The following is a 72,089-nucleotide window of genomic DNA, read 5'->3' on the forward strand; positions in this document are numbered from 1 at the left end:
ACACATTTAAAGCAGTGTCTAGAGGGAAGTTTATACCAATAAATGCCCAAATGAGAAGCGAGGAAAGGTCTCAAATTGACACCATATCATCAAAATTGAAAGAGCTAGAGGAGCAAGATAAAAAAAACTCAAAAGGTAGTAAAGACAAGAAATAACTAAGATCAGAGCAGAACTGAAGGAGATAGAGACACAAACCCTTCAAAAAATCAATAAATCCAGGATCTGTTTTTTTTTTTTGAAAGATTAACAAAATATACCACTAGCCAGATTAATAAAAAAGAAAAGGGAGAAGAATCAAATAGATGCAATAAAAAATGATAAAGGGAATATCACCACGGATTCCACAGAAATACAGACTACAATCAGAGATTACTACAAACAACTCTATATACATAAACCAGTAAACCTGGAAGAAATAGATAAATTCCTGGATACTTGCACCCTCCCAAGCCTAAACCAGGAAGAGTTGAAACGCTGAATAGACCAATAACAAGGGCTGAAGTTGAGGGAGCAATTAATAGTCTACCAACCAAAAAATGTCCAGGTCCAGACAGGTTCACAGCTGAATTCCACCCGACATACAAAGAGGAGCTTGTACCATTCCTTCTGAAACTATTCCAAAGAAAACAAAAAGAAGGAATCCCTCCCAAGTCATTTTATGAGACCAACATCATCCTGATACCAAAACCAGTCGGAGACTCAACAAAAAAAGAAAACTTCAGGCCAATATCCATGATGAACATAGATATAAAAATCATCAATAAAATACTGGCAAACCAATTGCAACAGCACATCAAAAAGCTTATCCATCATGATCAAGTAGGCTTCATTCCAAGGATGCAAGGCTGATTCAACATATATGTCTATAAACGTGATCCACCACAGAAACAGAACCAAGGACAAAAACCACATGATTATCTCAATAGATGCAGAAACCTTCAGCAAAATTCAACAGCCCTTTGTGCTAAAAACTCTCAATAAATTAGGTATCGAAGGAACATATCTCAAAACAATAAAAGCTATTTATGACAAACCTACAGCCTATATCATACTGAATGGGCAAAACTGGAAGCATTCCCTTTGAAATCTGGCACTAGACAAGGATGCCCTCTCTCACCACTCCTATTCAATATAGTATTAGAAATTCTAGCCAGAGTAATTAGGCAAGAAAAAAAAAAGGGTAATCAATTGGGAGAAGAGGAAGTCAAATTGTCTCTGTTTACAGATGACATGATTGTATATTTAGAAGACCCTATCATCTCAGCCCAAAATCTCCTTAAACTGATAAGCAACTTCAGCAAAGTCTCAGGATACAAAATCAGTGTGCGGAAATCACAAGCATTTCTATACACTAATAACAGAATAACAGCCAAATCATGAGCAAACTCCTATTTACAATTGCTACAAAGAGAATAACATACCTAGGAATACAACTAACAAAGGATGTAAAAGACCTCTTCAAGGAAACTACAAACCACTGATCAAGGAAATAAGAGAGGACACAAACAGATGGAAAAACATTCCATGCTCATGGTTAGGAAGAATCAGTAACATGAAAATGGCCATACTGCCCAAAGTAATTTATAGATTCAACACTATCCCCGTCAAGCTACCAATGACCTTCTTCACAGAACTGGAAAAAACCACCTTAAATTTCATTTGGAACCAAAAGAGAGCCCACATAGCCAAGACAATTCTAAGCAAAAGGAACAAAGCTGGAGGCATCACGCTACCTGATTTCAAACTATACTACAAGGCTACAGAAATCAAAACAGCATGCTACTGGTACCAAAACAGAGATATAGACCAATGGAACAGAACAGAGGCCCTGGAGGCAACGCCACACATCTACAACCATTTGATCATTGACAAACCTGACAAAAACAAGCAATGGGGAAAGGATTCCCTGTTTAATAAATTGTGTTGGGAAAACTGGCTAGCAGTGTGCAGAAAGCAGAAACTGGACCCCTTCCTGATGCCTTACACTAAGGTTAACTCCAGATGGATTAAAGACTTAAACATAAGACCTAAAACCATACAAACCCTAGAAGAAAACCTAGGCAAAACCGTTCAGGACATAGGCATAGGCAAGGACTTCATGAGTAAAACACCAAAAGCATTGGCAACAAAAGCCATAATAGACAAATGGGACCTAATTAAACTCCAGAGCTTCTGTACAGCAAAACAAACAATCATTAGAGTGAACCGGCAACTAACAGAATGAGAAAAAATTTTGCAATCTACCCATCTGACAAAGGGCTAATATCCAGAATCTACAAAGAAATAAAACAGATTTACAAGAAAAAAACAAACACACCCATCCAAAGGTGGGCAAAGGATATGAACAGACACTTTTCAAAAGAAGACATATGTGAGGCCAACAAACATATGGAAAAATGCTTATCATCACTGATTATTAAATAATTGCAAATCAAAACCACATTGAGATACCACCTCATGCCAGTTAGAATGGCAATCATTAAAAAATCTGGAGACAACAGATGCTGGAGAGGATGTGGAGAAATAGGAACACTTTTACACTGTTTGTGGGAGTGTAATGTAGTTCAACCATTGTGGAAGACAATGTGGTAGTTTCCTCAGGGACCTAGAAATAGAAATTCTATTTGACCCAGCAATCCCATTACTGGGTATATATCCAAAGGATTATAAATCATTCTATTATAAAGACACATGCACACGTATGTTCATAGTGGCAGTATTTACAATAGCAAAGACCTGGAACCAACTCAAATGCCCATCGATGATAGGCTGAACAAGGAAAATGTGGCACATATGCACCATGGAATACTATGCAGCCATAAAAAATGATGAGTTTGTGTCCTTTGTAGGGACATGGATGAATCTGGAAACCATCATTCTCAGCAAACTGACACAAGAAAAGAAAACCAAACACCACATGTTCTCACTTATAGGTGGGTGTTGAACAATGAGAACACATGGACACTGGGAGGGGAGCATCACACATTGGGCGCTGTTGGGGGGCGCCAAGGGAGTGACAGCAGGGTGGGTGGGGAGTTTGGGGAGGGATAACGTGGAGAAATGCCAGATGTAGGTAATGGGGGGATGGAGGCAGCAAACCACATTGCCATGTGTGTACCTATGCAACAATCCTGCATGATCTGCACATGTACCCCAGAACCTATATATATATATATATATATATATATACATATATATATATACACATATATATACACACATATGTATATATGTATACATTTCTCTACCAATGACCACCAACTAATAGGTAGTCACATCCATAGCAGGAAAGAGTCAAGAAGAAGAGGTAAATCACAGGGAAAAAGAGATGGATAATAAGAAAAATAAGCTATCAGGTTACCAAGTTGATTTCTAGGAGAGTCTCTGTTGAAATTTCTCTCTTCTTCTATCCCTGTCTCACGCCATGCCTCTCACAGGGCACTCACCTCATTCCCTGGTGACCAAGTCTTCTGGGTCCACTGCACACTTATTTAATATGTATCTAGGCCTCACTAGGTTCCATTGATTGTGAACTTCTCACTTTTCATAGCAAAATCTGTAGCCTGTAACAGCAGTGTGATTGACAAAATCGCAATCCTGTTTCCAAGTAATTCACAGAGATCAGAACAATTGCTGAGGAACACTGTTTGTTTTGAACTACGTAATCTTCTTTTGTGGTCCTATGGTATCCAAAGGAAATCTAACCTTGTGACTTTATCAGGGACGAGAGAGAAAGAAAAGGATCTAGAATCCAAGATGAGTAACTGGCATTTAGGTTTGACGGGACACAATGGATTTAAATTGTTTCAGAGGTTAACGTTTTTTCCATGGCTTTGAATTTTTTTATTATTGGTCAGGGGCCCATGTTTCCCACACAATAATAGAACTGGAATCAAGGTTCTTATCTACTTGTTTCCAAAGTCCAGGCTTAGGTAACAAGGTCATTAAATTCAGAATAAGGGACATAGTTTGCTCGGGAAATTAAGGGTATATCTTTGTGACTTGGTAGGCATTGTATCACCACAAAAGGAGCAGATTCCCTTTAATACAATATTAAATTAGAATCCCTGAAATGATTCTTGCCTGCCATGTGGCTTTGGGCAAGTTTCTTAACCTGAGTTTCTACATCTGTATAAAGAGTGTAAGGATTTATACATGATGAAGTTGTGAGAATTAAATGAGATTATGTATGTAAAGTACTTCATATAGTACCTGGAACATTTGAGAACAGTCAAATAGTACCTTGCTTCTCCATTTATTAGCACTGTATTACTTTTTAGGAATTAAGCTGACTGGGGCAATTTTGATGTTTGTTTTAGTAAGGATGGGATACATTATACAGTCATAAAAAATAATCCTAAAGTATAAGTGTCTTATAACAACAAAGGCTAGCTTCCTTCTCTCTGGGACCTTGGGTAGCAGAGTGGCCTCAACCTGGAACATTGCCAGTAGTTGTGGCAAAGAAAAATAGAACACAGGGAGAAAAGGATTGGCCCTTAAAACCTCCATCCAGAACTGACACACATCACTACTGCCCACATTCATTGTTGAGGCAAGTGACTTGGCCATAGGTAGGTTCAATGGGATGGAGAAATATACTCATTCTACATGGACAAGCAGCAAATATTGGTGAAGAATAGTACTTCACTACAGGGTTAGTTCAGCTGAATGTTTATTTCTCAGCTTTATTTCTTTGAACTATCTAGACAAACATATGGAGTGATACGATTATCCATTCATATGAGAACTTTTTATACAATGCTACCTACTTATCCTTTAAGTTTCAACTCAGATGCTTCTTCCACTATAGTCTTTTGGGATTCTCCTTACTGAAAAATAAACTCTTTCCACTGTGTTATGACACTTTGCTTCCCAGAGCATGCACCACACACTTTAATGTGTTATAATATATTATTTGCAAATATTTTTTTCTAGAGAGTAATCATCTTCATGGAGTTTACTATCTGTGTCTTATTCATCTTTAGGAAAATACCTAGTTCAGTGTCTTGCACATAATTTATTAAAATATTTGTAGAGACAAACTGAAGATCTGAGATGAGAAATCATAGTATTGGTAGGTGAGGTGAAGGAAAGTGGGTGTTATACAATAGAGAAGTGTCACCTCTTGAAGGCAAATATATGTTTTCTGGAAAGTCCTTGGTAGTAATCATGGGAAACTCCCTGGGGAAACTGGAATGTCAGCTGAGACTCCTGAGAACTACTTGTGCAGGGTTCAGAAAGGACAGAGGCTGTTAGAGAAAATTAAAGTCATCAGACAACTATATCAGCTAGTTTATAATTAGCAATTACTGCAGGAAGGAGAAACATTTATCCAATTCTGACAATAAAGATTGCATAATTGCACCAAGAGTGTTTGCTCACACCCTTTCCAAGATGTGTTAAGCATTTGCAAACAGAAACAAATAGCCTTAGCATTGGTGGGAACAGAAAGAAAACAGGCTTTCTTAGGCTGTCACTGATCCATTAACACTAGGCAACAACATGGTTACCATGTGGGTGGATGAACCATGTCTCCATGTTCCTTTTTTTTTTTTTTACCAATATTCTCTAGTGGTTAGTCAGGTCTGAGAAAGAACCACAAAAAATCAATTCATCCCCAGTTACTGGAGGCACCGATGAATGAACTGTGTATTTTTAATTCAATTATTAGTTGTTGAGAATCTACTATCTGCCAGACAGTGATTGAGTCTACACAGTCTCTTAAATGGCATAGTGTCTTATTGTCAATGTCTTTGCAAATGTTTTTCCCTCTACCGGAAATGTTCTGATTTCTGTCCCCTGCATATCCTATACCCTTCTGGTTTTAGTTTAGACATCATATCACTTAGGAAGAATTTCTAGACCTCCAGACAAATGTTTAGTTTCCCTTTCAATTTGCTTTTATAACAATATAAACTTCCTCACACACAAAAAAGCATAATTGTATTTTCTTGTTTAAATTGTCTGTAGTTTCCATTGGCCTATACACACTTAGAGGGCAAGGCCTGTTTCTTGCTCATTTCTGTATCTCCTGCACCATTGTGATGCCTGATGAAAGTTGATTAGTGTGTCATTATCTTTATATGGCTATTACATGATTATATTATTACAATGTATTACCAGGTCAATGCCCTATAATAGTGTTAAGTGTCTGTGTACTTTTCAGGGATTTAACGATTTGCAACTAGCTGTAATTTTTGAAGAGCTATCTTCTATGAGCAACATGCTTTGTGTTTCAGTGAGATAAAGTCAGGTTTGTCTCTGTGACTATCTTGTGGTGTGGTCTTGGGAAATAACTTTACATCTTTAAAATTTTTTCTCATTGTCAAAAAAGAATGTGAAATAAGAGATGCCATATGTTTGACATTCTGTGACTGCAATTGTGTGGTGATTTTAAAACATGACCCAAGCATTGTTTAATTCTCCTCCCTTTGAGTGGTGGGTCTATGTTTCCTCCTCTTGAATCTGGGCTCTGTGACTGATTGTCTAATAGAATATAGTAGAAGTGATGCTATGCCAGTTTCTAGGCCCAGACTGAGAAACTGACAGCTTGTACTTCCTGCTTCTACTTTCTGCATCTTGGGATGCTCACATTTGGAACCCAGCCACCATGCCACAAGGAAGTCCAAGCATTTCAAAGAGAGGCATGCCATGGAAACAAACTGAGTTCCCTGGTCCCTAGTCCCAACTGAGCTCTCAGCTGACAGCCATCTCTAAGTTGCCAGCCATGTGAGTGAGCCATTTTAAAAGTGAATCCTACAGCCTTCCATTGAGCTGCCCTAGCTGATGCTGTGTAAAGCACAGAGGAGCTGTCCCTGCCCAGCCCTTCTCAAATTGCAGATATAAGAGTAAAATAAATGATTGTTGTTGCTTTAAACCACTAGATTTTGGAATGGTTTGTTAAATAGAAATAGATATTGTTATACACCTTTTGCTACTTCACAATGTCTCAGAACTTTCATCCACTACAATATTCTGGTATGTATAAAATTAACTCCAGACCTTTGACAATCAATGCTTACCCCAAATTTATTACAGGAACAACAGCAGTAAGGATAAGATGCCATTAAACGATCAAATGCTGGTTGAGTAGTGCTCTTCCTGGGCTTCTCAGCAGAGGTTAATGGAGAAAACTTTGGTTAAATTAACTGATGTAGGTGACAAATGGGCCAACCACTCTCCATTGGAATGTAAGTTCTATAATTGATGATGACTCTTTGAAGGACTTTCTGGAGATGATCGTCAATTACGGGTGGATCCCCAAACCACATGGAAGGCTTTTTCTACATTTATTTTGTGCAAAGTAATGTTCTCAACAATAGTTCTGAGGTGTCCATTTACCACTGACCCCTTCAGTGGCCTGGGGCTTGGAGCTGAGACCATTTCTTTCAAATGGCATTATGCTACATATAAAATAAGATATTTTCAGCCCCCAATAAATAAATATCTAGCTAAAACAGTCTAGGGTGTGCAATGAAGAGAAGCTTTTCTTTCTTACTAGCTAAGATGTTAATGTTCAACACGCTTGGGAAATAAAGATTGATGGTGACATCTTTGTGCCACCGTTGTGGTTTCTGGGACTGGTGGCTTCTGGACTAGGTACTAGGACTGAACTTCTGTGATGATTATCCTTCTACATGAGGGAGTAGCCTTTCCCTCTTAGAGCACAATGGTTTTGAGCAACAGCCCTGGAGCCAAATAATCTGTGTAAAAGCCCAGCTCACTAGCTGTGTGACCTTATATAAGTTACTAGGTCTTTCTATGCCTCCATTTTCTCATGATGATAATACTAGTGACCACTTAATATGGTTATTTTTCTAAGGTTAAATAAATTAATATGTGTAAAGCATTTAGAACAATACCTGTGATATTGTTTGGATGTTTGTCCCCTCCAAATTCATGTTGAAATGTGATTTCCAATGTTGGAGGTGGGCCCAGCAGGAGGTGTTTGGGTCATGGAGGTAGATCCTTCATGAATAGCTTGGTGCTGTCCTTGTGGTAATGAGTGAGTTCTGACTCTATGAGTTCACACAAGATCTGATTGTTTAAAAGAACCTGGCACCTCCTCCCTCTCTCTTGCTCTCTTGTTATGTGATGTACCTGCTACCCTTTCACCTCCTGCCACGACTGGAAGCTTTCTGAGGCCTTCACTAGAGACAGATGCTGACACAATGCTTCCTCTACAGCCTGCAGAATTATGAGTAAAATAACCCTCTTCATAAATTTCCCAGCCTCAGGCCTTGCTTTATAGCAGTGCAAATGGACTAACACAGCCTGCAATGTAGAAAGCACTATATAAGTGTTAGCTATTACTATTAATATTGTCATTAATTTTATTTTTATTTTCTTCTTACCTTAGAGCTAATTACCTTGCCTATAATCAGATCCTTTATGTATGGACACCAAGCAGGGCTGCTACACTCAGAAGGCCTTTTATTAATTGCAAAAGTGCAAAGCATACCATTAGAACAGGGAGCACTTTGGGCATCCTCGTTTCCTCTCATATTCCTGGGACTCTGTCCCCGACAGCACTCTCCTCTTAGTTATTCCTTCTCCTAGGAACTGCCTGCTCCCATTCTACTTCTACTAGTCACTTTTTATACCATAGTTTGAGCAACATATTTGAGAAAAGATTTGGAGTTTGAGGCTTTGTGTATTTTGGGAGTTTTTGTCTTTTTCTTTTTCCCCCAACACTCAGGTTTATAAGTCTCTATGTCAGATGGCATTCCCTGGAAATGGATTCTGAGATAGAGTTGTGTGTGGAAGGTTAACTGGGTTGTGCTCTGGAGAAACACATCCATAAGGAAGTGAGGAAGACAGGACTGGACAAAGGCAGAAGACTCGGGATGGGGTTGCTACAGAAGCCTCAGTTGATCCTATGGGGAGCGCTAGAGCAGGGAAGGCCCTTCAAGTTGTGCCAAATTGAGGTTTACAGGACCAGGCTTTTGAATCTCCAAATCAGACACTGAAGCTTAACTACCTGGAGGAGGTATAAACTTGGGCAGGCTGTTTCTCATAGCCAAGGGTACTGCATGTGACGGGATGCAGCTGTGAATCATCTGCAGCTGATAGTTCCAGCAGCTGGGGATGCGGGCATTGACCCTGAGAAGAGGATCTGGACAGAGCACCACGGTGTCCACTAAGTGCAGACAATTTGTTTCAAGAAAGAAATATTTCTAGTGAAAAGAGCTTTAAAGTCTACTCACAAGAGGTACATGACTCAGGCAAATTATTTAATCTCTCTGACCCTCCTTTTCTTCTATACATTGGAGATGAGATCATTTATAAAGGCTAACAGAGCTCTGCCACTGGATCTCTCCCATGGGGAATACTCAGTCAAGTCTAGCTCCCATCCCATCTTACTCAATTGCATGACACCAAAAATCTTAGGTCCAGAAATTCTAGCCCCTGTATTTTCAAATGACTCTGGGGCCTGTATGTCTGTTCTCACTTAGGGCTAGCTCTGAGGGCAGGAAGTGAATGCCACTTAAATGCCTACAATGAGCTAGGCTCTCTGCCAGCTCATGTCACCTTCACCACAACATTCAGGGCAGCTGTTAGGTCCTCATTTTACACAGGAGGAAAGTGAAGCTCAGACAGGTGAAACGACTTGCTCAGGGTTATACAGCTAATAAAGGCCAGAGACAAGGCTCAAATCCAGGTTCATACACTGCTTCATGTATGGCTGCCCTGGCCCAGGAATGGTGCTCTCACTTTAAAGCCCAAGCTTCCAGAATATAGCTGGAAACAAGAAATTAAAATTTTAAGGAGGATTAATATTTTACAAATATTGATGTAATTTTCTATTCTGCCTTCCTGAGCATGTGATTGTACTCTTGTTGGCTCATGATACCCATGTGTCTAGAAATATTTTTGAAGCTACGTGTGTGTATGTGTGTCTGGATATGTGTTAGGGTTAAGAAATGTTAAAGAAGGATATAGAAAGACCATCATCATATTTGCAGAATATGATTGCGCAGCAGGGCGACAGCCTTATAAGTCAGGCTATAGTCTTAAAAAAAATTGCTGTTTTTAAAGCTCATTCCCCTTTTACAACATAGCATATCCAGCCTCAAGGACTTAGAATAGAAGTAAAACACACTGAATCCACACAGCAAAGCCATGAGTCTTGCTGCTCAGTACTAAAAGGAAAATATGAACCAGGGAACTGAGAGACAGCTGAACCCCTTTCCCTCCCAGAAGAAAGTGGGAAGGAGAAAGAGGTAAAAGGAAAATGGAGATCAAACCAAGCTGTTATGCGTCCCCGATTGTTTTCGCTCCAGGTGTCAGTAGGGAGATGGTGAGGGGATTTAGAGAAATTAGGGTAACACCAAGAATGAATGAGACACAGCATGGCTGGACAGAGGAAGCCCCTAGGTTAAACTTCGTGGTACTGCCAGTGTTCAGTTCCTAGACTTGAGGTTACCATAGACTTGGAGTTGAGAATCCATGGACTTTTCCTAGGGGTCCCCTGCGACAGAATGAAGAACGCTTTAGCTGAGTCTTGGGGTAGATATCTGGGCCAGCAGACATGATGGAGCACTTAGAAGAGACCCAGGGATTGGTCAGTAACCAGTGGGAGTTGAAGTAAAGCCAAGTCACTACTGAGTTTGAAACAAGCTGAGAGGGTTAGCAAACAGGGTTATACCACCCACAGCCCTCAGTGGATACTGGGGACACAGTAAATAGTCCATTCAAAAGGGGACTAAGGTGTTCCCCTTATTATTTTGGAGGCAGAGGTCACTGTGCTCTTCCTGCCATCACAAGGATGCATTAGTCCCTCCTATCCCATCCCACTGAATCATAGTCTATTAGATATTCTTTTCCCTACTCCCACAAAAGATCCATTTTCACCCTTACCTGCATCTACCAGCTCCCTTGACTTCTGGCTTCTGGCTGCCTTTGCCTAATGGAAGTCACCAACAGAAAGGCAAGAGTGTGGGTAGAAAGATTGGGCTTATTTTCTTCCTGCTCCCTCCCTTCCTGGCAGTGAGTTAAAGGGGACTGCATTCCCCTGAGGAAGGTCACAGCTTCTTATGGGCAGCCCTCTCTCATAGCTATAAGCCTTACCAGGCTCTGGAACTCTTATCTCCTTTTACATTTTTAGGTTTAGGAGTGGCAGCATCCTCCAACTGTTGTGGGCTTTAGGTGCTTTTCCATCTCTCATTGGCTTAACTCTATCTACGCCTTTGAAAAATAGACCCTTAATTAAATGAACCTCTTTTGAATGTGGTTTCCATCTGGATAGAATGACTTTCTGTACTGGTTTGTCCCCAGACAGTCCCAGTCTATTCCAATTATTCCAGTGTAATTATTTCAGCATCCTAGGTTACTCTCAAAAGATCCTGGTTTGGACAGTATTCTACTCCTGGAAACCTGACTGCTGTAGCATCTTAGGGAGGGTTGCAGGAGGAAGCGTTATAGGTTATATTTGAACCATACTGCACCTTTAACTAATTTGCTTTCCTGCTCACTCAAAGGAGGGTATCCGATTAGTTATAGACATAATCAAAGAAGCTAAATTTCTGCTACCCTTGCATGTTGTGATGTGAATGATTTTTCGAGCCCTGTTGCTCAATTTTCACTACTGGGGGACAGTACTCTTCCTTACGCATCTTTGCCAGCTCAGCTATACCTAGTTCCCTGCCTGGCCCAACGTTCATAAACACTGTCTGAATGAACAATAAAGGAATGGTGTCACTATATTTAATCAGCGTGACAACTCACTCACACATAGAGGTAACCATGGCACCAGTTCCTACAGGAGCTGCACATATTTCACAGAAGAAGCTGCTGTTAAAGAAAAAGAAACTGGAGGAATGGTTGTGTGGGGGGGGAGAGGTTGGACATGAGATTGTAATCCAAATATGAATTCACAATGAAGTCTCATTTCTGTTATTAGGATGAACAAGAACTCTAAAGACTGGCCTGTAGATACTGTGGTCCCAACAATGAGCATCCCTGAGTGCAGTCAGTCTCTTTGCATTAGGAGTTAGAACTCACTGCCTCTACCTCCTGTCTGACCTCATTCTTTCTTTCTTCTTTTTTTTTTTTTTTCCTGAGCCAGAGTCTTGCTCTGTTGCCAGGCTGAAGTGCAATCTTGGCTCACTGCAACCTCCTCCTTCTGGATTCAAGCAATTCTCCTGCCTCAGTCTCCCGAGTAGCTGGGATTACAGGCATGCGCCACCATACCCAGCTAATTTTTGTATTTTTAGTAGAGACAGGATTTCACCATGTTGGCCAGGCTGGTCTCGAACTCCTGACCTCATGATCCACCCGCCTTGGCCTCCCAAAGTGCTAAGACGATGTTTATCTGAATAAATATGAATAGAAGAATCTCAGTAGAACTCATTTGTTTCTTTTGAGAAGCAGGAGTCTGGGGTACTCAACAACCACAACTGCCTATGACAACTTCTCAGAAATTCAGCCCCCCAAGAGTAGCCTTATCCCTTCTGGGTGGGCTTGCACTTTCTCTCAGCCCATGATGTTAATTTACTGAGATGCTGGTGATCAGAGGTGGGTGTTGTGACAGGAAGCTTCCTATGCGCCTTAAGCCAGGCCTGGGTGATTCCACAGTTGTAGTCCTGAAAATGACACTCACCTCATACTCATCACGATGGGTCTCTGAGTGCTCTTTGATTTTGACTACTGCTCCTCTGGGCTCTTTCTCCCTGCCATGCAGGGCTCACCCTCATATTAAGCAGCTCTCTCCTCAGGTCTGGGATCCGTTTGGGTTCACTCTTTTGCTATAGCAATTTATCATGACCTCCCCTGCAATGGACTTATCTCTGTTATTTTTTGGTTCTTTCTTACCTTTTCTCTGGCCATGACCACAAGAATCCCTGAGATTCCTGATAGATTCTCTGCATTCTGACTCTAGCTCCTTATGACTGCCCTCACTTGTTTCTTATACCCTGAAAGGACGATGGGTTCCCCAACTCAAGAAATGTATCATGCTTAACGCATGACTGCAAATTTTTGTTACCCCTCCCAAAAAGAGGTAAAGTCTAATTCTCTTCCCCTTGAACATGGCCTGGCCATAGTGGTTTTCTTCTAACAAATAAAATGCAAAGAAAATTATTCTCTGTGAACACTTACACTACATATTAAATTATTTCCTCTTAAAAGATGAGACAGCATTGCCTGGCTCTCTGTCTTTCTTAAGAGGCTCCCTCTTGAAACCAAACCCAGGCACCAGGGACAGGCCACATGTGGGCCTTCTGGCCTACAACCCCAGCTGAGGTCCTAGTTAACAGGCAGCATTAACCACCAGATACATGAGTAAGGACACCTTCATGAGAACTCCAGTTTCAGCCTCTGTCTGAGTGCAACCACTTAAGAGACCCTTAAGAGAAAACCAGCTGGCTGAGTCCAGTCAAACCCAGGCCTATGAAAAATAATATTAATAAATGCTTGTTGCTGTTTTAATGTCATTGTGGTTGGGGTGGTTTCTTAGACAGCTATAGACAACGATAATGGGAGGCAAGAAGAACTTGAATAAAGCTCCCAGAGAGCCAGAGGGTGATTAAAAGGTTATATCTAAAACATGATAACATGCTGGGGAGATTGAGCTTCTTAGTTAACCAAAGGAAAGATCAAGAGGAAATTTTTAAAATGTCTTTAAAAACACGACAAAGACTAAACCGTCTTGAGTTCCAGTGAGGACAGCATAACAAGAAATCAGCTTAAATTGTGGCATGAAAAATTTGGGATTGATGTAAGCAATGATTTTTTTGAGTGGGGAAAAAAGCCATGGGCATTCATATTTTCACAAATCATATATTGTCTTTATTGTCCTCCTACCCAGTTAGGTGCCTGCCCTCTCTTCATGTTCACTGTGGTTTCTAAAAACTATTAATGTAAAATATAATAAATAAAAATTGAAGATAAAATACATTAATAACTTTAGATATTCAATATTTGACTTATAAAGAATTAACAAAGGAATTATGTCCAAACAAGAATTCCTTAGAATGGTATCATCTTACATAGTATGATTTTTAAAATAATAACACAACTGGGTTAGTTGGTTTGGAGCTATGTAATATGATATGCCAAAAGATTCATATACAAGTGTGTACTGGAGAGACATCATTTAGCATTCTCATTATACACGAGACTATTTTGCAATTCCATGGCTTTCAACTTTCTTCAACCTGGAAGCACCCCCTGTCTTACCTCATCTGACTGTATAGTTACCTATTGCTAAGTGACAACTGCACCCTACCGAAAATAAAATTCAGCCTTCCCTCTGTATCCATGAGTTCCACATCTGTGGATTCAACCAACCATGAATTGAAAATATTTGAAAAAAATAAAATGGATGGTTGCATCTGTCCTGACAAGGAGGCATTTTTTCTTGTCATTATTCCCTAAACAATACAGTATAACAACTATTTACATAGCATTTACATTGTATTAGGTATTGTAAGTAATCTAGAGATGATTTAGTATACAGGAGGATGTGCACATGTTATATGCAAATACTACATTATTTTACATAAGTGACTTGAGTATCACTGGATTTTGGTATCCTTGGGGGTCCTGGAACCAATCCCTCTACAAGTATGAAGGGACAACTGTATTGTGTAGCTTAGCAACCATTTATATAGCTGATTTATATAGCTCATTCTGAGGGTTGATTGAGTCCCATGGTATCTTTGAAACTCTAGTCTGAGACTTTGCTATACTGTGTACAGTTTGGAGACATGCTGCGCCATCAGCAGGTGAGGTGCTCCATAGCCACCAGGAATATTGTAGCTCATGAACAAAGACTCAGAAACCCTTGACCAGACTTCCACCCTCACCCACTCTTGAAATATCCTTTTGTTTCTTTTCCCTACCTCTTCCACACTTACCTGATGCCACTCTTTGGACAGGAGCCTGAATTTACAGAAAACATCCAGAAACCTCTTGAAGGAATAAGGATGACCTGCCTGCTTCTTAAAGGTAATCACAAAAGCTGAACTTGAGAATTTTTTTCCTCTGCTTCTGCTGAAATTTTTTGATGCTGGAGGGCATTTATTCAGCTTTTATTATTTTCTTGGTAGAGAATATTTAATCTTACTAGTGGTTTGGTGTGGGTGGTGATCACTTCAGAGGGAAGAAAAAGAAATCCAAGCATATTTCTGTGGAAAAAATATGTATTAACCATTATATGGTGGCACATTCTTTATAGTTAATATACAGTTCAGGAAAGAACATAAAAGAATAGCTTCCAAACCATGCAGAAAGCAAAATCAACTCTGTGTAAACCATACCCTCCATTAACAAACTCTGAGCTGTGTTATCTAGTAAACCAGATTCATTTGCTGGTGGACAATTTTTCTGAATCAACTTATTGTTTCTAAAGTACCCTGGAGCTATAAAGTACCATTACAATGGATCAGAAGTTCTCTTGGCCTACAGCGTCAAAGGCTCAAAAAAGTAGGCCCAAGAGAACTAAGAGAGGGCCTTGGAATGTTTAGCATGCAAGTGCGAAGGCCAGAATCTTGAAGAAAACATGTAAATCACACTGCCATGAAACAAATCACAGTGTAGCAAAATGTTTATCTATGTTTGTTCTACCATTTACTATGTTAGTTTAACTGTCCCAGGAAACAATACTCTGTCTGTGATAGATTACTTATTTCTTAATGTCTTCAGTTTCCTGATCTGTGAAATGGAAAATAATAATAAGAAAATAGTAATAATACCCCCTTCATGAGGTTGTTTTGAGGAAGTAACACATAAATGTGTGTAAGCCAGTGACTGGTACATAATTCTAGCTAACACTTAGAGTCATGATGACTATTACTGCTAGCAGGTTCTATAATGTAGGGAAGAACATGTGTTTTTAAATTTGATAGAATTGAAGTTAAATGCCAGTTGCTTTTTAAAAAACATAAGTAGCAATGCATCCTTGGGTATATAACCATAAAATTGTGATAATGTTACCTATCTTATATAATTGCTATGAGGCTTACCTGAAATTACTTACAAAAATAATTGAACACAGTGTGTGGCAGATGGAAATTAATGAATGAATGATAGCGCTTATTACTCTTTGGAATTTTTGTAGTATCTGGAGAGATATGTTTGGTCTGTGCCATACTTGATGCTATGTAAAAATGAGCCACTGTGCCTCAGGATTTGTGGTAATAGTGGGCTGAGTCAGCTCAGGTCCTCCTAGAAGATGGGATTAGATGCAAAATGACTTATTGGGAGAGATTCATTTTGATGGATAAATGGGCAGTAAGCAAGAGTAGCCAGAAAGATCCTTCAGAATGGGAGGCACGTCTGACTCTTGTGGAAAGAGAGAGGAAGGAAGGAAGGGTGGGTAGGGAGAGACTCTGATAGTAGTGAAGCTCTGAGAAAGTCTCAGTCAGGCTGATGGGGAGCCCCAGAGCACAGACTGCACATAGGAGAGGTTCCCTGTCAGGCAGGAATAGCCTAGCTCTAGCTCTCTTGCTGTGCTTTGCCATTGGCCTGGGGTAAGCATAGCCTTGGTATGGGTGCCACAGTGGATCTGAAAGTGTTGCAGCTGTAGGCTGTCAGCAAATTATCCTTCTCCTCTGAGCAGGGTTCTTGAAGGGAGATCTGAATGCTGTACCTCTATGGCTACTGAAAGGGGCCGAGTTAAGCAGCATCCCAGTCAGAATTATCTTTGTTCATGTTAGTTAGTTCCTAGTTTGGGCCAAGCTCTCATAACATACCCTCTCTAAATGCGAAATTGAATAGAATTTTTTTAAAATAAGAAATACTACATGGAATATTTCTGCAGAACAATTGAGGCACTTAATTGAAAAACTACGATATTATGAAAAATTAACAGTTTTCATTTAGAGAAGGGCAACACAGGTGCCAACTTGTCCTGTTTGATTCCTGGAAGGAAGATAGACCCTACATTTCTTTTCTATATGTAACTGAAAAAACAAACAAACAAACGTAGATTTTAAGTAGCATCTTTAGTTATGAAGTTTCAATAATTCATTCTGGTGTCTATTCCTAATTGCATTAATGAGATTTATTTAAACTTTCTGTTTTAGAGGGATCTCAGGAATATAATAGTGGAGGTAGATTGGAGGAATATAGCCAGTCTACATTTACCTTTTATTTCATCTTCTACAAAACCTTTGCTTTTTCCACATTTCCTTTGTATTTTCCCCTTATTTTGTAATGTCAGGAAGGAAACTCTTTTCCTTTACCCTGTTAGGTTTTGTGATTGGGACCTATGAACTAAACTGACAAGAGACAGATTAGGAAGAGAAAACACAGCTTTTAATCATCAACATTCGTGTGCATATGGGAGTTCACAAAGAAATATCACTCAAGGGGCAGTTAGAATTTGGAGCTCATACACCATCTTCATATGGGAAGGGTGGAGAGAGAAAGGGTATTTATGGAAAAACAAATGACATTTTCTTGGAAAGATAAATGAGCCGTTAGGAGAATACATGGGAGATATGAGCATTTCTGTGACAATATCTGCTTAGCTGTGGTGTAGAGACCTCTAATCTCTGGTGATAAGAGTCAGTCTTCCCTAGTTTCTCCCAAGATGAGGATTTATGACAACTGAGTTCTTCTGAGTTCTTTGGGAAGCTCTACTTTTAGGCAGATAAGGGATTTTAGAAAGTCAAATGTCTTCTCAAAATAATTTTTTATGCTATGGAGACATATTCTGAACCCCTTCAGTGACATGGATACTGAAATATTGGTTTGCCACACAATTTGAGGACATAGATCAAATGTGGTGTGTAAGGCTCACTAATACTAATGGTATTACCTTGCCAGCTCAGTGTTTACTTACCGAAAATAATTTAATAGTGGTGGAAAACAATCCAGACGAGCTCATAAGTGACATTTGCTGATGGCGTAGGTCATAGAAACAACTTATTGGAAAGAAAAAAAGTTACAACTTTTCTAATCAGAATTTTACCTTAATAAGGAAAAGGAATTGGAATTAAAGGAATGAGGAAAGGGAAGAGAAGTTATGAACATATCAGACAGGAAATTCCAGAGCCAAGAAATAACAGGTTTGTGGCTAGATAAACTGACTGCTTAAGAAAAGCCAACAGGTGTGAACCAGTGAAAGTGTCACATCACTAGGGAATTGACAGGACTGGTAAATCAGCAGCAGGCCTGAAGAAATTAAACCTTGACAGTCCAGGCAGAGACCATGAACACAGTTGCTATGACCCGTTCTGAATTTTCTACCTGAGTTGAAAATGAGATGAGAGTGACAACGAAGGTTGATGTTGATGCTGCTGGTATCCTATGGAATCATTTTAGAGTTTTTGATAAAAACAATGTAAGTTCTCTTTTTTTTTTTTTTTTTTTTTTAAAGATGAGCATCTCTGAAAAGCAAGGGAAACAGGATTATACACTAGATAAGTTAGTTGACATAACTTTGCCTTCGACCAAAGCAATGTAGGACTAAATAGTGTACTGAAACTTTTGTTGAGATTGTGTTTGAGGTTCTGCTAGAAGTGGGTAATTACTTGATACCATTGACCAAACAAAACTCCTGTACTATCTGGGAATTGATCCTCTTTGAACAAATGGGTATATTCAATAGTATTTATTGCACCATTGTTTTTGGTGACAAAAAATCTGTAAACCATCTGTATGTCAATAGAGAAATTATCGAATAAATTGCAATATATTTATACTATGCAGCTATTAAGAATGAGATCAATACTTACTGACTTTGAAAGATATCTATAAAGAAAAAAATACCATGATGTTAAAAAGTATTCCAAAATTACACCTGAGAGACTTTAAAACTTGTTTCCATCTGGTTGATAATAAAAAGCAAATTATTCAATTATAGTTCTTTGAATTTAGCTAGTAGATAGATGAACTCCTTGTCTTATGCTTGGGCCACTTTTCTCTGCCTCAACGTAGCTGAAATAATCTTGAGAAAATAATATTATAATGGTAAAATTACTACTTTTTAAAAGTTGAAGGGGTAAGTAGATTTGGGGTGGTAAAAGGTGGAGTAATAAATGTTCTAAATTGTTTGTTTACAGTTAGCTACTTTAAAAATGTTTCAAATTAGAGACGAAAAGAAAAGATGTTGTATACCACCTTTTGAGTAGTGGTGGAGGAGGTAGAGAAGCAAAACTGGTCAATGTAAAAGGTGTAGAATTGCCTATATGACCCCATATTGATACGGTTCCCATGACTGGAGGAACACAAGGGTTCTTGGTCCTTATGCCTGTTTAGATAAAATGACACAGACACATGTGGAGTGGAGTGGTTTTAAGGAGCAGGAAGTTTAATAGGCAAGAAAGAAGGAAGAAGAAAGAAGGAAGAAGCCCCTCCCCTATAGAGAGACAGAGGACAGGGGACTCCAAAGTCCAAAGCTGAGAGAGGAGACCCCAAGTGCCACAGATACCAGCTAGCTTAATGAGTAGGCTAGAGGAGGCGGTGTCTGATTTGCAAAGGGCTCAGGGGATTGGTTTGACCAAGCATGTCATTCACGTAGCCATTGAAAAAGCTGGCCCTCCCACCTTAGCCTTTTCATATGCAAATGCAGGACACCCTGATGTTCTATACACTAGGGACAGCCATGTTGCCAGGAACATGTGAGGCAAGGACGTGAAGGCCTGTGGGAATCCCCACGTTTGGGTGGACCGTTTCTAATGGCCAGGATTTGCATATCAAAGGTTGCTGGCCGGGCTCTAACAGCTACTTTAAAAAGGAAAACTTCCCAAGGACCCCTTTTACTCTCTATCTGCCTAAAATGATTTCTTAATTACTCCCACAACAATATCTGTATAGAGCATTGCAGTTTTAAGGACATTTTCACATCTAGTTCCCCACTTGTCAGAGAGCTGGATATACGCCAGCCACTTCATAGAAAAAAATGAAAGCAGAAGTAGATTAGTTCTACCTAAATTCTGTCTCTGAGTGCTGGCTAAATTGGACAATTGATAAAATCTGTATGTGGAGTCAGTCAAGAGAAAATTAAGGTTTTCTTCATCGGAGTTTAGAATTGAGATATTCTTCAGTGTGAATAAATACATGAGCTGTGCTGTGGATGAACTCACACCTCTCCTGTATTTTACAGAGGCTCTGAAATATTTGGAAGCAGAATGAGGATGGAGTAGAAGGGACACCATCTGGGTTGTGATACAAGTTAAGAGGAAAGAGCAGAGGACTTGGGGTATGGAGGTCACAGATGAATTAAAGTGATGATTGTATTAGTCTGGGTACAGAACTCCCACTTCTGGTAAGGTTGGACTAGTTAATTTAAGACTAGCGCTCCTGCTGAAGACCTAGGAAAAGCTGACACATACACACACACCTCATATTAAAATGATATTCTTGAAAGTGCCAGATAAGATGGCTAAAAACAAAAAAATAGAGTAGAGAATTACTGAGCCAGAAACCACTGGAAGATAGATTTCCAGGAAGTGAGGCAGGGTTTGAGGCCACTTTTCCCTTGGGATATCTGCCATTTTTTTAGTAGGTAATTAAGAACCTAAAAGGTTCAATGCTGCTTTTGATAGCTAGCTGAAGAATAGAAAAACATTTGAAAATGGAACTTAGCTTTTCTACATGTAGAGGAGGAAATCTATATTGTTACCTCATAGGTTCTTAGTTGAGACACTCTCCTGAAAGTTAAAGTCAGATTAACAAGAGAAAAACCAGCAGAAGTTTATTGACAAATGCTATACATATCACACAGGAGAGGCCTCAGTTCAAAAGTACTTTTCTCTCAAGGCAGTGGCCTAGGGGTTTTGCTTAAATAGTATTTTAACCAAGAGGCATAAATTCTACAGTAGAAAGACAAAAAAAGAGTATCTTCAGGCTTCCAAAAGTGGGAAAATGTGAGAAGTTAAGTTTATGGAAAGAATGAAGTCTGCTTCTAGATCCTCGGGTACCACTGTCTCTGAGCTGATAAGCAAGCTTGTAAAGGGGCCTATCTTTAGGTGGGAAAAGGTAGAGAGGAGGAAAGAAAAACCTTTGTCTTTGTAAATATTTGTCCTGCCATCAGGCAAGCAGAGGGAGGAGCAGAGTGTCCTCCTGCTTTTTAATATTCTTCAGCTCAACAATTCTCAGTATTTTAGACAGCAATATTTTTGTTTTCTTTATACACAGAAAATTCCCAAATGACTTCACTAGTACATTTTACCAAACATTTAATGAAAATAGAATGAGAATCTGTTAAAAATGATATAACATATAGAGAAAGATAGAACATTCCCCAACTCATTTTATAGGCCAGCATAATCACAGATACTAAAAATCTGGAATATAACAAGAGACATTTCAGGTCAATATTACTCAAGAATGTACAAGAAAAATCCCAAGTAATATAATAGCTATTCTAATCTAGGAATATATTAAAAATATAATGTATCTGAACCAAGTTGAGCTTACTCCAGAAAGGCAAGGTTGGTTTAACAATACAAAGCTGAGCACTGTAATTCATCACAACATAATTAAGGGCAAAAATGATGTGTTCATTTCTATAGATGCCGAAAAAAAATGATAAAATTCCACATTTTAGGGTAAAAACTCCTCCAAGCAAACTAGTAATAACAGGGCACTTTCTTAAACTGATAAAATTACCTACAGAAAAAAGCTACAATAAAAATCAGACTTAATTATGAATTGCTAGAAGCTTTTCCTTTATGACTGAGAACAAGACAAGTTTGCCTGTGATCACTTCTATTCATTGTTGTACTAGAGGACCTTAACAGAGAAATAAGGTAAGATAGAAACTTGGAACTGAAACAGAGGAGAACAAAAGTAACTGAAGTCTACAAATTTGCTTGGCCCTGCTTTATTTTGGGAAAGGGTGGCTAGGACTAATTTGTTCTAAGTTTTGTATATCTTTTTTTTAACCTTTTCTTTCTTATATTTGGTTCTATGCAAGTTAAATGGCATATCTGGGAAAAAATATAAAACGATGGTTAGTGGCCATTTGAATTGACTTCTGAAGAGAGGAGACATTTTGAATCAGCCTTGCTGTAGTCAATGGGGCTTTCTGAAGCTCAGTGAAAATCCTTACTTGTGCCCTATTCAGGCCAATGTTGCTGGAATATCTTATTTTGATTTTACTATGGCTGATAACATGCAGAGTATGGAAAGAGTATTATTTTGGAAGATATTTTCTCTGGGGCTATTTTTTAGAACAAAATCAACAGGATACTGACATATGTTCAGATACTGGAGCACTGACTGATCCTACTGATATATGTTTGGATACTGGAGCACTGATTGTGACTCACGTACTCTTAAAGAAAATGACATACATCTGGCTATTGCACATGCATGAAAATGCCTAAGCCTGATACTAATGGATGAGTAAGCTTAGCTCTAACAATCGGAATGAAAATAAAACAATTTATTTTCAGACTTGCTATTACTAGACAAGTTCAAACAACAAGGATGATCATGATAGAATCAACAAAAATCTTTGCATAATAGACTGACAGGCCATGCAGTTATGAAAGAAGCAGTAGATGTAACCTACATAGACATCAGTGTAGCTTTGATTATATTAAAATGATATTCTCCTCCAAAAAGAGAGGAAAGTTTCTCCACTATTCTTATATATCTATTAGGAGGGTAATAAGAAGGAAAAGGTAATTGAGGGAGTCACTGGGCAGGTGAAAAGCATAGTCAGAATGAGTATACTTGGGAGTGGGGTCATAGGTTCCTAAGTGAATTTAGGATGTTTCCATAGATGGTATTAACCTTCTTTCCTTTTTAGTCTGACTCAAGTGGTTACAACTAAACATGGCGAGTTTTTTCCACTGATTTGGCTGCTGTTGGGCTGCATACATGCAATGTCAAAACAACAGATCACTTTTGAAACGTTGCCAACATGGGCGATTGACTCACACCACCAGTTACAAATAAATGTTTAAGGGTCTTCCATATACTGAAGAGCTGATGTTTAAATTCATCTTACTTCTCACAAACACATAAAGTGTGATGAAGCTTGTTGCTTGTTGCTCCTGGGGAGGCAATGAAAGATCAGCAGCACACCACCGAAAACATGTGAGTGTAGCCATATGTTGAGCCTCACTAGCAATTATGGAATGCTTTAAAATAGATAGGTATTCACATATTGAAGTTATGAATTTTAGATGTTTATCTTATTTGATACAGCCATCTGAACCAAATCGTGAGATTTGGTTTTCCTTTTTCCTTTTTTTGAGACAGGGTTTTGCTCTGTCACCAGGCTAGAGTGCAGTGGCACAATCTCAGCTCACTATAGCCTTGATCTCCCAAGCTCAAGCAATCCTCCCACCTTAGCCTCCTGAGTAGCTGGGACCACAGACAAGTGCCTCTACATGTGGCTAATTTTTGTGTGTATGTATGTATGTATGTATTGGTAGAGACAGGGATTTGCCATGTTGGCCAGGCTTGTCTTGAACTCCTGGTCTCAAGCAATCCTCCCACCTCAGCCTCCCAAAGTGCTGGGATTATAGGAGTGAGGCACCATGCCCAGCCAAAATTTGATTTCTCAATGTGATTTCAGGATTTTAGAATGGGTGCTGTTTCTCCTACACTTTCCTTCCCTCAGTCTCCATGTTAATTTGTTCAGAGTATGCACTGTACAGGGTCAGCACATTTGAGGAATCACCATTCACGTTGGGGACATATACAGAACTAACTTACATGGGAGTGCTGCAGGTAAGTGTAGACATTCCAGGCCTCTTGGCTGAGTCCTGAAGCAGCAAGAGAGCGCCCTCTACTCCATAAACTTTCACTCCCTCAGCTGGTCATGCACATCTCAGCAAAGCCTGCACTCTCACATTTACTTCGACATGAACTGTACTTTTATGGCTGTACTTTCTTCTGGCTATACTCTGAGTATCTGGATTCCAACATTTCCTCTTACTCTGAACTTTTCATGGTCATCTTCTCTGGGGATGGAGTATGTGTACTCTTTATGTTTTATGTGCTGGGCAGGAGGTAAGTGTACAGGAATGTATGGTTGTGTGTGTGTGTGTGTGTGTGTGTGTGTGTGTGTGCACAAACAGCTGCCACCCACAGGCTCTGGGATGTTCTGAGGACTCAAATGGACTACATTCAAATAGACTTTTTCCAATCCCTAGAGGCAGTGTTCCCCTGCTTTCTTCTCTCTCTCCTGCCCTTCTCTGTTTTTTACACACTGGCTACCTCTATGGTCACTGTGGTAGGCTGAAAAAAATGACATCTCCCCCAAGATATAGTCACTTCCTAAGCCTCAGAACCCGTAAATATTTCCTTATGTAGTAAAGAGTGGATATTACCTTATATGGCAAAATATGTGATTAAGTTAAAGACATTGATAGGCAGTGCTTATCTTGAATTTTCTCGGTGGGGCCTAAATGCAATCACATTAGCCTTGTAAGAGAGAGGCAGAGGGAGTTTAGAGACAAATACAGTCAACCTAATGTGGCCAGAGGGGTCAACAGCTGATTGCTATGTATGATTGTTGGGATTACACGTTAATATATATATTAGTTTTCTATTGCTACATAATAAATTGCCACAAACTTAGTAACTTACAACAACACATATTTATTGTCTCACAGTTTTTGTGGGTCAGTTAGCTGACTTAGTTGGGTCCTCTGCCAGGCTGCAATCCAGGTGTCAACCAGAGCTGAGTTCTCATCTAGAGGCTCACTGACAATGGACTTGCTACCAAGCTCTTGTGGTCATTGGCAGAATTCATTTCTTTGTGTTGGTAAGACTGAGGACTCTGGCTTCTTGTTGGTTATTGGCTGGAGACCACCCTCAGCTCCTAGAGGCTTCCACAGTTCCTTGTCACATAGACCTTTCCATAGATCGATTTAACATGGCAGCTTACCTCTCCAAAGCCAGCAAGGAAGAAAGATAGCAAGTTGGCTAGCAAGGTGGAGTTATATAATGTAATGTGATTACAGGGGTGACATTCATGGCCTTTGCCATATTCTGTTGGTTACAAGCAAGTCAAAGGCCCCACCACACTCGAAAGGCAACCATACAAAGGTATGAACTCCAGTGGGTGGGGATCCTAAGAGCACCTTAAAGCCTGTCTACTACAATATATTTGTTTAAGAAATTGTATGGAAAGATGTTGATCAAAGGGTACAAAGTTTGTTTTGCAAGATAAGTAAGTTCTGGAGAGCTAATGTACAGCCTAGTGACTATAATTAACAATACTGTATTGCATATGTTACGTAGAAGTTGCTAAGAGGGTAGATCTTGAGTGTTTTCACCACACACACACACACACACACACACAGAAAATGGTAACTATGTAAGGTGATGAACATGTTAATCAGCTTGATTGTGATTGTTTCACAATGTGTATGCATATCTAAACATCAAATTGTACACTTCAAATACATACAATTTTTGTCAATTATACCTCAATAAGGCTGAAAACAATTATTAAAGAATGAGAAACTTTTCCTAATTCACACGAAAGTATCATATAGGTAGTAGCAGCTTTTTGTCCACCCCAACGTTTTTTATTTTTTTCTGACAAAAGTAGTGCTAATATGATAAATCAAGGGACAGACATGTCGTTATTAGCTGACGGAAAGTGATAAAATTGGAGAGAATGTAATCATGGTATAGTTTTACAGGCATTCTTTCCATTTTGATAACATTTATTAGAATGTGCCTGACAGAAATCTTAATAAATAAACCACCACAACTTAAAATATCTCCTCTTGGCTTGAATTCTTTTGTTTTATCTGAAAATATCTCCCATACAGGTTCTATAAATATGCATTTGTTATAAAGTTGTGTGTTCATCTTAGTGAATTTAGAAAGTAGAGGTTGCTCATTAGTGTTGATCTAGTTTTTCTTGGTACCTGTAACTAGAAAGTATTATGAGCTATAGTGTGTTGAATGGGAAATACTTGAAAATAATTTTCTTCTTCTTCAAAATCTTGTCCATTCCCATTGGCCCAGACAGGTTTTAGGCCTGAGTCACCACTTATCTGGACTGTTGCTAAAGACTCCAGACTTCTCTTATTCTAGTCTATGCCTATCTGATTTGTACTTCTCCTCAGCTTACATACTTTTTGTAGTGCTTCATTCCCTTCATCTTAAATTCTGAGTCCTTTTGACTATTCTCCAAGGCCCCACATGGTCCCCCTGCTGGCCAGTTCCTTCAGGCTCTTCATATCAGAGCGAATGAGGAAAACATGCTCTTCTTACATGCCATAGGCCTTTGTACATTCTGTTCCTTCTACCTGAAATGTCTTCTCCCCTTTCTTCAACTCGTAAACTCCAATTCACTTCTTTAGTGCTTTGCTTTGTTTTCTTTACATATTTATTAACTTGTATTATGAAACATTTCAAACATAAAAGAAATATACAGAGTAACAGAATAAACAAGCATATCCCTACCATCTGTTTAAAAAATATTGGTATCTTGCCATATTTACCTCAGATGTATATTTTTCCATTTCTGTAGTAAACATTTTCTAACAAACAGAAAGTTGAAAGAGTGGTACAATGAACACTCATATACCTGGTACTGAGTTTTGACAATTATTAATATTTTGCTTATTTATTCTCCTTCTCTCATTTTATTTATTTTATTTATTACCACCTCCCCCGACACCACATACATGGGAAACATTTAAAGCTAAGTAAGTCATTGCAGGCATCATCATGACACTTTACCTCAAAATATTTCCACATACCTCTCCTAAGTGTAAGATGTTCTTCCACATGACCTCCACATCATTGCTGCATCTACAAAAATTAACAAGAATTCTCTTACCTCATGTAATACTCTGTCAATATAAAAAGACAATTTCCCCCCAAAGTATCTTTTTATATCTTTTTTTCTTCTCAACATCCATTCAAATTTCACTTAGTACATTTTGTTTTGTTTCTTCAAATTATTTCATTCTAGAATGGTCATCCCTACAATTTTTTCTTATGATACTGACTTTTTGAAGTCATCAGGACAATTGACTAAGTGGCATAATGCATAATCTGGACTTCTAAGAATCTTTTCTCATGTTTTCATTTAACATCCACTTTAGAATATATGTCTCCTGATATCTGAACGTTTTCCTCTTTCCCATCACTCTTTTACCTTATGGTTTTAGCATACCTTGATGCCTGAATCAATGATATAATTAGTGATTCTAAGATGATAATTTTCTAATTCTGTCAATTATTCTACATTTATTAGTTGCCATTCTGCTAAAAGGAAGAGCATTTATCACTGATCAACTGGAAGTGAACTTCAGTTCCTCCTCTAGGGTGATTACTTCATTCTTTCCCTTTAATTAGCAATTTTTAAAGTAAGTCATCTCAGTGATGGCAGATGAGTGGGTTTTTCCTTCTTTTCTTCCTTTTAAGTATTTTATGGGCTATCTTAGTATGAGTTTCCCCAGAAACAGACCCTGAAACAGAATTCAAGTGAAGGTATTTATTTAGAAAGTGATTCCAAAAACACTGGTAGAAGAGTAGGGAAATGAGACAGGGAAGAGATGGAAGATAATCAGGCAGCGTTACTTAGTGGTTCACCACTGCAATTGACTAGAGCTTAATCCTGATGCAGAAAAGAGCCATGTAACACATGTGCCACAGAGCTATCTCATTTGAGAGGTGTTCATTCACCAATTTCTGTCAGTCATTCTTTGGAGACTGCTCCTAGGAGCATTAATTAGTTGGTATTATCAACTGGCCATGTGGGCAGGCAAAAGGGCTCCAATATCCAGAGAAAGCCCTCCAGCAAAGAAACACAGGTGCTGGCAGGTGCTGGCACTCAGAAGTCTCCTGACGATTCTCCTGATGATTCTCCTGACGAAGGGATATGAGTAAGGCAATAACAGCTAAGGTCAGCTACACTTATTCATGAGTTTTTATTTATTCAGTGTGTTACCATCACTTAGAGTCATTAATTCTGTTGCTTAAAGTCGCCCAAATTTGGCCAGTGGGAACCTTTTGAAGCCTACTTGCCCTGGATTCTTTTGGTACACTTTTCATTAGCTTTGGTAACTTTCTTACTTTCTGAGACGTGATGAACCAGACCTGGAATTAATCATTTCTCCAAGAAGTTCTGATTGATATTATGAAGGAAATTAGGATCTGAGATACTCACTGTTTCTGCGTGTGTGTTTCTTGGCCCTTTGAGTGGCCTCGTTTCACAAGTTCATATCGAAATTTTCAATTCAAATTTATATAGAATTCTTAATATATTTTTAACTTTTGTTTTCTCTTACACTGAATATATGGTTTCTAATACCACTATTATTTAAAAATTAGTATACCAATATGGCTATTGATTATATATTATAATTTCCTTGTATTTTTGTTCTTACTATATTCTAATAAGTACATACAGAGCACTATGTTCTACAATCACTTGAAATAACTTTCTCTCTCTTCTTTGCCTTTTAAAAAACATTTTGATATAGTTATGATAATTTCTTGCCATTTTAGAGGTTTCTTTTATTTTTGAATATAGTAAAACATTTGCACAGTGCATATATCAAAACATATATAAGAAAATACTCAGAGAAATCTGCCTTTTTTAAGTTTCCTGGTTTGCCTTTACTGTGCTTGTTTTTGCATATGTATTTACATTTCCCTTGCTTTCTTACCAAGATGGTAGACTAGTATATATACTGTTATGTACTTTGCCTTTTCTTTCTAACAGTGTATCCTGGACTTTACTGTAATTCATAGAGATCTCCCTCATCATCTTTTAAAATTGCATAACACTCCATTTTGTGGCAGACACACAGTTTATACCACTGCTGTTGAATGACATTTGGGTTGATTCCAAACTTTTTCTTTCTCAAATAAAGCCGCAATGGATAATCTTGTCTGTGTGTGCGTGTGTGTGTGTGTCTGTGTGTAGTGTGTGTGTATGTGTTTATAAAGGTGTAACTTAGAGTAGATTCTCGGGCATCCATAGCCTCACCAGTAGAGACTATTGTTATTAATGCACTTGCTTATTCCTATTATACTCTCATATTATTTATACTGTTGCACTTTTCCTTCTAAAGTCTTTTGTCTCCAAGTTTCCTTTTGTCTAATTGCACTGGCTAATACCTCCAATACAATGTTAAGAGTAGTGGACATAGTGAGATCCTTGCACTGTTTCTAACTATACTGTGAGTGTCTGCACTGATTCCCTATTAAGTAAGATGCTGGCTTTATTCAATCTTATTTTGTCATAATAAAGAAGGACCACTGCCTATTTTATTAAATGTTTTAGAATGGGTTTTGACTATTACCAGATGCCTTTTTAAACATATATTTATAATTTTAAAGATATATTAATAGAAAGTATACATTAACATAATTTTTAAAATATTGCAACTTACTTACATTCTTGGAATAAACCCTGCTTGTTCATGATATGTGAGGAGCTCTGTGGATCCACTCCCCAGTGAAACCAATAGAAATTATAAAAAACAAACAAGCATTTAAAGTCTCTGGAAATAGCCCTAAAGGCATAATGAAAATGAAGAAACATTTATTCAAGATTACTTACTAAAACTCAGGAAGAACTGTAAGTCTGTGGTATTTGTATCCTCCCTCCCTTCTCTCAGTTCAGTGAGTCAGAAACTCCACTCAATACTGGTATAGCCAAGAATACAGGGCTCCTTTTTCTCCCAGCTCCCAGTTGAGGGCTATCTTACTGGAAGAGGCACAAAACCACCATTTCTCATCCTGCCCTCAGCTGCCTGTTGCTGAATCTAAGCTCTCGGTAAGTGCAGGTGAGAGGGAGGGGATCCCTTCTTCTGCCCAGCCCTCACTTGTGGAATGGAGTCTCTCTACCTTGGGAATGGCCAAGAACAAATCAAAAGAAGAGGGCTGGCTGAGTGCAGTGGCTCACACCTGTAATCCCAGCACTTTGGGAGGCCAAGGCAGGAGGATCACTTGAACCCAGGAGTTTGAGAACAACTTGGGCAACATATAAGACCCCTGTCTATGCAAAAAATTAAAAAAAAAATTAGCCAAGTGTGGTGGCATGGGTCTGTGGTTCCAGCTACTTGAGAGGCTGAGGTGGGAGGATCACTTGAACCAGGAGGCGGAAGGTTGAGGCTGCAGTGAGCCTTAATGTCACCACTGCACTCCTCCCTTTGAGGGAGGCTTTGTCTCAGGGAAAAAAAAGAGTAAGAGGACAGAAGTCCAGAAATGTATTTCACATAGCTAGCCAAAAAAAAAAAAAAAAAAAAAAAAAAAAAAAAAAAAAAAAAAAAAAACAAAGAAAAAAAACAAAAAACCAACCTTTAAGGCTAAAAACAAAGCAAAACCAGTTACTACTAATCTTGAGGATAAATATTATGAATAATGAAAAAGTGAACTGTTAATAAAGCTTTTGTAAGTATACAAAAGAAACTTGCACACTTCTCAAAGAATGAACTAATTTTGAACCTCTGCAGAATGAACTGATTCCTCTGTAGTGTCATGAAGGAAAATCAGCTAATATTGATGAAACTACAGAATTAATGGGTCACTTGTAATATGGTAGTGATGCATCTAATTTCCCCAAAAGACCAATAACTAAATGTTTTTTACAAAAAAAAGTCTTTCTTCAACCTAGAATGCATTCACATATTATGAGGTTTGGAAATCCAAGGTTGGTTTATTATACCACTTGTATAATCCACATTTTCTCCCACTGATTTGTAAGATCACATCTGTCATAAGCAAGTAGAGCAAAGTGTCCAGAAATAAACTTATGCATATATGGAAATACTATATTTATTGAGACACATGCTAGTACCATAGAGTATTAACTACCATAATTTTACAATGGTTATGATATTTGATATGGTACATAATGCTGCCCTTATATCCAGTTATTCATAATTTTTTGACTATAGCTATGTATATCTTGGGGTTCGTTTGTCAAGTTTTATGTAAAATCTTGCTTGGATTTTAATCAAAATTGTGGTGAAATTATTCTCTAGAGAGGTCTTGTACATATTTGCTAACCTTATTTCTAGATATGTAATGACTATTGTTCCTTGTGAATAGAGTATTTTTTCAATAGCATTTAAAAATTTAGTTATTAATAATATATAGGTATGTTGTTGATGTTTGTATGTTAATGATATATTGAACAAGCTTGCCAAATCTTAAATCCAATTATTTTATTCAAAATTCTCCTTTATTTTCTATGTAAACAGTAATAGATAGAAGTGAGAATAGATATGCTAAAATGTGAAACGGTATGACTTTGTGTTTTAACTTGCATTTTCTTGCTTATTAATGAGGATGAACATCTCTTCATTTGTTTGTCGTTCATTCAGGTTTCTTATTAATTCTTCCTTTCCTAGGAATTCCTATTCCTACCTCCTAGTCTGTCCATTCAGGAATCCGATTCCTATTCCTGTTCTGACCTGAATAGAATTGAACACAGAATTATTTTATTTTAAAAAATTTGTACTGTTATGTAGAATCTTACATACTTAATATTGCATTTACATACATTTTCCCCTTGTAATTATCTCAGAACATGGCTTTATTTGGAGATAGGGAATTTATTAGTTTCTTGAAACAAACTTCTTTTCAGTGTGTTGATCTGTTCTATTTTTTTTTTGTTTTCTATTTCACTACATTTCTCACATATTTATATTTTTTCTCCTTATACTTTCTTTAGGTTTAATTATATTTTCCTAACTTTTCCATTGAATGTTTACCATTAGTTTGAATCCATTTAATATTTTAAACAATGAATTTGAACTACTTCTTCTAACTGCTGTATCTCCCAAATTTTGATGTCATTCTTTTGTTAAAGTTTACTTTCTAAACATTTAAAAATTTCTCTTATGATTTCTCTTTAACCTGAAATTCTTAGCCCTTGAGTTTCAAGACTATGTGCACCTAAATTGTATTTTATTTTGAACCCTGAAAAAAATTCCCATCATTGTATTACATATGATCCACAGGTGCAGCTAATAGAATATAATTGGAAATGAAGTGAATTTGATTTTTTTAGAATTCTTAATGGCTACAGGAAGAATACTTCCATTTGCTTCAACCTTCCTACTGGTTTAACTGACAATAATAAAATATAACCTTTTTATCTAGTAATAACCTCAAACAATCAAATCTTTCTGGCAATCAGAGTGACTGTCAGTGTGCAGAAGCAATAATATAGTGCCCATAACTTTACAAGGTAAATATCTGTGTAAGCGTCCTAAAATGTTTTAAGCTTTGGTGGGAATCGTGTCTAACTTTGAGGAGAATAATCCCCAAAAGACTCTAGGTAGAGCCAGTATTTTAGGAAGAACTGTGAAGCTATGCAAAGAAATAGAACTGCTTTTTATTTTTAAGATTTTTTTTGTTTGTTTTTGAATTTAATTGCATTGTGGTCATAAAATGTGATATGTAAGATACCAATTCCTCATACTTTTTGAGATTATTTTTGTGACACAGTGTTTGGTCAATTTTTGTAATTGTTCCAAGTATACTTAAACTATGGTATCTGTTGGGTCATGCCATTCTCTCTCTCTTTCTGTATATAAATATACATATGTAAGTATGTATATATATGTGTATATTTATAAATATACACATATATATACATAATATATATGTGTATATATATAAATATACACATATATATTATATATATGTGTATGTAAATATGTATATATAACATTTATAATATATAATGTATATAATATCTCTCTGTATATAAATATACATATATATGTGTGTGTGTGTATATATATGTATATATGTATATAGACACATACATATACTTACAAACTGTTTTTCAAGTCTCAAACCTATGCTGTTACTTTATTTGCTTGATCTATCAATTTATAATTCAATTATGTTTAATATTCATCTAATACTGGATTTAACAATTTTTCCTTGTAACACATCTTGCTTTATGTGTTTTGAGGCTATATTATGTGGTGCACCTACATTTATGATTTATAATACTGATGGTTATATTTTTTTGCACTGACTCTTTTTTTAATGTAACATTCCTACCAATCCTTAATAATGCTTTTCATTTAAATCTGTTTTGTTTAATATTAATGTGACTATACCAGTTTTCTTTTGTTTAATGTCTTCCTGGTATGGCTTTCCTATATTTTTATTTTAAAACTTTCTCTATGGTTTTGTTTGAGAAGTTTTTTTTATATGAAGTATATAGATGGAGTGGGGTTTTTTGGTTTTTTTTTAGTATTTACTATCTTTTTGCATAAAAAGGAAGTTAGTACATGGATTAATAAATTTTTCTTTATATTTTTATTTATTCTCTGCTTATTTTGACACTAGATGCTTTTAATCTTTTTCACTAGATATCCTTAACACTTTGACATATATACTTACGTCTTTTTTTTAATACTATATAGAATCATTTCCTAACTTTCTTCTCTTCCCTAACATACTAAAGACCTTATCATGCTTTTACTATCCGTAAAATAACACCCATCTTGTTATTGATGTCTAGAGATTTAGTTTAACCATTTGTAAGAGAAAGGTTTTTTTTGCAAAAAATAATGAATTATACTTTCAGGTTTTCTTGTTATTTTTTAACCTACTCTTTCCTCCAGTATTTATTTTTTCTTCCCAAAGAACATCCTATAATATCTCTTTTAGTAAGGATCTACGAGTGGTAAACTTTCTTAATATTTGTATATCTGAAAATTTTGTTATTCTTTCCATTCACCACAACTAATAAATAATATTTAATCTAGGTATAAAATTATAGGTTGATAGTTTTTTTTTTTTTAGCACCATGAAGATGTGATCTTCCATTGACTTCTAGCATTTATTGCATATATATGTTCTGCTGACAGTCTATTATTCTTTAGTAGGCAATCTTTCCTTTTTGTATAATAACTCTTTCATAACATTTTTCTTTCATATTTTTATTCAGTGCCTTTATTATGTACTTGAGTATGGATTTATATTTATTTATTCAACATGTTTCTTGAAAAGCACTTTTGATTTGAGGCTTCTTCTCTTCCTTCAACTGTAAGATTAGTCTGTTATCTCTATAGGTCTCAGTATAACCCCAAACTCACCAAAGATCTCGCTGCTTCCCAATCATCAAATCCCTTCCAATAGGTCTTGGAGCTCATAGCCTATCATCAGTATGTCCATTATATCCACAGACTCTTCTCTGTATTTCTCTTTTCTATATCTACTTAATCTTGGTTCATTCTGCTTTTTAATTAAGTACTTTGTCTCTATGTATTTTCCTGTTTGCTCACTCCTCCCTTCCACTTGGACCCCAGACCCCTGGTGCAGAATCAGCTCAGTGTTTTTCTGCCCTGGTGATGTTGGTGTTGTAATAAATACATTCTCTACGCTAACTGTCAGCTTGGCCTAGTTCCTGATTTTCAGGCTAAATCTGCCTCTTCTCTTTGACAGCAGTGTTTTTCCGCCTCTTTCTAGGAGTTGGGGATGTATATCCCAGCCTGTTGCTTCAATTTGTGGGCCAGGGTTTTTCTCATTTTATGTGAGGTGTTTTTAGTCCCTTTATCCTATAGAAGATAAACTGCCAGTCTCCAAAGGCTGCTGTAGTCTCAGAGGCCAGCAAGCCTACCAGGCCCATGGTCTCTGTACTTCACAATTGTGTGTTTCTGTTCGATTTGTGATCTAATATGTATTTGGTTTGCAAGCCTGGTTATGACTATTTTTGGTTGTCATATTTTGTCAATCATGCAATATATTGGAGCAGATGCAGTGCCTTACAATATGGGCTTGCTTCCACATCTTGTCCAGAGGTTCACTATTCATTCTTAAAATCCCAGCTTAGACAATACCTCTTGCAAAATGCCTCCCTTGGTCACCCACAGCCCATTCCACCCCCAACCAAAGTTGATAATTTTCTCCTTTTTGGTTTCTCTGCATATGTTTCATCACTACACCCATAACACTGTAAGACATGCTGTATTTGGTATTTTCTTCCACTTGTAGAGAATCTCCTTTCCCCGCAAATCATGGAGTCCTGATACATTGAGCAATCCTCAAGTTTCAGAATCCAGCTCATTAGAATTTGCTGTTTTGATTACAGTATGCTTTCAGCATTTAGATCACTGTGGCAGATATAGTTAGTGCTAAAATCCTCTCACATCCCTTTTATCCTTTTTAGATCCCCCTCTTTTGGCCTTGGTATGCTTTAGCTTTGAAAACCTAACACCTGACATTCTTCTTTGGAAGCTTGCCCTTGGGCTACTGGAGGGTCTGCCTGTATGTCTGTCTGGGAACGGGGAGTACTTGTGTGTACATGTTAGCCCATGGCTGCCCTCAATCAATGACTAATGAGTATGGGAATATAAAAGCTCAGCTCACTTACTTTTGGCAGCAATGACTCTGAGGTATAACTCAGACTATGGAGTTTCCTTGCAGGATAAGGCAAAAGCTACCCTCTGTAGGATTTTGCTTGTAATTCTACCCTTGCTTGATTTCTTCCCCTTTCCTGACCTATTTCTTCCATTCCTTTAGTGTTTTTTCCTGGGAAAAAAACATCCTTAATATATTACTTGCATATGACACCTGATCTTATGGTCCACTTTTAAGGATTTTAACCTAATACACCAATGGCTAAGAAAGCCCAAGATCTAGCGGTAGAAAGAGGTAGATTTTCTCGCCACTGATGTACCCAGGTGTCTTCACCCCAGCGCATTTACTCTTGTATGTATCTAAGGTTTTTCTTCTTTGTTCTTTATCTATCTCTCTTACCTGGTAATTGCTCTGTCCCTTCTTTGAGTAGAGGCTCTATTTGTCCTTTCCTCCCTTTCTTTTAAATTTCCTTCCTCTTCTCACTTTGCCTGAGGCTAATGATTACTCCTAGTTCCCAGGAACATATGTCTCAAGCATTCCTCTGGTTCATATTAATTGGAAGCTTCATATACTACACAGTTGTGATGCAATTTTGAGCTGAAAGAAGGAACCATGGGGTGCCCTTTTAATATAGGGGTTTTGGTTGTCCCTGGATTACTAGGAATTTTAGGAGTATGTATCGTAATGTGTTTTTGATATGTTTTCCCCATGTGTTAGACTTGGAGGGCACAGATTAGATAAACTTCTTTATTTTTTGCATCTAAAGCTCCTAGAAAATGTGCCTTGGGAAGTGGTTTTTAAATCATCTGCAGATGGGGACATGGGGAATTTAGTGTGCTGCGCCCCACCCCAGATACACTGAAACAAAATCTCTAAGGGGTAAAGCCTATAATTCCACTTTTTAAATAAAATCACCAGGGAATTTTTATGTGGTTTGAAAATTCCTGGCCTAAAACTTAGATCCCTCAATAAACATTTATTGAATTAAATGGGCCTGCTTACTTAAATGACAAATATGAGAAAGAAAGCATATTATAAACATTAGATTACTGCAGATTTGATAACACTTTTTAAATTATAAAAGAATTCTGGAAATATTCTATCCCCCTGACTGATGGAAATTCAAATAGGTAACTTCTAAAACACAAATCAACTTGAAATAAAATTATGGAAAGAGGCACTAGCCTGCAATTAAATGTTTGGGTCAGCAATCATTAGGTAATACTCTTTTCCTCAGATAACTAGTCCTTGGTTTTGGTTGTGAAAAAACCCTCCTAATTGCAGAAATTAGTTGGACTTTCATATCTGTTGGTGTTAGAGAAATTTAGTCTGAATAGATCTCAGCTTGAGCCCACCAAAATTGATAAGCCATCTCTGACGTTTTTACTGCAGGATGCAGTGACAGCCTGTTTCCATGGAAACAGACACCAGCTTGCTGAAAACAGAGGAAAGAACTTTAGCATTAATTACTGTTTCAATTTGAATTCAATTGATTTCAGAGTAAATCTAGAGACAACTTTTCAGTATTATTGTGAGAGTGCTGTAGGCATGCCCCACACTATATTAAAATGGTTTAACAAATATAACAAGGTGCTGTGGCTTTTAAGAGAACTAGAGCTCAACTGTTGAAGTAAGCACAAGAAAAGTATACACCGAAGTCTCAAAAGTCAGTAGTTTATTATTTCTTTCTTTCTTTTTTTTTTTTTTTAAGATTCAGAGGGTACATTTGCAGGTTTGTTACATGGGTGTATCGCATGATGCTGACGCTTGGGCTTCTCATGATCCCGCTGTCAAAGTAGTGAAGAGAGTACCTGATTGGCAGTTTTCCAACCATTGTTACCCTTCCTTCCTCCCCACTTTTGGAATCCCCAGTGTTTATTGGAATTCCCAGTGTTTATTGTTTTCATCTTTGTGTCCATGTGTACCCAATATTTCGCTCCTACTTATAAGTGAGGATACGTGGTATTTGGTTTTCTGTTTCTGTGTTAATTTGCTTAGGATAATGACCTCCAGTTGTATCCATGTTGGTGCAAAAGACATGCTTTCATTCTTTTTTATGACTATGTAGTATTTCATAGTGTATATGTACCACATTTTCTTTATGATATTCACCACTGATGGGCACATGGGTTGATTCCATGTTTTTGTTATTGTGAATAGTGTTTTGATAAACATACAAGGGCATGTCTTTTTGGTAGCTTAATGGGATGGGATTGCTGGATCAAACGGTAATTCTATTTTTAGTTCTTTGAGGAATCTTCAAGTTGCTTTCCAAAGTAGCTTAACTAATTTGCATTCCTACCAACAGTGTACAAGTGTTCCCTTTTCTCTGCAACCTCCTCCGCCTCGGTTATTTTCTGACTTTAATAATCACCATTCTGACTGGTATGAGGTATGAGGTATGAGGTATCTTATTGTGGTTTTGATTTGCATCTCTCTTATGATTAGTGATGTTGGACATTTTTCATATGTTTATTGGCAAAAAAACTCACTTTTTGAACTGTGTAGATGAATGAGTGACTTGCTTTTAATGAATCTAAATTCCCCTCAACAAAGCCACATCATTATAGGATTGCTCCTGATGTTCCTTCCACCAACACTGAGGAAGAAAATGCGAAAAGGAGTAAATTTTTTAAAAAGCCTAATTTTGGAGCACTCTATGTTTGGCTCTATGAGGTTTGAGGATGAGAATGCTGGGTTCCTTAAATTATTTATCCTACTATTAGCCATTGGATTGCTTAGCCTCATTTCCTGGCTTCCTTGGGGTGTGTGTGTGTGTGTGTGTGTACACTAAATTCTTAGGAATCTTTTATCAATTTTGGTGCACTCGAGCTTGGACTGGTTAGGACTGAATTTCTCTCCAACATCAACAGATATGAGAGTCTGACTAAGTTTTAGAATAGTTGCAGTATATATTTATATGTATATACATATACACACATATATACACACATGTAGTATATATATACATATATACATACACATACAGATGTATACATACATATATATACACACATATATTCAAGAGTTTCTAGTTTGAAAGTCCTGAAAAGGGGTTATACCTTAGCACGTTATTTGCCCTGGAAAGTAATAGGTTGGTGCTAGAAGTGAATACAATAAATAACTAGTGAGAAGTCAGGATGAGGAGTCCAAAGGAGAGAGAAAAACAACAACAAATCTTGAAAAAAGTGAATTTTGTCTATTGAACTATTATATTGAGATTATAAAATTATAAGGTATATAAAATATTTACATATAAATATATAATAATATATAATATAATGTTAGTATGTAAACATTTATAAGGCATAATAAATATATATTAAATATATACTATATATAATTATATGTAAATATGTAATACATAATAATATATAATATGTATTTAAATGTATTATTATTTAAAACCCTAGATAAGCAAGGTAGAGAGCATAATGTCTATCAAGAAGGGCTTCAAGAAAGTCACATTTCTCTCTAGAGAAGTGTGTACAAGGTGTGCATTTCTTGGTCACAATTGTAAAGCCAAAGATCTTAACAAAGTCAAAAGCCAAATGTTGCAAGATAGTATTTCAGAGTGGGAATTCTAGAGTAGGAGATAGCCCAGAGTAGAAGGAAGTTGTTAGGGCCTCATGTAGATTCCCTCTGTTCCATTTACTGAATCTCTGAGCCCAGCTCCCAGCTTATGTGTGCTTTCAATAGCTGTTAACAACATCTGTGACCTTTCTGGTACTATCTTTTTGGTTATTGGAGCTGTTTCCTTTTCATAGACAGTCAGAAATGCCTGGAAGTTCACAGGCCATGCATGTATCTTAACTGTTGTGGGACCATCAAAGCCTGGATCTTTTTTTCTTGGAGCGAGACAAACTTTGAGATGCAACTAACTCACTGTAGGATTGGGGTAAGGCAGGGACTTTGCCTGAAATCTTACTCTTGGCTTTGCTTTTATCCCTTCTTGGCATATATGGTAGCTAGCCTCCAAAATGACCTCTGATGACTCTTGTTTTCTGATTTTCATGCCCTTGTATAGTAAGTTCCCTTCCACAATGAATAGGGCTTACCTATGTGACCAGCAGGATATTGTGAAAATGATGATGTGTGACTTCCAAGCCTAGATCATAAAATTCATTGTGGCTTCTACCTTGCTCTGTCTTGGTCTTTCCTCTTTGGGGGAAGCCATTTGCCTTGTGAAGCAGACACTAAAGTAGTCCTGTGAAGAGGCCCATATGTCAAGGAACTAAGCCCTCTCACCAATAGCCAGCACAAGTTTGCTATTTACATGAGGGAGCCATCTTGGAAGTGGATCCTTCAGCCTCAGTCAATCCTTCAGATGACTACAGCCTCAGCTGATAATGTGACTGCAACCTCATGAGAGACCCTTAGCCAGAACCTCCCAACTAAGCTACTCCAGATTTCTGACCCACAGAAAAATATGAGATGATGAAGATTTGTTGCTATTTTAAATTACTAGGTTTTGAGGTACTTTTTAATGTAGCAATGAGAAAAGTGATAAATATTCCTTCCCCCACTTCCTTTGCTGGTTTCTTCTGGTACCATATGCTTCATGAATAACTTGCACCTGAATTTTATCTCAGGCTCTGCTACTGGTGAATTTGACTTAGGACATTTGGATTCAAATCTAAACTCTGCCATCTCTAAGCAGTGTGACCTTGGGCAAGTCACTAATCTTTCTATTGTGGCTCAGTAAAATGTGAATAATGATAGTATGACCTCTTAGAGTTATATGAAGATTAAAGAGGCAATGCTCATAAAGTTTATAGCATTGTGGCAAGCACATTGCTGGAGCTCAATAAATGTTAGTAATCAGTATGAGGGTACTATAGGGTGACAGTTGTTAGCCTTAAGGTCTAAACCAATTGAAATTTTTCTTCTAGCCTCTGTGGTCCCTGTTATCCACCATGCTGGCTTTCAACCCTAAGGAATTATGAACAGGAGGCTGTGGATGCCTCAGCCCAATTTGGTAAAAAACAAAACAAAAACCCCACAAAACTTAAAAATAATTCAAGGCACATGTGTTCCTTCTCCTTGTGGTAGGTCAATAGTGTCATCTTTATAAATGAAACTCAAACCATTGCATTATTGTGATAAAATCTGCCATTTTACCTTAAGTAAACAAATCTTGCTGCCTGATCCATCACTGTTCCTACCACGAAGGAGGTATAAAGCTGAAGCAGTTATTTCAACAGTTAAGTGACAATATTTTTCTGCTGGAAACCACAGACCAGACAGTGTCAGCCTCCCATAGCTCTTTAAATTCAGGAAACTGTATAAGGCAATGCTCCAATTAAGAATCTTTATAAAAGGAGACTCTTTTCTTCTAGTTAGGCTGGTGAAAAAAAAATCTTCATGTAATATTAACATATGCATATGAATAGATACTGAGTAATTGTAATAGACTGGAGAAAAAGATGATCATGTTCAGACAATGAGGATATAATGAAGAAAAATCAGAATTCTGCAAGCTTAACAGGGAGTGGAAGATGAGGGGATTCTGGACATTGGAGTCCAGTTAAGCAGCAACGAGAGAGAATTCTGCCTTAATGAGGGGTATAAGGGAAGAATCTCAACTGTAAAGCTGCCAGATGAAATGGCTTCGTGCACAGAGACACTTTAGAAGTTTTCTCAGTGCCATTTCTTCCTCTACGATGGCTGAGAAAAACACCTTCAGCAGCTCCAATAAACTCTAGGAAAATGTTTTCTCCTAAATTTTGTTTTAGCATCTATCGCCTAATTATCAGCCACAAAGACCTGTTGATTTGTGTGTGTGTGTGTGAGATGGAGTCTGGCTGTGTCTCCCAGGCTAGAGTGCAGTGTCAGTATCCTGACTCACTGCAAACCTTCACCCCCCAGGTTCAAGCAATTCTCCTGCCTTAGCCTCCCAAGTAGCTCGGATTGCAGGCATGCACCACCATGCATGGCTAATTTTTTGTATTTTTTAGTAGAGACAGGGATTCCCCATTTTGTCCAGGCTGGTCTTGAACTCCTGAGCTCAGGTGATTTGCCCACCTTGGCCTCCCAAAGTGCTAGGATTGCAGGTGTGAGCCACTGCACCCAGCCCCCAGAAAAAGTTTTGACACTCAATAGTTTGTGGGTCCATTACAGTTTGTCCTATTTCCAGGATTCTCTGAGGAATACTCCCTAAAACAGGCATGGCTAGTTATGTTGCTTATTCAGAGTCTTTCTTGAGATTTCTGTGGAATTTGTGATTAAGCCAACTCATGAAACTGGCATCTGATACCAAGAGAAGTGTTCCTTTTGGCTCAGTAATAGTTCTGCTTCACTGCATGTGGCCTGGGCCTGCCAATAGTTTAAAAAAGGGACGTTTGATTGAGAGCAAAAGTCACACAGAAAACTTTTCTGGTCTTTGGTCAGCTCAAGAATTATTCTTTAATGACACAGGGAGAGAGGAATCTTAAGCAGCTCTGACCTTTTATCTATCATGATGAATTGGCCATCATTGTGTACATCATTGAATTTCAAAGCATTTAAGCTCTTGCTTATCCAGTACTCCCTCTAGCAGTCTGTACAAAGTGCGTTAACTGGGCACTCACACACTGTTAGTAGGAGGACAAATGGCTACAGCCTTTTAGTAGACAATTTAGGAATATGCATCAAAATTCAAAATGCATGGTATCAGTCAAGGTCCTGGCATGAAACAGATGGCACTTTCAAACTGGGTAATTGAGAGCATTCAATAAAGGTCTTAGGGAAGCCAACCAGGGACGGTTGGCCAGAGCAGGAAACCATTACCGCCCTAGGACTGAGCGGGTGAGAGCAGGGAGTAGTTAGCAGAACTTGGAGCTGTATGGAAGGGCAGCTTGCCAGAAGCTGTGGCCTCTGACAAAATGATACAACCAATCTACGTGGTAGCAGGGAGGATATTGAGAGACACAAATAACCCAGACTCACTCTCTTCCTTTCTTCCAATCTCTTGCCGTACCTCCCACTAGCAAAATCCAAGCAGAAGCCAGACGCAACGGAGTCTATAGTTATAGTTTATATGGGTCAGCCTTCTTGGGCAAGAAAGAGGGTGCTAAAGGATACGAGTGGGTCTGCAGTGACAGGCAGAAACTATCTGGCATATGCATATACCTTTCGACTCTTCAATCCTATTTTTACAATCCATCCTGTAGAAATATTTCTTCAGGCTTTCAAAAATCATCAGTATAGCATTTCTTTGTAATAGAGAAAAACTGGAAAGAACCTAAATTTCCAGTAATAGAAAAAAAGTTAGGCTGAGGGTAGTGGCTCATGCCTATAATCCCAGTGCTTTGGGAGGCCCAGGCAGGAGGATACCTTGCGTCCAGGAGTCTGAGACCAAGGAAATTTTTTTTGTGTGTCTAAGAAAAAATTTTTTTTAAATTAGCGAGGCATGGTGATGTTTGGCTGTAGTCCTAACTACTCGGGTGGCAGAAGGATTGCTTGAGCCTAGGAGTTCAAGGCCGCAGTGAGCTATGATTCTGTATTCCCACCTGGCTGACAGAATGAGATCTGGTCTCTAAAAAATAAATAAGTAAATAGAAAAAAGGAAAAACATTAAATAAAGGCACATCTATCTTATAGAATACCATGCAGCTATTAGGAAGAGTAAGATAGAATCTCTATGTGCTAACATGGAAACATGTCCAAGGTGTCAAGTCATGTCAGAAGATGCAAAAACAGTAAACAAACAAACAAAAACCACAAGTGGCAGATCAGTATCTAGAGGATGATCCTATTTTTTTTCAGGGAAACAATAATAACAAAAACAAACAGTGACATGTGCATTTAAACACATATTCAAACCTGATTGGGGGTGAGCGGGCAAAAAGGAACATTTATTATTTTTCCTAGATGCATTTTTATTGTTTGAAGTGCTTAGAAAAACATTTTTATATATTACTTGTGTATTTAGATAAATCTAAGAAATAAGAAAGTGCAACTGAAAAAGTTGGCCTAGGTAAAATGGTTAACTCCTGATGGGCAGAAATGAATCCTCTCCTCAATTCCTTTCCTTCCTTGTCTCTCTGCCTCCACTCTGTTTTGTGGGCAGTGATGGTCTTTGATGTTCAGTCTCAGACCTGCCACTTGACAAGAAAATGCCTGGCAAACCTAGGGAATTAGGCTTCATGTTTAATTCTCCTTCAGTCTGTTGGGCATAGGATATGCTTCCTGAGCTGTTTTCTTTCACTTTTTGATCTTGCTGTGTTAGTTCCTAAACTCAACCATGTTGTACTTAAGCAAAATGTAGGAAATGCACAGTGATCCATGCTTGTAGATCACTGTGTAGCTGGAATCTTTGAACTTCCCGTCTGAGTCTCCTACCTTTTCTATTGCACATTGTTCTGTTGCTTTATCTCTTTCCTACTTTCTGATTTCTCACATCGTCCGATTTGGTGTCCGCAATGTTTGAGTACTCTAGTTTACCATTGTAACTTATTACTGTTGTTCCATTCTGGCATTTTTTGGTTGCACTTCTACTAACCTTCCCCTTTGGCTAGATGAAGGAGCCACTGCTGTGCCCTGCCTTGTCTGACAGCCCTGCCTGGCATGGCCCCATTTCTTCCCTGCACTCTGACTCTGACCTAAGAAGTCCATGTCTAGAGAAGCTCCTGCCTTGGTTTCCTAATGCACTAAGGTTTCTTCATGTGTTCAGTCTTGCCCTGGACACAACTTGCATGGTTGGGACCTGCCGTCTTGTCTGGCTCTTACTAATGTTTTCTCAGCAAAGGGATATTCACCCTGCTTCCTGTACATCCAAGTGCTTTCTGTCTTGCTCTAAATCAAGCAGACCAAGTGGAACCACTTGCTGCAAACTCTTGAGTCTTTTTGTTATTGAGTGGTTCTCAAAGTGTGATCCCCAGCCCATCAGTATCACTATCACTTGGAAACTTGTAAAAAATGCAAATCCTCATTCTCACTCAGACTTATTGAATCAGAATCCCTGGAGCTGGGACCCAGTAATCTGCTTTTATGTCTTCCAGGAGGTTCTGATGCATGTTGATGTTAGAGGACCACTGGCCTAAATTCTCTGGCTGTCCCACGATGGCTCTTAAATTTGAAGTTCTCAGATTTTAGTGTGTATAGGAATCAGCTGAGGAACTTGTTTATAAATGTAGATTATAACATTCTACCCACAAACAGACTGATTTATAGAGTGAGATTCTAAGATTTTTATTTAAAATATCCCACTCAAGAAGTCTGGGGAAGGTATTTTAAGGAAGATTGTCATAGTTTTTAGATGGGCTCCAAGGTCTCCAGGGAGTTGGGCCACTTACAAGTGACTCAGGACCCTCCTTTGGAGTGAGTTAGATGTCTATTCTCCAGTCTATTTCTAACCATTAATCACTTTTCCCATTTATAAACTTCTTGTAGCTGAGATCCTAGAATGCCTCACAGCTGGGTTCAACACAGGAATTACAATAATATAGAATTACTATCTGGTAGATTATCAATTCAAATGGACAGCTATTTCTTCTCTATGATAGGAGTGGAGGTGTATTGTGAGATGGATTTTTTTAGACCTTCTGTCTTCTATTTCAGTCAGGAAAGTTTTCTGGTGGCCAGGCAAACTGTTTGCCATATGTTTGCATTGACTCAAATAATGCATTCATCTAAGAGGTCCATAGAGGTTGATGCAGTGTTTATAACACTACCTGGGAAGTCTTATCATTTCAGTTAAGCCCATATTTTGGAGCATAGTTTATATGGGGTATAGTTATTGACATATAGTTGTATCTGTTGGCATATTAATTAACTATGCCAAGCAAATATGTGTCTATTAACTGGTTTCCCTTTCCTGTTGTGAAAAGCTGATCTATCATCTCCCCACTATTGGAAGTAATCTTCTAATTTTCAGAGCAAATATCCTTCCAAATTTGCCCCTAATTGCAGCCTTCACGACCAAACCTGTTCCTGTCTGGAGATTGTAACTCAAGTCTGAACTGCTTGTCTTAAACCCTTTCAGTTGATTCAGTTCATTCAACTCAAGGTTCAAATCTTGTTTGGTCTTCACTGAACAACTTAGTCTGAAGGTATAGGATCCTTCCTCGTCTCACCTCAAATCTGACTCATCATCCAAGTCCAGGATCCAGTGACACCTGCTTTGTCAAGCCTACCTTGACAGGTCTCCTTCCTATTAGTGTTCCTCTTAAGCCTCTGTATTTATACTAATCATCATTTTTTTGTTCACAAGAAACTGAAAAAGGACATTTGAAATTAAGCACCAGTGTGCCTATCTCTCTATACTGCATGGTTCTTGAAAGTAAGAATTGTATTTTCATACACCCTTGTATATCTTGTAGCATATCATGCTGCATATATGTGTTCTGCACGTATGTGTTCTGCATATATGTGTTCAGAATGTCATCTGGATTGGATAGAATGAAAGACTAATTATTGTCCAAAGGGTACCTAGGAATCAAGTTGTCCATAGCACAGTCTACAGGGATTAGACATCTTGGTCCATGTTGATGAAGTGGATGTGACTATTCTCCATGCCAAAAAAATAAGAAATGGTAATACATAGTAAAGCATTTAAGGCAACACTGGGTGTACTAATGTGGAGTATAGATGGTAGAACTATTTATAGTACTTTTCTTGTTCATTTACACATCTCTTCAACTTGTATCTATCAAGCATCCACTATATCAAATGCACTGTGCTGAGTACTAAGGAGGATAAAAAAGAGAATAATATGAGGTACTCACTTCTGACTCCTTTGACTTCAAGGAGCTCCTAACTCCAGGAATAACTTTTTGGGAGATGAGAAATGCACATAAAAACGGTTGATAATACAAGAGTACTTAAGTACAACATGAGAATTCTTGAAGCTCAGAGGATGAAGTGATCATAGTGGACTGGAATGGTCTGGAGAAAATGTGTTCCACTTTCTCCAGTGAAAGGCTGGAAAGATTTAGATTATAAGATGTTAGATATTCTAACCAGGAGACATGTTGATGGAATATGCATGTGTATCTGTGAAACGATAGATAAACTATGCTTTTTAAAGCATGGAATCTAGCAACCTTGAGCTCTCAGATCTCAGTGAGGTCATGAACATTGATTGCTAGTGCAATTTTTATTGCTCAATCATAATCGGGTTCCTATAGCACTCAAATCTCATGGTTACTAGATAGCCACACACTAACCCGAGCTACCTGGTTATCTTCCTCATAGATCATCTCTTCTTTAAAGATGCTTACCTTTCAAATAGTATTTTTCTTTCTTTTCTCATAAAGTTGCTCCTTTGCAGTTTGGTTATGCATGTCTTCAGAGACAGCATTAAGGGAAACTCAAGCTCAGTTCACTTTACTACCTATATTTTGCACAATTTGAAGCAGGTGGCATTGGTTGTCCACTCCTAGTATTGCAGTGTGTGTAGTTAAACCATAAGCTCCAAAATGATATACACAGTTCCTCCTATGGGGCCTAGGAATTTCTCTATTTATTGAGCCCCAAGGCCTGCCTGCCTGACTACCCCCAGGGCTTCCTGAGGAGTGCATGCAAATTACACCCAAGCAGTGACACCAGATGACACTTAATTTTTATTTGTGTTTGAATACCTCTTAAAAATGCAAATAACATCCAGAGCCACCCTCAAGGGACTTATTTTGACTATCTCTTCATGGAAATAATGAATATGGTTTCAAGCTGAATATATTATGGAACTATTTCAAAAAAGGTTTCTTGGGTTTGTTTTCCCCTTCTCAAGGATACCATTATACTCTTCATAATTGGCAAATTAGATATTATGAAAGGGAAGGAAGAAATGAGCAATGAGAGCAGAAAATGCCAAAAGGGCAGCAGTAGAAACAGCTAATGGCGAGGACTGCTTCATAGGCTTACACTGTGTGGGTGCAGCTCCCTTTCTAAGGAGAAGAGCCAATCTATTATGCCACAGAAAGACGAAAGAAGCAAGTGAGAGCATTTGGGTGTTGATAATTGCTTTGCAAATATTTTAAGAGCTGTGTTTTTTACTTATTTTCCTCTCTAGAGATATTGCCTTGGTACTACCATTTATGTGACATTGCTAGGAAGCTCTCTTGACCAGTGATGCCTTGTTAGCCTTGGCCTCCATGCCAAGAACAGACATTCAGGTTTCCATGAGAATTTTCAGCCAGGGATGACTCAGACAATCTGGAGGCTAAAATCAGAATGAGCCTCACTGTGTGTTCGGCCAGCACTGTACAGCTTCCTAAAGCTGCCATGGCAGAATTTGTGTTTCTAATGGCACAGCTTCTACTCAACCAATGTGGCTCCTTTCAAGAAAATTGTAAACATTTTTTTTTTTTGGTAAAGAAAAAGAGACAAAAAAGGCTGGGAGGGGTTGTAGTAAGATGGCAGAATAGAACCATTGATTATTTCCCCCAACAGGGATACCACATTCAACAACTAGCTACACAAAAAAGTACCTTCATAAGAACCAAAAATCAGGTGAGCACTCACATTACCGGTTTAAAATTTCATATCACTGAAAGAAGCACTGAAGAAGATAGGAAAGACAGTCTTGAAATACCAACACTACCTCCCTGCCATTCCTTCACAACAGCTGCATGTCATGGAGAAAACTGTGCACTTGGGAGAGAAAGAGTGCAGTGATTGAGACTTCATATTGAATTCAGGGCTGCCCTGTCACAGAAGAAAGCAAAATTGGGCTGAACTCAGCTGATGCCCGCTTATGGAGGAAGCATTTAGGTAAGACCTTGCCAGAGGGGAATAGCCCATCTCAGTGGTAGGAACCTGAGTTGTAGCAAGCCGTGCCACTGTGCGCTGAAGTGCTTTGAAAGGCAGTCTAGGCCACAAGGACTGCAAGTCCTAGAGCTGAGCTGAGCTCAAAGCCAGTGGACTGGGTGAGGGGCAGGTACATAACTTACTGAAACACCAGCAAGACAGCTTAGAGAGTGCTTTTGCTATACCTTTCCAAACCCTAGGCAGCACAGCTCACAGCTTCAAAAGAGACCCCTTCTTTCTACTTGAGGAGAGAAGAGAAAAGAGGAAAGAGAACATTTGTTTTGCATGTTGGATACTAGCTCAGCCATAGCAGGATAGGGTATTGATCAGAGTTGTGAGGCCCCCATTTCAGGCCCCAGCTCCTGGATGACATTACTAGACACATCCTGGGCCATAAGGGAACCTGCTGCCTTGAAGGGAAGAAGCGAATCCTGGCAGGATTCATCACCTGCTGATTAAAGAGCCTTTGGGTCCTGAATAACCAGCAGTGATACACAGATAGTATGCCATGGGCCGTGGGTGAGACTCTGAGACATGCTGGCCTCAGGTGAGACCTAGCAATTTCTGGCTGTGATGGCTATGTAGAGAGATTCTTTCTGTTTGAGAAAAGCAGAGGGTAAAACATGGAAAACTTTGTCTAGCACCTTAGGTACCAGCTTGGCCACAGTGGGGTGGAGCACCAAGCAGCCTCTTGGGGTCCCCAGATTTTGGCTTTGGCTCTTAGCATTTCTGGAGCTGTCCTGGGCCAGAGGACAGCCTACTTCCCTGAACGGTGAGTCCTAGGCCTGGCAAAATTTACTACAGGCTGACTGAAGAGCACTTGAGCATTAAGTGAACATCGTACTAGCCTGAAAGTACTGCCTGTGGGCCTGTAGTGGTGGTGGCTGTAGAGAGAGGCTCATCTGCCTGTGGAAAGGGGAGGGAGACAGGAGTTAGAAGGATTATGCCTTGTGATTTGAGGGCCAGCTAAGCCACAGTAGAATAGAATACCATGTAGACTTCTAAGGTTTTCTATTCCAGTCCCTAGCTCCCAGATAGCATCCCTGGGTCTGCTTAGGGCCTGGGGGAGATTACCACCCTGAATAGAAGAATGCAAACCTGGATAGCATTGCCATCTGTTGATTGTGGAGTCCTAGGGTCTTGAGCAAACATAGACAATAGCTAGGTAGTGGTTACAGTGGTTCCTGGGTGAGACCCAGTGCTATGCTGGCTACCAGTCTGACCCAGACAGTCCCAGTGGTGGTGGCTACAGGGGTGCTTATGTCACTTCACCCCCAAGCCAGGCAGCACAGCACAGAGAGAGAGAGACTCTGTTTGGGAGAAAGTTAGGGAAGAGAACAAGAGTCTCTGCCTGGTAATCTAGAGAATACTTCTGGATCTTATTCAAGGTCACCAAGGGAATACCTCTATGAATCTGCAAGAACCACAGCATTATTGGGCTTGAGTTACCTTCTAATGCAGATACAGCTTAGATCACAACACTCAAATCGTTTTGAATACCTGGAAAACCTTCCCAAGAAGGTTGGGTACAAAGAAGACTAGACTGCAAAGACTACAATAAATACCTAAAATAAATACCCAGACACTGATGAACATCAATAAGCATCTGGACCATCCAGGAAACTATAACTTCACCAAATGAACTGCATAAATCACCAGGGAAAAAGTCATGGAGAAACAGACATATGTAACTTTTCAGACAGATAATTCAAGATAGCAGTTTTAAGGAAACTCAAAGAAATTCCAGATAACAAAGAGAAGGAATTCAGAATTCTATAAGATAAATTTAACATATAGATTGAAATAATTAAAAAGAACTAAGCAGACATTCTGGAGCTGAAAACTGAAAGTGACACACCAAAGAATACATCAGTCTCTCAATAACAGAATTGATCAAGCAGAAGAATTAGTGAGCTTGAAGACAGGCTATTTGAAAATACAGAGGATACAAAGGAAAAAAGAATTAAAAAAAAAAAAATGAAGCATGCCTACAGGATCTAGAAAGTAGTCTCAAAAGGACAAATCTAAGATATATTGCCCTTAAAGAAGAGGCAGAGAAAAAGATAGGGGTAGAAAATTTATTCAAAGAGATAACAAATAACTTCCTAAACCAAGATAAAGATAAAGATAAAGATATAAGAATATTCAAGTATTGGAAGGTTATATTCCACCAAGCAGATATAACCCAAATATGACTGCTTCAAGGCATGTACTAATCAAACTCCCAAAGGTCAAAGTTAAAGAAAGGATCCTAAAAAAAAGCAAGAGAAAAGAACAAGTAACATACAATGGAGCGCCAATACATTTAGCAGGAGCCTTTAAAGTAGAAACCTTACACACCAGGAGGAAGTGACATGACATATTGAAAATTCTGAAGGAAAAAACTTTTACCCTAGAGTAGTATATCCAGCAAAATCATCCCTCAAACATGAAGGAGAAATAAAGACTTTCTCAGACAAGCAAAAGCTGAGGGATTTCATCAATACCAGGCCTATCCTATAAGAAATGCTAAAGGAAGTACTTCAACCAGAAAGAAAAGGATGTGAATGAGCAAAAAGACATCATCTGAAGGTACAAAACTTATAAGTAATAGTTAGTACACATAAAAACACAGAATATTATAATATGGTAACTATGGTGTGTAAACCACTTTTAAATAGAAAGACTATAGGATGAACCAATAAAAAATAATAACCACAACAACTTTTCAAGACATAGTACAATAAGATATAAATAGAAACAACAAAAAGTTGAAAAGAGGGGGACAAAGTTAAGATATAGAGTTTTTTGAGATTTCTTTTTGCTTATTTGTTTATGCAAGCAGTGTTATGTTATCAGCTTAAAATAATAAGTTATAAGATAATATTTACAAACCTCATGATAACCTCAAATAAAAAAATATACAACAAATACACAAAAAATAAAAAGCAAGAAGTTAACTTTTATCATCAGAGAAAATCACTGTCACTGGTGAAAGACAGGAAGGAAAGAAAGAAGACCATAAAACAACCACAAAACAAATAATAATGTGGAATAAGTTCTTACTTATCAATAATAATATTGAATGCAAATGGACTAAACTCTATAATCAAAAGACTGGGTGAATGAATAAGAAAACAAGACCTAATGATCTATTGCCTACAAGAAATACACTTCACCTATAAAGACACACATATGCTGAAGATATTCCATGCTGATGGAAACAAAATAAGAGAAGCAGCAGCTATATTTATATTAGGCAAAGTAGATATCAAGATAAAAACCATAATGAGACAAAGAAAGTCACTATATAATGATAAAGGTGTCAATTCAGCAAGAGGTTTAACAATTATATATGCACCCAACACTGGAGCACCCAGATATATAAAGCAAATATTTATAGAGCTAAAGAGAGAAATACACCGCAATACAGTGATGTCTGCAGACTTCAATACCTGACTGTGAGCATTGAACAGATCTTCCAGACAGAACACCAACCAAGAAACATTGGACTTAATTTGCAGTATAGATTAAATCAACAACTTAATAGATATTTACAGAACATTTCATCCAATGGATACAGAATACACATTCTTTTGCTCAGCACATGGTTAATTTTCAAGGATAGACTATTTGTTAGGTCACAAAACAAGTATTAAAGCATTTAAAATATTGAAATAATATTAAGTATCTTTTCTGACCACAATGGAACAAAACTAGAAATTAATAACCAGAGGAATTTTGGAAACTATACAAATACACGGAAATTAAACAATATATGTTTCTGAATGACCAATGGGTCAGTAAAGAAATTAAGAAGGAAATTAAACAATTTCTTGAAATAAATGATAATGGAAACACAACATACCAAAACCTATGGGATACAGCAAAAGTAATACTAAGGAGAATGTTTATAGCTATATGTTCCTATATCAGAAAAGAAAAAAATCTCCAAATAAACAACCTCATGATGTAACTCAAAGAACTACAAAAGAAAGAGCAAACCAAACCCCAAATTAGTAGAAGAAAAGAAATAATAAAATCAGAGCAGAGATAAATGAAATTGAAATGAAGAAAACAATACAAAAGATCAATAAATCAAAAATTGGTTTTCTGAAAAATTAAACATAATTTACAAACCTTTAGCCAGACTAGGGAAAAAAGGAGAGAAGACCAAAATAAATGAAACTGGAGGTGAAAAAGGCAACACTGCAACAGATACCACAGAAATTCAAAGGATCAATAGTGACTTCCAGGAGCAACTATATACCAATAAATTGGAAGATCCAGAAGAAATGGATAAATTCCTAGACACATACAATATACCACAAAGAGATTGAGACATGAAAAAATCCAAAATCTGAATAGAGCAATAACAAGTAATGAGATAGAAGACATAATAAAAACGCTCCCAGCAAAGAAAAGCTTACAACTCTATGACTTCACTGCTGAATTCTACCAAGCATTTAAAGAACTAGTACCAATCATACTCAAAGTATTCCAAAAAATAGAGGAGGGAGTACTCCAGACTCATTCTATGAGGCTAGTATTACCCCAATACCAAAACCAGACAAAGACACATCAAAAAAGAAATCTATAAGCCAGTACGCCTGGTGAATACTGATGCAAAAATCCCTAGCAAAATACTAGCAGACTGAATTTGACAGCACCTTAAAAAGACGACTTACCATGACCAAGTGGGATTTATCGCAGGGATGCAAAGATGTATACAAATCATTGATACAGCATATCAACAGGATGAAAGACAAAACCATATGATCATTTCAACTGATGCTGAAAATGTATTTGATAAAATTTAACACCCCTACATGATAAAAAAAAAAACCTTCAAAAACTGGGTATAGTTGAATCATACCTCAACATAATAAAAATCACACGTGACAGACCCACAGCTAGTATCATACTGAATGGGAAAGAACTGAAAACCTTTCCTGTAAGATTTTGAAATCCTAGTACTTGAAATAGGACTTGAAATTTTAACTAATCAGACAAGAGAAAGAAATAAAAGGCATCCGAATTGGAAAGGAAGAAGTGCAATTATCCTTGTTTGCAGTTGATATGATCTTACATTTGGAAAACCCTAAAAACTACACCAAAAACCTATTAGTACTGATAAACAAATTCAGTAAAATTGCACGATACAGAAATAAACATACAAAAATCAGTAGCATTTCTATATGTCAATAGCAAACTGAAAAAAAATCAAGAAAGTAATACAATTTACAACAGCTGCAAATAAAATAAAATATCTAGGAATTAACCAAAGAAGTGAAAGACCTCTGCAATAAAAACTATAAACATTGGTGCAAGAAATTGAAGAGGACACACAATTTTTAAATTAAAGTATAAACAATCAGATATGAACTATGAACTCCTCTATATGTAACTTTCTTTGTTTATACCTATCTACTGAATGGACTGTGAACTTCTCTAAATGGGGATGCATTTCATTCCTCTCCATAATCTCATTCAACATCACAGAAGTTGCTACATAAAAGATCTTCAATAAGAAAACTTGTATCAACTAAAAAAATAAATAAATGAAGGAAAGGATGATGGGAGGAAAAGCTGCAGAGACCTTGCAAATGTTCTGAGCTGTCGGGAATGCTACAAAAATTCCAAGGATCTATCTGATGCTAGAATGAACAGCTGGGCTAAATTCTTGATCTTGTGATATTTCAACTTTGGAGCAGTTGAGGAAAGATTCTAAAGTAGAGTTCTGGGGAGGGTAAATTTAATGTCTTCACCATAATTCTAAATCCTGCTTTGCAAACTTATCAGTTTCAGATTTACTTAGGAAAGTGACTGGACTTGCCAATATCTAGGAAGAAAGCTGTTAAACTTACTACAGTCATTCTTTACTTACTGACAGAGAAATGTGTCCTTCTTCTGAGAAATGTGTTCTTCTTCTGAGAAATGTGTCCTTAGGCAACTTCGTCATTGTGTGAACATACTTAGACTGTATGGTATATAGCCTATTGCTCCTAGGGTACAAACCTGTGCAGCATGTGACTGTACTGAATACTGTAGGTAATTGTAACAAAATAGTAAGTATTTGTGTATCTAAGTGTATCTAAGCAGAAACAGTACAACAAAAATATGGTACAAGCAATTTTAAAAAATGGTATACTTGTGTAAGGCATTTACCATGAATAAAGTTTGCAGGACTGGAAGTTGCACTGGGTGAATCAATGAGTGAGTGAAGGCCTAGGACATTCCTGTACACTACTGTAGATTTATAAACAGTGTACATTTAGGGTATACTACATTTGTTAAAAATGTTTTTCTTTCATCAATACATTAACCTTAGCCTACTATAACATTTTTACTTTATAAAATTTATAAAGCTCATTTATACCAGCATCACCACAAATATGTGAGCAATGTGTTGCACTGCAACATTCCTGCAGCTATGACATCCTAGGCAATAAGACCGTTATAGCTCCTTTATGATCTTTTAGGACCACTGTTGTATATGCAGCCAATCATTGACTTACATGTCATTATGTGGTGAATGGCTGTTTACATCTTGCCTTATACCAAGGGTACTTGAATGGCATTACATAAAGGGAAAATGTGATAAATTAATAATAGAGAATAATTTGATGAAGAGGGAAATGAATTAATAATTTGAATTTTGAGGTAATATGTTTTAAATTATTTGAAGAAAACAATTCTTTTTTCCCCCTTGGTGCCAATCTTGGAGAGCAATTTTTCATATGAAACACTGAGTAGAGGTATTGAGTGTTAAGCAGCTCAGGCAGATGTGATAGTCACAATTTTAGCTATTTTTTGATAGTCACTTTTGCTAAAAGTTGAAAGCATAAACTTAAAAGTAATAATTCAGTGAAGTCTATCCTCTGAGAAGCTAGACTCTGGGCTCTAAAATGAGGGACAGAACTGCCTAGTTCTAAGGCATCTAGACCCAGAATTAAACTTATATTGCATAGAGGTTCAGCTCTACCATTTACTAACAAGGAGACCTGAAGCAAATTAACCAGCAAAAGACTAAATTTCTTCAACCAAAACTAGTATAATCATTTATTTCCTAGGGAAGCTCTGATATTTAAGTGAGACAATATGTGAGAAGTTCTTAGTATAGTGTCTGTCTATATAAATGTTAAAAAAATGTGCCAGCTCTTAATACCCTTGTAGTAGTCTCAGTTATCTCAGCTGACATTTAGAATACTCAACACAGAGAAGTAGTGTATCCCAAGAATGTTAACTTTGTCAAATTTTGTTTCAAGTGTACAAAAGGAGCATATTTAGAGTTTATAATTTAAATTTACCTAGGTTACATGACATTGTGTTGAACCACATTCTCCAAGCATAAATTCTTCCCTAGTGGGCAAGGATTCTGAAAACAATTTATGGAAAATAGTTTCAAGGCTAATTCATGTGAATCAATTAAATATTTTGAAAGATAGAAACATAATTTTTTTCTGGTCAACAAGTGGCCTTAGAGCAACAAGTGTGCTTATATTACACTGAGGAAAAATCTCTCCAAGGCTATATTGTTACTAGGAACATACCAGCAATAATAATAATCATCATCATCATCATTGTAGCATAATATTCAATAATAATCATCATTGTAGTGTAATATTTGATGAACATCTCTCATGCTAAACCTTATTGACTCCAATTTTCTTAAAGAATTTTATTTCATTTTATCAGAATCAACTTTGAATTAACGGCAAACATACCTGTTCTGAGTTGTGTCTCATTTTTGTTAAATTGGGTTTATCTTCAGATTTGCTGGTAGCATTGTAAAGAGCCATAATATCTATTTGTTGTCATAGCCACTAGTTTGGTGCTTTGTGTAGATTATCATATCATATTTCATTGACTATATAATGCAGTCGATTATAAGATATGCCATAATTTTATGTAATGGTAAAATGCTGCCATTTAAACTATAGCATAAATCTTTCTTATCACCTGTAATTTCTATTGGTGCTGTTTGAAATAGCTTCTTTAGACTTATATAAATACAAATTTTAATCATATATCACACATGTGCTTACATATAAATGGGAACATGAATGAAATACATTGATTAATGTATTCCTAAAGTTTCACATTTAGAGTCTTTTCTTTTTTCAAAAATCTATTTTTTTGAAATGACAGAAAATTATATGTATTTGTCCTGTATATCATGATGTTTTGAAGTATACACTTCAAAATGTTGATGTTTCACATTGTGGAATGGTGAAATCTAGCTAATTACAATAATTACCTTATATAGTTATTTTTTTGTGATAATACTTAACATTCACTCAATATTTTTCAAGAATACAATATATCATTATTAACTATAGTCACCTCAATGTTGCCTCCATGTCTTTCAGATTTTTCATCTTTGTTGTTCACTGAGGGGCAGAAAGCAATTTATTGTAATGAACGGTTGGAGTTGAAGAAGTGGCAGGCTTTTAGTTTAAGTCCCTCAAACAAAATTAATCATGCAGAAACTACTGTCTTTTGGCTTTAGCACATCCACCTGATCTTAGAGTCAGTCATGAGGGATTTATGCCAAATGTAGCAAACTAGGAACAAAAGTTCTTGGGCTGTTTTTTAGAGGCCTCTGTTCTGTGAAACCTTTGAATTATTATTTCCTTCTCCTTTCCATCTTCTTCCTATTTTTTTATTCTTCTCATACTTTGTTGTTTTTCTTCCAATGTCTTTCAGTGCTCAATATTATTGCCTAGTAAAACATACATGATTGGAAATCTACCCTATAAAAGAAGAAACCCATGTTTGTCAAGGTCAAATCATACTCCTGCTCCATCACATTTATTTTTTGTACTACCCTAAATGAATTATGTTGATGTTTTGATCACCATTTATGGCAGAGGAGAGGCAAAACACATCATAATATTACTAGAGGAACCCAGATGACTGCAATTTTATAAGTTTATATAAGAAAATTAAAAGGGATTCTGGATTCCACCATTGAGTATTCATCATTTAACAAATACTTACCAAGCACCTTATATGTGTTATGTACAGTATTCTAAAGATTCTAATTGTGAGTAAAAGTAGACATAGACTCTCCTGTTATAAAATTTATAATCTGGTTATTTAAAGTCCCATCACTAATCTGAAGACATACAAACTTCCCTAGTTAAGACCCCTTCTTTGAGTCCTAGAGTTGTATGTCTAACTATCTACTTAATATTTCCACTTAAATATCACCTCAAGGTCAACCTGTCCAAGACTGAACTTATAAAATTAAACTTATGACCTCTTTTAGATTTCCATATTTTAGTGAATGTCACCTTTATCAATAGTGTCTCAAGAAAGAAACAGAGGTATAGATGATACCTTCCCTTTTATATGCCAGTTTCTTATCTATCTCCAAGTCCATTGATTTTACTTCTTAACATCTCATAACCCTGTCCACTTCTTTTCATTTCCTCACCACTGCCATTGCCCTAGACCAAACCACCATTATGTTTCGAGTGAACTGCTGCAAAAGCTCACAAACTAGTCTCCAGAGAACAATGCTGATCTTCTTCCAGTCCATCTTTCAGTCAGAATGAACACAAGTAGTATCATGTGTATTTGTATTCATTTCTCTATCCCCAGCACCTAGCAATAGTAAGCATGCTGAGTATATGCTGATTATTAAAATGAAAGACTTTCCTTAAGACATTAAAGAGCAATATCTTTGACATGGTCAATAGGATACTGCATTACTTGTCCCTGCCTAGCACTTCAGTATCATCTCTCATCAGTGTCCTTCCCAAGCTCTTACTTTCTATGCCTCGACCAAACTGGGATTCTTTAAGCTTCTTGAACAAATCCTGCTCCTTATATCAACAGGGTCTTTGCACATACTGTCACATTGGTCTGGGCTGTATTCCTCCTTCAACTAATGAGCTCCTACCCCTCATTCAACTCTTAGGCCATATGCTGCCTCCCCAAGAAAGCCAACCCTCCCTGTCCACCCAGAGTTCACAGATTTCTTAGTAATTTACCTAAGAGGCCCCAAACACTTTCTTTTACAACACTTTTCTCCGTTTGTACTGATGTATTCATTATTGTGGTCAATTGACTAGTTTCTGTCTTCTTATTTAAAATGGAAGCTCCACAAGAGCAGGGGAAATGTCCTTTTTTGCTAACTAGCACCTAGTACCTTGCCTGGCTTATAACTGGAACACTGAATGTTTATTAGTTTATTGAGAAATTAATTATAACTAAATATATGATTATGTTATGACATTTCTATATGTCACTGCAAATAAGATAACAATTTGAGCACACTTATGGTATGCTCTATCTTTTCCATTACTTTTTCTTCAGTAGAGTGTAGTCTACTATAGGTATGTGGTTTTTAAAAATTGAGCTGTTCTTCACCTTAGGGAACACAGTAATGAAAGTATTCATTTAGAATACAAGCTGTGACAGAAAACCAAACACCACATGTTCTCACTCATATGTGGGATTTGAACATTGAAAACACATGGACACAAGGGGGAACAACACATACCAGGGCCTGTTGGAAGGTGGAGGGTGAGAGGAGGGAACTTAGAGGATGGGTCAGTAGGCGCAGCAAACCACCATGGCACACGTATACCCATGTAACAAACCTGCATGTTCTGCACATGTATCCCATTTTTGTTTTAGAAGAAGTAAAGGGAAAAAAAAGAATGCAAGCTGTAAACAGACTGAATGCTGACTTCTATGCTTATGAAGTTAAAGCTTAGAAGTTTATCGTTTGTAACAGTCATCAGGTAGCAAAACACTTTTAATTGGTGTTTCAGAACCTAAGAGAAAATGAACTGGGTAAAAGCAAATAGAGTCAGCCATAAAATTAAATGGCTTGATTCTTTACTCTGCCAAGTGTCTGAGGAGAAATTATTTAATTCAGCCAGTGAGTCAACAAGTCAGTCTAATTCTCTAAATCTGGTTATTTTTCTTAGCAAATGTATTCGTTCTCTTCACCACAAAAGCATATTTGCAGAAGGCGTTGACTATGAAATTCTCATTGCCACAGTTATTGGAAAAGAATATAAAGAGCCACATAATAATTAGGCAATTGATGTTCTCAAAACAAGGCTAAGATTCTCATTCCCACTCAAAGTAATTCTTTGTCAACTGAGATATGAAAACTCTCCACCCAAAAGGGAACCAAATTTAAGCACTTAAATGTCTCTAATATAAATCCTGAAAACTTATGACACTTTTAGTCATTCAGTGGTATGTCCTTTCTTAAAATACTTGGAATTATTAAATACTATTTTACCTATTTCAGAATTGTAAGCCTCAACTATTTTTCCAGTCCTACATGTGTACCAAATTTAAAATATTTTTTAAAAGTCAATAAAAACAACTATGTATTTTTCTTCGTAGGCATTCCAAGTAAATCGCTATGCTCTGTAACAATATCCTCTTGTAGTTTACAACATGCATTGCTTAATTTGATCCACAGAATAATCCTATGAAAAAAGCATTCTTATCCTCCCCTGCTGTTCACAAATGGCAAAATTGAGTGTTCCCCTCATTGTCAAGTAGTAAATAGTGAAGCTTGTATTTCATTCATGTCTTCAGATTCCAGGTCCCGAAATGTTTTGCTCTACATCACTCTAAAGAGAAGACCTATCAAAAATTTAAATCATTGGGAGAATAAGCCAGAACAAATTGTCAAAGTTTCCAGTATCCCCAAATTTCAATAAGAGAAATCTGAGGGGGGCGGTGATTGTAATTGTCAAATTTCTGCAGAGTGACTAAGAGCTGTTCTTATCACTTCTAATTCCAGAATAAAAAGAAATGGACTCACCTAAAAATAAGATCTGTTCATTTATTGAGCTCCCAATATATACCTAGCACTGTCCAAGGTGCTGGAAATGCAAAGATGGCTGAGACATGGCCCCTGTACCCTAGGACTTCATGGTCCTTTGGAGAAGATGAACACATAAACAGGTAGCCATGAGTCAATGTGGCAAATGCAGTGAAAGAGATATGCAGAAAGGCTTTTGGAATACAGAGAAAGCCATCTACATTGGCCTACAGTATGTCAGAGAAATATCCTTACTAAAGATAGCCCCAAAGGCCAACTGGACATCATGATGCTTTTGTATTATAAGTTTTATGAGAATAAGAGGACTAGCTTTACTTATTTTTGTATCCTCAGCACCTAGTGCATGGCTAGTACTCAACACATTAGTTTATGTAGCCAAACTGAACTGCCAGATCAGAGATTCTGAGGAGGCTCATGAAATGCTGGTCCTCCTTCTTGGAAACAAATATGGCCCTCAGGCCTTGTGTGAGGTCATTCTTGCATTGCTATAAATAAATACCTGAGACTGGTTAATTTATAAGTAAGGTTGGGTGTGATGGCTTACACCTGTAATCCCAGCACTTTGGGAGGCCAAGGTGGGCCGATCATGAGTTCAAGAGATCAAGACCATCCTGGCCAACATGGTGAAACCCATCTCTACTAAAAATACAAAACTTAGCTAGGCGTGGTAGAGCATGCCTGTAGTACCAGCTACTCAGAAGGCTGAGGCTGGAGAATCGCTTGAACCTAGGAGGCGGAGGTTGCATTGAGCTGAGATCATGCCACTGCACTCTAGCCTGGCAACAGAGCAAGACTCTATCTCAGAAAAAAAAATTATAAGTAAAGATGTTTAATTGGCTCCTGGTTCTGCAGGCTGTACTGGAGGCATAGCACCACCTGCTTCTGGTGGGGCCTTAGGAAGCTTACAATCATGGCAGAAGATGAAGGGGAAGCAGGCATATAACATGGAAAGAATGGAACAAGAGAGAAAGAAGATGAGCCACATGCATTTAAACAGCTAGATCTCATGAGAAGTCTCTCACTGTCTCAAGGACAGCACCAAGGGGATAACACTAAACTCTTCATGAGAAATCTTCCCCCATGATCCAATCACTTCCCACCAGTCCCCAGTACTGGGGATTGCAATTCAACATGAGATTTGGGTGAGGACAAATATACAAACTACATTATTCTGCCCCTGGCCCCTTCCAAATCTCATGTCCTTCTTACATTTCAAAATACAATTGTGCCTTCTCAATAGTCCCCAAAGTCTTAACTCATTCCAGCATTAACTCAAAACTCCAAAGTCTCATCTGAGACAAGTCCCATCACCTATGAGCCTGTAAAATAAAAAATAAATTATTTACTTCTAAGATACAATGGGGATATAAGTATTGGGTAAATATTCTCATTCCTAAAGGGATAAATTGGCCAAAAAGGGAGCTACAGGCCCCAAGCAAGTTTGAAGACTAGCAGGGCAGTCATTAAATCTTAAAGTTCCAAAATAGTCTCTTTTGACTACATGTCCCCCATCCAGGATACACTGATGCAAGTGGTGGGCTCCCAAGGCCTTGGACAGCTCCACCCCTGTGGCTTTGAAAGGTGCAGCCCCTGAAGCTGCTCTCACAGGTTGTTGAATGGCTACAGCTTTTCCAGTCACAGGGTGCAAGCTGCCGGTGGATCTACCATTCTGGGGTCTGAAGGATGGTGGTCCGCTTCCCATAGCTCCACAAGGCAGTGCCCCAATGGGGATTCTGTGCGGGGCCTCCAACCCCACATTTCCTCTTGGCACTGTTCTAGTAGAGGTTTTCTGTGAGGGCTCTGCCCCTGCATCAGGCTTCTGCTTGGGCACCCAGGCTTTTTTTATAATTCCTCTGAAATCTAGGCAGAGGGTGCCAAGCCTCATTTATTCTTGCACTCTGTGTACCCACAGGCTTAACACTACATGGAAGCTGCCAAGGCTTATGGTGGCTTGCACTCTCCAAATAGTGGCAAAGCAGTACATGGGTCTCTTTGAGCCAGTGTTGGAGACAGAGTGGCCATGATGTGGAAAGGAGTGTCCTGAGGCTGCACAGGGCAACAGGGCCCTGGGCCTAGCCCACAAAACCATTCAATCCTCTTAGACCTCAGGGCTTGTGATGGGAGGGCTGTCTCTTAGATATCTGGAATGCCTTTGAGGCCTTTTTCCCAATGTCTCAGTTGTTAGCCCTTGGCCCCAATTTAGTTATGCCAATATTTCTACCAAGTGGTTTTTTGACAGCCTGATTGAATTCTCCTCCTGAAAAAGCTTTTTATTTCTCTGCCACATGGCCAGCCTGCAGTTTTCCAAACTATTGTGCTCTGCTTCCTGTTTAAATGCCAACTTTAGATCATTTATCTGCTCCTGCATTGAGCAGTCTGTTAAAAGCAACCAGGCAACATATTGAATGCCTTGCTGCTTAGAAATTTCTTCCACCAGATACCCTAAATCATCACTCTCAAGTTCAAACTTCCACAAATCCCTAGAGCATGAACATAATGCAGCCAAGCTCTTTGCTAAGGCATAACATGTGTGACCTTTGCCCCAGTTTCTAATAAGTTTCTCACTTTCATCTGAGACTTCATCATCAGCCTGGACTTCACTGTCCATGTCACTATAAGCATTTTGGTCACAACCATTCTTGTCTATAAGAAGTTGCAAACATTCCCTCATCTTCCTGTCTTCTTCTGAGTCCTTCAAACACTTCCAACCTCTGCTTGCTACCCAGTTCCAAAATTGCTTCCATATTTTTAGATATCTTTATAGCAATGCCTTATTCTCCAGTACCAATTTTCTGTGTTAGGCTGCTATTGCATTGCTATAAAGACATTCCTGAGACTGGGTAACTTATAAGCAAAGAGATTTAATTGCCTAATGCTTCTGCAGTCTGTACAGGAAGCATAATGCTAATATCTGCTTCTGGGAGGGCCTCAGGAAGCTTACAATCATGGAGGAAGGCAAAGGGGGTGTGGGCAGTACATCACATGGTGAGAATGGAGCAAGGTGCGGGGTAGGGAATATGCCACAGCCAGATCTCATGAGAATTCACTATTGCAAGGACAGCACCAAGAAGATGACACTAAACTATTCATGAAAAATCCATCCCCATGATCTAATAACCTCCACCAAGGCCCATCTCCAGTATACTAAGGATTACAGTTCAATGAGATTTGGAAAAGGACCAATATACAAACTGTATCAGGCCACATGATGAATGTCTTCAGTTCCTCGGTTAACCTGATTTTTCCTATCGTAAAATATTTTCACATCTGTGAAATTTCCTTCTATTAAGACTCTGGGCAACAAATTTAATCTTTTTTTAAAACAGTGGTCCTATCTGAGAGAGAAACACTAAAGGTTTCCTCCAGTCCAATGATCTTTGACTCTTACCTTGGATTTTTCTTACTTAAAAGAAAAAGTGTTTTTGTATGCCAATCAGTGCCTCTTGCATTGAATGGCCTCACATATTATCATTGCATTTCGTAAAACTGTAAATTGAATAGTCTCTCATTTATTCAGTTATCAAGTTCTATTAATTCTACCTCAAAACTGACTCTTGAATCTCTCCTTTTTTCTTATTTAAAAATTGTATACTGCCTTGTCATTCTCTGTTGCCTAGACTTTTGCATTAACATTCTAATCCTTTGTTTACAACGCTTCCTAAGTTATCTGGAGGTGATTTTTCAAAAACCTTTGATGGCTCTCCATCACTAATGGGATAAATTCAACACCCTTTAGCATGGTTTACCAGGCCTTCATGTCCTGAAAAGTGGATTGGGTTGAAGTGAATTACATTGTGTTATTTGTAAACAGAATGGTCATAGCCCATGATCAGTGAGTTACCTTAATAAGTTGAAGTCAATCTTTAAAACACTGTCTTGTGATATACTAATTTCTTATCCTACCAAATATATTTACAAAACAGGGCTTCAAAGCAGAGTTACAAAATTGCTATGCCTAGATGCTGAAAAGACTGCCTGTTTGACAAAAATATTGCTCTCTTGGAGCAAGTGGAAGTTTAACTGCTGAAAACTGTAAAGTTTAAAAAAAAATTTTTCTTTATCCAGTCTAACATTGATGGGCATTTGGGTTGGTTCTAAGTCTTGGCTATTGTGAATAGTGCTGCAACAAACATACATGTGTGTGTGTCTTTATGGTAGAATGATTTATAATGCTTTGGGTATATACCCAGTAATGGGATGGCTGGGCCAAATGATATTTCTAGTTCTATATCCTTGAGGAATTGCCACACTGTCTTCAACAATTGTTGAACTAATTTACACTCCCACCAACAGTGTAAAAGAACTTCTATTTTTCCACATCCTCTCCAGCATTTGTTGTTTCTTAAGTTTTTAATGATTGCCATTTTAACTGGCATGAGATGGTATCTCATTGTGGTTTTGATTTGCATTTCTCTAATGACCAGTGATGATAAGCTTTTTTTCATGTTTGTTGGCCTCATAAACGTCTTTTTTTGAAAAGTGTCTGTTCATATTCTTCACTCACTTTTTGATAGTTTTTTTTTCTTGTAAATTTATTCAAGTTCCTTTTAGATTCTGGATATTAGTACTTTGTCAGATGGATAAATTGCAAACATTTTATCCCATTCTGTAGGTTGTCTGTTCACTCTGATGATTTTTTTTTTCTGTGCAGAAGCTCTTTAGTTTAATTAGATCCCACTTGTCAATTTTGGCTTTTGTTGCCATTGCTTTTGGTGTTTTAACATAAAGTCTTTAACCATAAAGTCTTTCTTCTAGGGTTTTAATGGTTTTAATCATAAAGTCTTTCTTCTAGGGTTTTTATGGATTTAGGTCTTACATTTAAATCTAATCCATCTTGAATTGATTTTTGTATAAGTTGTAAGAAAGGGGTCCAGTTTCAGTTTTCTGCATATGGCTAGCCAGTTTTCCCAACACCATTTATTAAATAAGGAATCCTTCCCCTGCTGCTTTTTTTTGTCAGATTAGTCAAAGATCAGATGGTTGTAGATGTGTGGCATTATTTCTGAGGCCTGTGTTCTGTTCCATTGGTCTATATATCTGTTTTGGTACTAGTACCATGTTGTTTTCATTACTGTAGCCTTGTAGTATAGTTTGAAGTCAGGTAGCATGACTCCTCCAGCTTTGTTGATTTTGCTTAGGATTGTCTTGGCTATATGGGCTCTTTTTTGTTCCATGTGAAATTTAAAGTAGTTTTTTAGAATTCTGTGGAGAAAGTCAATGTAGCTTGATGGGGATAGCATTGAATCTATAAATTACTTTGGGCAATATGGCCATTTTCACAATATTGATTCTTACTATGCATGAGCATGGAATGTTTTTCCATCTGTTTTTGTCCTCTCTTATTTCCTTGAGCAGTGATTTGTAGTTGTCCTTGAAGAGGTCCTTCACATCCCTTATAAGTTGTATTCCTAGGTATTTTATTCTCTTTGTAGCAATTACAAATGGAAGTTCACTCATGATTTGGCTCTCTGTTTGTCTATTATTGGTGTATAGGAATGCTTGCGATTTTTGCATATAGATTTTGTGGCCTGAGACTTTGCTGAAGTTGCTTATCAGCTTAACAATATTTTGGGTTGAGACATTGGGGTTTTCTAAATATACAATCATGTCATCTGCAAACAGTGACAATTTGACTTCTCGTCTTCCTATTAGAATTCCCTTTATTTTTTCTCTTGCCTGATTGCCCTGGTCAGAACTTCCAATACTATGTTGAATAGGAGTGGTGAGAGAGGGCATCCTTGTCTTGTACTGGTTTTCAAATGGAATGCTTTCAGCTTTTGCCCATTCAGTATGATATTGGCTGTGGGTTTATTATAAATAGCTCTTATTATTTTGAGATATGTTCCATCAATACCTAGTTTATTGAGTGTTTTTAGCATGAAGTCGTGTTGAATTTTAGTGAAGGCCTTTTCTGTATCTATTGAGATAATAATGTGGTTTTTGTCATTGTTTCTGTTTATGTGATGTATTATATTTATTGATTTGCATGTGTTAAACCAGCCTTGCATCCCAGGGATGAAGCTGACTTGACTGTGATGGATAAATTTTTGATGTGCTGCTGGATTTGGTTTGTCAGTATTTTATTGAGGATTTTCACATAAATGTTCTTCAGGGATATTGGTCTGAAATTTTCTTCTTCTTTTTTTTTGTGTGTCTCCACCAGGTTTTGGTATATGGATGATGCTGGCCTCATAAAATGAGTTACGGAGGAGTCCCTGTTTTTCTATTGTTTGGAATAATTTCAGAAGGAATGGTACCAGCTCCTCTTTGTACCTCTGTTAGAATTCAGCTGTGAATTTGTCTGGTCCTGGACTTTTTTTGGTTCATAGGCTATTAATTGCTGCCTCAATTTCAGAACTTGTTATTGGTCTATTCAGGGATTCGACTTCTTCCTGGTTTAGTCTTGGGAGGGTGTATGTGTCAAGGAATTTATCCATTTCTTCTAGATTTCAAGTTTATTTGTGTAGCGGTATCTGTAGTATTCTCTGATGGTAGTTTGTATTTCTGTGAGATTGATGGTGATATCCCCTTTATCATTTTTTATTATATACCCCTAGAAGTGTTAGCATGTACCTCATGCTCAGTTTTCTAGGCAACCCAAGCTAAAACGATAAAATACTGTTACAATTAGTAACATGATGAGTTGGAAATTAAGGGCTTTCAATATTGTGTTTAGGAATTTGGATTTGGGCTTTATCCACAGGCTGTGGATAATGAGGGTGGTATTAAAGTTCCTGTCTTAATACTTGGGTGATAAAATAATCTGTACAGCAAATCCCCATGACACATATTACCTATGTAACAATCCTGCACATCCTTCACATGTACCACTGAACTTAGAAGTTAAAAAAAAAGTTGCTTAGAAGCTCTGTTACTTTAAGTTTGAGATTAGAGAGAAAAAATATCCACACTATACTCAAAAAAGAAATGCAATGAATGATGTTTTTAGCATTTATATAGTAAATACAATAACATATTTAATACATAATTTCTTATAACTTCTTTTTTATAAGTAGGCCAGGGCAAGATACCATAGAAGCAAACAGCCTAGACACAATCAAAAACATTCCTAGTGGAATAACCATGACAAAGGAACTTCATTGCACCTGGGTGGTTCAGGCCAATGTCTGATGGCCACTCTATAAACAAAACCTAAAAGATCTGACTCACTCTGCTGGCCCTTCTCCAAAAAAGAACAGCAGTCTTGAAAGAACTGTAAGCTCAGGATTATTCTCAGTTTGTAAAAGGTTCTCTCCAGTCCTTGAACATAGTCCCCTACATCTCAGAACCAGCAATTGGATGTTGAATCTTTCTCATGATGCCATGTATCTGACCTTTCTACTTTTGTCACATCTTTTTCCAACCAAGCTGGGAAAGATTCTCTGCTTTTCAGGATTCATGTGATTAGACTTAGTTAACCCAGGTCATACAGCCAATTGTCCCATCTCAAGGTCAGTATCCTTAATCACATCTGCAAAGTCCCTTTTGCCATGTAAGGTGACATATGCATAGGTTCCAGGCGTTAGGGTGTAGATATAATGGGAAGGGGGGGCATTATTTTATGTATCACAATGCCTGTTTTGATCAAGGTGTAGTAGTGGAGATCATGAAAAACAGGAGATTCTGGATGTGTTTTTTAAGGTAGAAACACTGGGATTTGTCTATTTTGTTGCGATTACAAATGAAAGAGAAAATTCAAGGATGACTCTAAGTTGTTTGGCCTGAGTAATGGGAATTATTGAATTGCCATTAATTGAGATGAGAAAGACTATATGAATAGGCTTGCAGGGTCTATATGTCAGGATAGGTTAGGTTATGTTGTAGTAGCTAACAATTATAAAAGCTCGGTGGTTTTGCAAAGGGTATCACAGCCACATTTTTAAAAATTTTTATAGATTTAGGGGGTACAAATACCATTTTCTTAGATGGGTATATTGCATAATGATAAATTCTGGGCTTGACAGCCACATATTTTATTTGGTCCTTGCCTCAGGTTTAAAGGCCTTGTGGTTCAAAGCATTTCTCAGTTTTATATTTGATAGTTGGTGGTGAAAACCACTTGCATCTTCTAATCCTGCAAGTCCCTGCAGTTTCAAATTCTATTTCCTCTCACTCCTGTTTCAAATTGGACACCTCTTTTCAGAGCTCATCTCTTTCTTGAGGTACAGTGTCAAATACAGTCAATGGTAGCAGACATAATGCTAACATTCTGTTTTCTAACATTTTAAGCCATAAAGCAACAAACTTATTAAGATCATTATTTAGCTTACAATTTGTTGGCAGGCAAATTTTCAGCACTGCATGCTATAGATCATTATACCTTCCATACTCTGGTAACATTGTTTTCCTTCTCACTACCTAGCCTTTAAACCAATGCCATGTTTTTTTCTATTATAGCAGAACAGACTTCTGGCACCAATTTCACTATCAGCTAGGATAGACTAGGTCATGTAGCAGCATGATAAAACAATACGTTTCTAATGATTTATAACTACAAACACTTATTTCTTGCTCACACAAGTCATTCATGTCATCTTCACTCTGGAACCCATAATGACAAAATACCTACTATCTGGATTATTGCTAGTCTTGTGAAGGAGAGGGGGAAGAGAGAACATGAAAACTGTGTATTTACTCTTAAAACTGTGCCTAGAAATGACACATGTCACTTCTGCTTATATTTCTTTTGGCTGGATTAAGGCACATGGCCAACTTGATATCATCAGGACAAGGAGTATCATCCTCTGCCATATTGGGTTAGTAAATGCTTACAAACAATAAAATAGTCTAATACAGGAAACCAGCTCAAGTGTTTGGTTTGGGATGTATTATGTTTGAACTATCTCTTAGATTTCCAAGTGGAGATACAAAGCAAGAATTTGCATTTGAAAGTTTGGAGCTCAGAAGAGATAGAAACTTTAGCAATCGACATCATATGTAAGGTAGTTAAAATCAGGAGAGTGGAATGATTATGATCATTAAAGAAATTAGTACATCTAGAGAAGAGAAGAAATCTACCATCATTTAGAAGTGAAGCAAAAATAAAGTAAAAATTTAAAAATAAATGGGGGAGAATTTGTCAATAAGTTAGAGGAAAAACTGGGATGTATGATGTCCTGACAGCCAAGCAAAGAAATTATTTCAGTGATGAGGCAGTGATCATCTTTGTCCTGTTGCCAATAGGTCAAGTAAGGTAAAGACTGTAAACTGACCTTTGGCTTCATTTGCATGGATGAAATTGGTGATCTTGAGACAGTGTTTTGTGGGGCAGTGGGTATGGAAGTCTGATTAGAGTATACTTAAAGAGAGAATGAGAGAAAAGGAATTAATGATAGTTAAAAATGGGATAATAGATGGAGGGGTAAATAGGGCCAAGAAAAGATTTTTTTAACAAAGGAATGTGAATGATATCAGCATGTTTGTGTGTTAATTAAAAATATCCACTCTAAAAAGATCTTACTATCAAAAGAATTAGAATAAGTGATGATACAGCACAGATAAAGAAGAATCGCTGGAACAAGGTCTTTGAGTAAGTGAGAGAATATGGGACCCAGTTACAAGTTGAAGCTTTGGTCTTAGCTAGAATCATAGACAGTCCATTCTTAGTAACAGTAGAAAATATTGAACATGCAGTATAAATGCTAATACACTGATAAATGTGTTGGTGGTAGCTTATTGAAGTTCTCTATTGATTTCTTCTATGTGATCAATGAAACAAGCATCAAAGTCATCTGAGACCAAGAGGAAGAAACTGTTAGAAGGCTGAAAATGGTAGAAAATGTATAAAATTGTCCTATGAGAGAACAGTAGAGAGAAGAAACTAGGTAAATATAATTTAGTGACCAGGTAGCATTAAATTTAAAGACCAGTCAGCATGGATTTATATTTTCCTTCAGCCACATTCATATATAGAAGTAAAGCCATGAAAAAGGTGAAAAACTGAATTTAACCATGGTTGGAGTTTTGGCATGTGAGGATAACGATTTGACAGAGGAGAAAGAGTATTTGTGTTATAAGCATGGTGGTGATCGTAATTGCCCATGGGCTTTTTAAACTGGATAATAAGGGAAGTAGTATCATTCAGAGGGTTGCAGACAGTGAAAAAATGATAGGCTCAATACATTGTAAATCTCAGTGAGATTGAAGAATTATGGGACTCAAGTTACTACAGGAAGTGAACTGTAAAGAGAGCAGCAATGGTTGGAGGCCGGGATGCATGAAATTGAAATTATGAAATGATAGTAGATATATGTAACGACAAAATCTATACATAATCTTTGTTCTCTCTTTTGTCAGAAAAGGCATGGTTATTTCCTGTAGTCAAGAAGTAATGTATCTGTAGCACTAGAAACCCATGGGTGACCTTAAATTATTTGAGTATCTATTATCTCATTTCTAAATGGGATTGATAATATTGTCTCTTCTTTGGATTGATGCAAGTATTAGACATAATATATGTTTGAGCCCAGGAGTTCAAAGTTGCAATGAGCTATGCTCACCCCCTGTACTCTAGCCCAGGTGACAGGGTGAGAGCCTGTCTCTGAATAATAATAATGATAAATGTAAAATGTCTGACACATAACTTATCTGAATGCCTATTATTATTTTTGTTGTTGTTATTGTCCTTGCTCAAACAGAACTGGCCCTTGGCATTTCTTACTTAGTGTTTGCTTTTGATAGTTTTGGAGTGAGGGGAGAGATGAGACTTGCTGAAAATCAGAAAAGCCTGTGAGGTGATGAAGAGAAATGGCAATATCTTTTTCAAGCCTTCCTGTACTCATTCTTCTCTTTACCTCACACTATATTTATGACATTAAACTGACATGGTTGAAAGTCAGAAGGTACATCATCACTGTGTTCTACAAGAAGTGATCTGAGAGTTTATGCATAAATTGTTAACATTGTGACAAATCTAAAAGCCAGTCTCAGCCGAACTACCCCCATCCCAGGTAGTTTGATATATTCCTTATTAATTACTCTACATTTATCCCCAAGAGCTGATAATGCCAAGGGCTGAGAGCCTTGGACACTTGGACATAACCTGCTCCAAGCTCAACTCCAGTTATCCTTGAAAGAGGGCTGGGGTAGGGTTGTCCCAGAGTGACACCTTCAGCCAGTTTCCTGTCCGACTCTTCTGCCCCAGAGTTTCTTTCTTGTGGTAAAGAGAAGGAGGACAACAGGATGTTGGTGGAAACCTTGCTGGCTGAAGCGGACAGAAAGGTGTTCAGACACTGTTCACCTCCAAACCTTCTGCTTTACTTTTATGACAACATTCCCATGGGTAAGGTAATCTGGCTACCTGGCACACTGATCCCCCATCTTCTGCACGCCAGATTGCTTCAAGACCTTTGTTTTGAGTTCTTGGCAAGCTCGGTGAAAAGTACCAGGAGGGGACATAAATTTTGAGTTGTTATTACCGGCTAACTATGTGACCATGACATTTTCTCTTTTGGGGCTTCAGTTTGGGGGAAGGGCTAGGCAAGATACCAAGGGAATTCTATAATCTCATGGGGACCCAAGAACCCAGTGATGCAAATAATGTAATTATTTGAAAAAAAAAGTCTGAAAACAAGTATTGAGAAACTACCATGCTGGTCAATTTCAATTTAAATGGCTGCCTCAGAATAATGTGGATGAAATGCACAGCATTAACTTTACCTGGGTTTCCTGAGCCCTAACGTTCTTAATTTAGACAATGCATTGCTATTGTTCTTGAGAAATATTAGATGATGAAAAATTCAAATTCAATGAAAAAATAAATAATTTTAAACTTATATTTTATATTGTTCCCATGAACTTCTTCACTTTACGATTAAAAACGATTACCCTTTAGTGATTATATTTCTCCTCACTAATTATTTGCAGGAGTTATTTACTTATTTTTTGGTCAGAGTTGCTGCAATGTTGAACTTTTTTGTGGGGTGAAGAGTGTGTATAAAAACTTCTAAAAGTGTTTGTTTAATAGGCATTTTTGTTTGATCAAAATATTAAGAAATAATGAGGATGGATAATAAAAATCTTAGTTTTAAAGCAGGGAACCACCTGCACATGGCAGCTGTTGTCAATGTCAATGACTGCCCCATGTGAGAATAGGCATAAGGGACCTAACCGGAGGTCTGGAACCTATAGTATCCGTTTTAAGTTTCCTTCCTGGACATACAGCCTACATGGTATAACAGACAACCCTTACGTAGATCCTTTCTGCTTCATCTATCTCCAGGGCCACCTATTCTGCCCTAGTCACTCTGTTGATGGACTCCATGGGAGACTGTTGCCACCAGGAGTCTCTGGCTTCTTCTTCCACTTTTAGAGTTAAATATGGCTTCACATAGTCATG

General features: G+C 37.7%; 1 pseudogene; it reads left to right on the forward strand.

Moving 5' to 3' along the window:
• The first annotated feature begins 11,745 nt into the window (after positions 1-11,745).
• On the forward strand, positions 11,746-30,425 carry LOC116536713 (annotated as a pseudogene).
• The last annotated feature ends 41,664 nt before the right edge of the window (positions 30,426-72,089 follow it).

The sequence above is a fragment of the Sapajus apella genome, unplaced genomic scaffold (genome assembly GCF_009761245.1).
Source record: "Sapajus apella isolate SASKATOON/1434 unplaced genomic scaffold, GSC_monkey_1.0 scaffold103, whole genome shotgun sequence".
NCBI classification, from domain to species: Eukaryota; Metazoa; Chordata; class Mammalia; order Primates; family Cebidae; genus Sapajus; species Sapajus apella.